The sequence below is a fragment of the Cajanus cajan genome, chromosome 9 (assembly GCF_000230855.2).
Source record: "Cajanus cajan strain Asha chromosome 9, NIPB_CcT2T_4, whole genome shotgun sequence".
In the NCBI taxonomy this organism is placed as follows: Eukaryota; Viridiplantae; Streptophyta; class Magnoliopsida; order Fabales; family Fabaceae; genus Cajanus; species Cajanus cajan.
Genome location: NC_138525.1, coordinates 51826799 through 51898887, shown reverse-complemented (window position 1 = coordinate 51898887; position 72089 = coordinate 51826799). Strand labels below are relative to the sequence as shown.

Here is a 72089-nt window from a genome sequence, read left to right as displayed (position 1 = left end):
ATCTTATCCTTTTTATAAAAAACAAATTATAATATAAAACATTATAACTTATTTTTTATATAAAAAAAACCGTAAATAGTAATTAATATGGTCTTAAAACTATAAAAATGATATATAAATAAAATATAAACTCTCCCAAAAATCAATGATTAAAAAATGGAAAGAATATTTTTGAGTAACCATATTATTAGTATGAAATATTCATTAATTTTATTGAAGACTAATTTTTATTGAAAAAACTTATTAATCACCTTTAGTAAGATCTTTCCTTTCAACACATTTCTTTTATGCATAACACAATACTTAAATACGAGATCTTATTTAAGTGAATTGAATCTAATATTTACTATTGAGACCAATGACTTCTCATTGGGATGGGTATACGGACCGGTCCGGCCCGTTTAAGGCCCAGTCCGTAAAACCCGTGTTTTATACGGGCCGGATAAGTCCGGTTCGTAAAATAAATGGACTTATTTTTTAAGTCTGTATCTGGCCCGCCAAAATTCGCGGATAATAGACTGGTCTGCAGGCCTAAGTAATGGTTCAAAAAAATAAATTCTTAAAAAATAAAAATACATAAAATTAGAAGAAAAAATATATTTTTTATTTATAAGCTAAATTTTATCATACTAAAATTTATCAATAGTTAAAATGATTTAAAATACTAAATATTAAAATAAAAATAATTACAAATACTTAAATAATAGTACCAAACTTTCAATAATAAAAATATCAAAATGTCATAAAAGTAATTCAATTGACAAATATATACCAACTAAACATAATTTTAATGTCATCATAATTTAATAAATTAAATACACAACTTAATATTAAAATCATAATATTTTAAAATATTAATTAGTGAAGTTCGCAGACTAGCCCGCGAGCCCACGGATTAAATCCGCCAAGTCCGCGGACTTCACGGACCGGACTCAAAAATTAGACATAATCATACGAATTTAAAAAAAATAGGCCTATTATCCGCGAAATCCGCGGGCTTACGAATCGGTTCGCGGACCCGGGTCCGTCTACCCACCCCTACTTCTCAATAATATTATTTAAAACTAATTTCAAGTACATAATATAATATTTTTTCTGTCTTATAATAAGTGTCATGTAATATTATATAAAAAAAGTACTTTTGTTTTGCATTGTTTTTAATAAAAATTATTGATCATAGATTAATTTTATAAAATTATTAATATCTTTCATTTATTTACTAGCTTTTTTATGTAAAATAATTTTAAACCACACTATTATGATAGAAGGAGTATCTATTCACACTCGTCAGAGAATGAATAGATATAATTAATACAATTATTATAATTGTAGGGAAGGAGATGATCCAAAAGTGTTCAGTTTAGCTGCTCAAAAGGTTAGTGCCTTGAGAACAGAAACACCACACCAGAAAAAGCTTAGTTCACATAGTATATAAAAAAGAATTTACCGTAGTTTTAATATTTAACTAGACTCGTGCTCGTGCGTTAAATGGAAAATAAATTATTATAATTAATAAATTTTATTTTAATAATTAATATATATAAAATTGTGAAAATTAATTGAACTCAAAGCAACATGAAGAAAAATATCTGAATATACAAATAAAACGTTTATGATAAACGATTGAAAACATTATAATATGAAGTACTTTTGTTTCGTAGGATTTTAAAAGATTTTTTTTGAGTAAAAAAGTCTATTGGTATTCAATCAAGATTTTATGTCACTTAAAAATAATCCAATAGTATTCAATCTGAATTTTCAAGATTTTTTAAAGAGTCCATTAAAATCCATTGGTATTCATTTGAGATTTTTTACAACTTAAAAACAATCCATTGGTATTCAAAAATATAAGGATTTTAAAGGATTGTTGTGTGAGAGGGATTTTGAAGGACTTTCTAGTGTTATCTACAAATACCAAATTCATAAAACAATTCCATCCAAACCCATCGGATTTTGAAGGATTGTTTGAAGTGACTTTTCAAGAATTTTCAAGTGAGTTTTTTATCTTTTTTTTCTCTATGCTTTTGTCTTCTCCATTTTTTCTCTGCATACTGCACTATTGTTCATTGCTCATATATAATATTGTAATACTGTTCTCATCCCATTCCCCTATTTTGTGAAACTCCGATATGTAAATGATAGTGTCATTGACTTGCTCTATTTTTTTGTTCGTTGTCTTTAATTCACTTGCTTTATTTTATTCTATGTAGTTGAATTTGTTCCTTTATATAACACAAAAAATGCTTGAAATTTTAACTTTTAAGTGGTAATTTTTTTTATAACACACGTAAAGAAAAGAAAAAGGTGAAAGATGAAATTGATATCATAATCTCTACTATATATATATAAGATGAATTTATTAGGGTTTCTGTGAGTAGAATGAGATGAAAATGGACCTTAGTTGGGGGAAGAACCCTCTCAGCATAAAAACTGTGATCTCTTTCCTTCCCTTAAGTTTGTTACTCTTATCCCTCCTCCTTTTATGACTCAACAATTATTATATTTTTTTTACTATGAATTTTTATTTTTATTTTTATATTGTGAAATTAGGACTTTTTATATTTTAAAAAAAGAAAATTAACATAAGACATTGCAATATCAAATTTTTTAGGGTTTAGGATTTATGCCTTCATTAACTTATTTTTTAAAAAAGAAAATATTGTTAAAATATTTGTTAGAATAATTTATATTTATAAATATCGTTAAAAATATATAACTAAAATAATATATATATATATATATATATATATTCTCTATATCTAAATTCTTATTCTTTAAATAATAATAATAATTATTATTATAATTATTATTATACTAATATTATATATACTGCATATGTAATTAGGTAAATATTTTTTTGTGGATTGTGGATTTCCTAATCGACGCCAATTTTTAGCTCCATTTCGAGGTGTAAGATATCATCTGCAAGATTTTGCAAGTTAGGGTAATGGCCCTGAAAATAAGAAAGAATTGTTCAATCTTCGTCATGCATCTTTAAGGAATGTGATCGAGAGAATATTTGGTATTTTTAAATCAAGGTTCACAATTTTTAAGTCAGCACCTCCATTTTTATTTAAGACACAAGTAGAACTTGTATTAGTATGTGCAGCACTACATAACTTTCTACGTAAAGAATGTCGTTCCGATGAATTTCCAATTGAAGCGGTGGATGAACCTTCATCTTCAATGTTACTACTTAATAAAGATCATACTTTTGAGCCTATTATTCAAATCTAGGAGCAAAAGCGAAAAGATGCTAATGCTTGGAGGACTAGTATAGCTATGAATATGTGGGTGAATGTTATTTAAGAGGATAAAATATTATGGAGAATTATTATTATTATTATTTATCTAGACATTATTGTTTTTTTTATTATTTTTGTCTTTGACTCTTTTTAAATTTGAATGTATGAAATTTTTTTTGAAATCTTATCAAATGTAAAAAATCCGGAAAATTCTACAAAATCCCATAGAATCCATTAAAATCCTAATTTAAAAGTCTTGCAGAATCCATTAAAGTCCTGATTTTAAGTCTTGTAGAATCCTACAAAATCTTAAAAGTCATGAAAATTCTGCAAAGTCTTTTAAAATCCGCAGGATTTTTTTTAACTAAAAAATTCCTTTAAAATCCTAATCCAATATACCCCCCTAAATTGCATTGTGTCTCAGCTTCAAAAACATCAACATCTACAATATGAGCTAATGCATTAACCTAAAGGAAAAAAACCTTATAATTAACTTATAAGAGGTGTAATATTAAAATGCTATATAAATGTAGTAATTCAAATAGAAAGGAAACAAAATTAAATTTTTACCTTATACAGTAATTATGTAATGACTCCTGAACACATTCATCATGAAAAATAAACTTGGTAAAATGCTTGAAAAATTGGTAAAATTAGAACTAAAGCACGCATATTTTCCTTTTATAATGTTATTATTAAAAAAATGCAAGTTACTTGTGTCAGAGTTGAAAGACTTCTTTATAAACTACATTAGTAATAAATGTCGAACCATTTATCTCATCGTCACAAATAAGAATTTTTAGATCACTGCAAGATGTGACTCGAGATATTGTGACATATAATTGGCCATGTGAAAAACGGGTTGTGGAAGATAGATGACAACATGCTTCAATAATTGTCCTTGGCTTTTATTTATTGTCATGGCAAAGGAGACATTTATTGGAAATTGTCTATGTTGAAATTTGAAAGGAATTCTCTTATATGATGGAATTAAGGACAATCGAGGAATAAAACCCTTTTGTCCAATATTACTGCCTGATATCACTTTTGCCGCCGAAACATATTTACCTAATTGATTTATGATAAGTCTAGTTCCATTACACAATCCAGAAGATTGATCTATATTTCTCAACAACATTATCAGAACACCAACTTTCAATTTTACCTCATGATTTGAAAGTTTAGAAGTAGTGATAATATTAAGGAATTCAGGAGTATAAACATTATTAGGTGTACCTAATTGCCCTTCAGTAAAACATGTAACACAAAGAGAAAAAAATTATGTATAAATACTTTTCATTCATGTTAAAAAAAATATTATCAAAAGAAAAAATTGACGATAATTAGCCTTAAACAAAATGATTTGTATATACAAAAATGACGGTAAGTTTTTTTTAAAAAAAAATATTGAGTTGTAAGATTTGGTTAAATAGAAAAAAATTGAAAGATTTAAATCAGACTAATTTCATTTGTTTTAAAATAACGTTATTATTTGAATTATAATAGGTAAAAATAATTAAAAGAATAAAGGGAAATAATACATTAGCTTCTAAAAAATAACATGCATGCAGAAAAATTTATCGATGTCTTTACTAAGATCATTGACTCATTGTAATTGATTCTGAAAACAATATTTTTACTAATTATATTTTTTTTTTTGTAAAGATGAAAATTTCAAACAGAAGCAAAAACAAAAACTACACTATCCAATAATAAAATTTATAACTGTTATAATTTATGAAGAAAAAAAACCTCTTCATCCACCAAAATCATCTCCAAGGAATTTCTTTGCAATGGATTCTTAAACTCTAGCAGCCTCCACAATCTTATTATACGAATTCTTATCTTCCAATCAATTTTTTCCGCTGCAATGTCCTTTAGTAATGTAAACCTTTGGGCATGTTCTTTAAAAAGAAGATGAAAGTAAAAAAGATAAAATTTGTAATAATATCTTTGCTAATCATATTTTTTTTTGTAAAGATGAAAATTTCAAACAGAAGCAAAAACAAAAACTACACTATCCAACAATGAAATATATAACTGTTATAATTTATAAAGAAGAAAAACCTCTTCATCCACCAAAATCATCTCCAAGAAATTTGTTTGCAATGGATTCTTAAACTTTGTTAGCCTCCACAATCTTATTATATGAACTCTTATCTTCCAATTAATTTTTTTCGCTGCAATGTCTTTTAGTAATGTAAATCTTTGAGTCATGTCCTTTAAAAAGAAGATGAAAGTAAAAAGGATAAAACTTTTAATAATATTTTTACTAATAATATTTTTTTTTTGGTGAAGATGAAAACTTCAAACAGAAACAAAAACAAAAACTACACTATCCATTAATAAATTTTATAACTGTTATAATTTATGAAGAAAAAAAACCTCTTTATCCACCAAAATCATCTTTAAGGAATTTGTTTGCAATAGATTCTTAAACTCTGGCAGCCTCTACAATCTTATTATACGAATTCTTATCTTTCAGACAATTCTTCCCGCTGCAATGTCCTTTAGTAATGTAACCTTTTGAGTCATGTCCTTTAAAAAGAAGATGAAAGTAAAAAGGATAAATTTTTTAATAATATGTTCACTATACATCAATATTGAAACAACCAACCTTTAAAATTAAAACTTCATATAAGCTTACCTAAAAATGGTTTTCCTATGATTGATAGAGAAAGTGTGAATCATCATATTAGAAGTACAAAAGTACCCAAATTAGAAAGTGGACAATATATATATATGAAGAGAGTATTTTTAGAAATAAGGAGTATGATGGAACTAGGCAATCAGAATGAAGTTTTGAAAAGAAAAATGCTTTAAAAATTAGAGAATAGTTAAAATCAATTGGCATTGAAAAGCTGCACAACCAATACATAGGAAATAGATATTCATAATTGCTTCTCTGAGTGGAAGACAAAATGCAAACAATTTGATGGGAAATGTATAAAGCAGAGAGGAAGAGGAAAGATTTTTCTTATGTTTAAAATTTATTAAAATAAAAAAATAAAATTCAGAATAATTATGATAAGATAAAATTACATAAGTACCCTTATTTTGAACGTGAAAATTTTTTTTACATACTTCCTTCCTTTTATATAATAAAGATTACTTCTTTTAGCTAGTAAGTTCTGTATATTTAATTTTCTCGAGAATTTTATTGTTGTTGTCCAATGAGATTGACGTAACCTTACCTGAAGATCTTTTTTTAAATGGGTCGATCTTAGTGGTCTTTATATACAGAACTGTCTTTGTCGGAGTTTTCGAATGCACATAAAAGGTAAAACATCAACATTCTCCTTCGATTCAAAGCCTTAAAAGTTTGCAGAAAAGCATTGGTTCCAAAAGGGTAAATTCTTTTTCTTTCTTTTTTTCTCATTTTAATTGTCTTCTTGGAATAAATCAACAATCACCATTTTTTTTTTATCATTTTCATTTTGAAATCAATTTTAAATTCGTTTCAAATACCGCATTAGATTTCCGGAGCAAGAAACAAAAACATAATCTAACAATATTTCTATGAGATATTTGAATAAAGTTGGGGACTTGAGACACATTATTATTTCACATATAAATGGCTATGATAATCATTTGAAGCTCATTAGAAAAATTTGATGCTTCTTTGACATGCCATTTTCAAGGGAAAGCGTGGAATATTGAAAGCCCCAGTAGAGATTAGATCAAAGACAACCTTGTTGGCTGCTTCAGTGAAGTGGGTCCCATCCCATATCACTCTAACAGATGGTTTTGGACATGAACCCACGAAAATATCAGTGCCATTCACCTTTATGGTTCCTCCACATCCAACACTATTGCTGAAGTTGTACTTCCCTCCATAACCACAACAACTAACAAGTGGTTGCTCAAATCCTGCACGTTAATGAAGCTTTCAAATAGTCACACACATTGCAAATTATGCACAAAACTTATATACAATATCATATATATAGGTATAATTGATGTTGTTTTCCGATATTAATTAGATTTTACTTTAGTGATATGCATTTATATTTGATATAGACTTCAATAATATACGTGATATAATGAGGTCATTTTGATTTTGATTTGGCTCACCATATTTCTTTGGGTTGCTGAAAAGAGAGTACTTAGCAGAGAAGATATCTACATATGTGATTGCAGCCAAAGGAAGCTCCTTACGAAGTTGAGCTAAGGCTTCCTTCAAATTCTGGTTAAAATACTGACACACATCATTATATGGCTTTGCACAACCATAAGCATCTCTTTCAGCGGATAGAAAATTGGTCATAATTTGAGGGAGGCAGCCAAGGGGTCCTGTGTTGTGTATCCAAAGTGATCTTGCACCCAAGTTGTAGATGTTCTTCATGACACAAAGTTTGACCAATTTAGCACAATAAATTGTGAAATCTACTCGCTAGAAATATAGGTAGAAGGGTATTTATTATGCAACTACCTTGATATTTGATGCGAAAGTTGAGACAATATCAGGTACAGATGCATTGAGTTGCTGTAGGGTCATGTTACTAAAAAAGCCAGCTGTGAGGTCATTTTGACCAATATCAAATGTGTATAATGCTCTAGCAAAGTACTCTTCTTTGGGCATCAATGTCGCAAATACCCCACCTTCCATAAAAATTAAAATCATTACAAGATCAATATCATGTATCTTTATTGGACCACAGAATTAATCACCAGAAGATATCAATCAAAATAAGTAATTAATTTACATACCTTGCTTTCTAATCAACTGTGTTTTGGTTTTAAAACGTTTGAATTGTGTGAACTGAATTCCTAGGTTGAAAGGGCTGAATTTAAGCTGAGATTGACCTTGTAGGGGTTTGATTGTGGATCCTGCTGTTGCAAAGTTTGCTCCAGTTGAGAAGTTGGTCCCTAGTGAATCAAGATATGGACTGATATAAGGGAGTCCAAAACTCTGTGCTGAAATTACAAAGTTATGGAACAACATAAGAGCTCAAATCCTTTAACTAGGTAGCAAGATGCTTAATACATAATTAATTTCTTCATATGACGTGATCAGAGCTTAGACTATATTTTGGTTTAATCTAAAGGATTTAATGTTCATGATTTGACACCTTTAAGAAATTAGTTCCGAATTAGAAACACTTTTAAAAATTTATTCATTGAAAATAAAAAGTATTTTTTGATAATTTTTTTTAAAAAATACTTTTAACTTATATTCAAACAAGTTCTAAATCGATTTTATATTGTCTTCTAATTACAATCTCTTGGAAAAGATAAGTTTGTTAATTTTTATAATAATTATATTCAAAATCATACAAAACATGATTTTTGATTGATTAACTTTGTGAAACTTTTTATAGTCAACTCATTGCCATTAAATGTGAATCTAAAACGATGTATATCCTATCATGTATTATTTTTATTTTACAACAACAAAACTCATACACTTCATCAGAGATCAACAAAGCAATACATTATGGAACATAATGATAAATAACCGAACCAGCATGGGTAATAGCTTCCCTATTAAGGGTGTCACTGTGTCAGCAACTACATTAACTTGTCTTCTCACAGACTCAACGCAGAAGTTTGGAAACAAGGATAGAATGTGTCTAGAACTTGAATCTTATCCATCTTGTATCATACCCTTGATACACTGATTCTCATACGATATTAATTTGTATAATTTATGGTAGATAAGTAGATCCTTTCCTAAAAGTCTGAAACTTTTTCCTTCAAGCGATGGATCTATAGTACCCATCAAGCGTTGACCAACCCCTTTATGGTTCGACAAGAAAATATATTGTTGGTGAAGAAGGGTACAAAGAAAGAATAAAAGGCAAATGAATGATACAATGATAGTGACCTGATGAATTTTTCTTTTGGGAGAGTTACACATTTTCATTACTCAACGTAGATCTTACCACGTGGTAGTGATGTGCTTATTATATATATTCATACAAATACAAGACAATATTAGACATGTAAAAAGAGAAATTGAAAGAATGTTACATACCAATGAAATCAAGAATGATTCGGCCATCAGAGAACCTTCCAACAGGTGTATGAAAATAGGTCTCTCCATATGGTGGCGGCACTGCCAAAAGGGAAGCAGCCAAGCCACCAGTGTCTGAGTTTGAGGCTCCGAGGTTAAAGATTGCAGGAAAATCACAATGTTCTGCGGCAGTTACGGTAGTTGCAACAGATAAAACTAAAAGCACAAGAGAAGACACAACTGGGATGTGAAACTTGGTTATCATAGGAAACTCCATTAGAGACAATTAATAATATTTTGGTGAGACACAGAGGAACTTAAGCCTTCGTACATATATATATATATACAAAGAGAGAGTGGTTGAGTGAGAGAAAATAGGTTACGTCAGTTACTAAAAAAAAATACACTTTCAATTTCATCACAAATCATTGTAAATCATCCTAATAATAGTAATTTCTTCTTAAGCTATAATGACAAGGCATATAAAACTCAATTAATATGAAGAAAATAAACTTAATAGAATGATATATTTATTACATTTAATAAATTAAATATTATAAAAGTAAGTTATACATAATATATCATATTATTAACAAAGTTAATTACATATACTTAAAAAAAATTAATATTATATAATGACGAACTACTTTACCTCTTATTTTGGTATACATATACTATATTATTTATAGGTTAAAAACCTCTTTTGGTCCCTGATAATATTTTTTTATTTTAATTTAGTCTCACTTTAATTTTAGGTCTCAATTTGGTCTCCAATAATTTAAATCATTGCAATTTGGGACTTCCATCCAAATGATTAAACGGGGTTAACTCTTACTGACGTGGATGTCAGGTGGATGCCACGTAGATGCATAGGTGGATGCCAAATGTCATGAATACACCTGGAACCAAAACGGCCCGTTCTGCATGCACATGTTATGTGTTAATTTTGCAACTGGAACCAGAACGGACCGTTCAAAATGCAAATTTAACACAACATGAGTGCAGCAGAACAGGCCGTTCTGAAACTAGAACGGGCCGTTCTGCTGTTAGAATGGGTCGTTCTGAATTTAGAACGGCCCGTTCCAGAACGTCAACTTCATGCTTTTTATTGTATTTTTTTTATTATATTTATATTAATAAAAATATAATAAATAAAAAATACAATAAATTAATATTCATTTATGAATAAACTAAAAAAAAAGAATCAAATAAGATAAGACATTCCAAAATCCTTCTTTGATTTGAACTTATCCAGTTCAAAATCTTGACTAAAATGCCGCAATGTGATTCAAAAATTGAAAATAAAAATTCATAATATATCATAAATTCAAAGACAAAAACATGATTCAGAAACTGAAAACAAAAATTCATAACATAACATATACTAAAAAAGTTCAAAGAAATTACTGAAAAAGGAAATCATCTGGGTAACGCTGAATGTAACGACCCGCCAGGTCTCACATTATTTATAGCGTCCAAATACAAGTATAAAAATAAAATCTCACCACTAAACAATTATATATATAATGAGAATACACAACTAAAAAGTCTCAATATATATACAACTGAAAGTAGGGAAATAATACCCTATACAACAACTAGGTAGTCAAAAGCTACCAATCAACTAACTACAACGTTAGCCCTCCTCCTGAGTCTCAAAGCTCACCCAGTCCAGCAGAACACCTATCCCGATCTGCTCGCATACCAAGGTATGGTCATCGCAGTCTCAACCACATAGGGAAAACAAGCTAGGGTAAGCTCACAACAATAAACATGAAAAAATAGCATCAACATATAATAAACAACAATAGAATTCTACTTTCAACTTGCAACATAAAGCAACATAACACCTTACAACAATAGATACACAATATCATCTAATAGCAACAACATTTTCAACACATCACACTTTATTCAAATTGGCCGCTTGTAATCGGTATAGCTCGGCCTGGCCCCTATACTGTGGTCACTTCATACACGTGTGCCTCGACCTTGCCCACACACGGGACCAACCAAGTCCTAGAGGAGAACAACACATCATCCACTCCAAGGAACAACTTTCCAAGGAAGGGTTTTAAAAAAATTGGGCTCTCAGAGCACCACAACTATCTCAATCCGCACAATGGGATGAACAACTTCGAAAACTTCTCCTCTAGTCCTAGTGATCAACAATTCATCACAACACAATCACATAGTATTTATCACAATAGCTCAACTATCAACTCATTCATACAACATTATATACAACTTGAATACAACAACACATGCAACATCAACTAATGCGTCGTCACGCATATACAACTAGGAGATCTCCAACAACTGAGGTTGAGTAGTCTAGGTGGCATAAACCCTACCGAATCCAGCGTTTGACCTATCTCAACCAGGTCAGGTATAGAACAGCGTTAGGAACTCCAAAGAGAACCAGGTATAGATAACAATAGGTGATTGCTCAGGTGTGCCACTTAGACTCGGAGGTTCAGTACTACTGTCAAGACAGAAGGTTTTGGGTATGAGCCTACCACGGCCTTGGCTAGCATCACCAATCCACATATGGAGTTAGCCCACCCACTGTCCTCCAAGTACCATGCACCCTCCAGTACCTAGTCAAAGACTACATCTCTAACTAGATACCTTACTCAAATTGGTCATTCAACCATGACATGGATCGACTACTTTCATGTCACCCACACAGTACTAAGAGATTCAACTTTAAAACAACTTTCAACTTATCACCTTAGTACTATGTATCTCAACATAGGACATATATCTTCACCATATGTACTCAACTTTCCAACTTTACAACAATAGGCAACTTTACAACTTTACGACAATAAACAACTTGACAACTTTACAACTATAGGCATCATAACAACTTTACAACAATAGACATCTTAACAACTTTACAACAATAGACATCTTAACAACTATAAGCAACTTACAACAATACAACAATAGGCATCTTACAATAATAGGTACCTTACAACAATACAACAATAAGCATCTTACAACAATAGGCAACTCATACAACTTTAAACAACTTTTACAACTTTACAACAATAGGCAACTTATACAACTTTAAACGACTTTTACATCAATAAACTACTTCAACTTATACATCTCAACTTATTAATAATTCAACAATAAATAACATAAAAACAACTTAGTTTCACAACATATAACAACTTTAACAACATATCACATATTATCAACACACAACATATGAACAACTTAAGCCAACAACTTAACCATTTTCAAAGAAAACAATGCATGAAGCTTCCCTAACCTGAAGATTGGCTCAGCATTGCCAAGGGCTGAGAAGAAGTGGAATTTCCTTCCGAAGCTCAACCCGGGAACCTCCATCTTCCAAAAGCAAGCTTTCTGGTCCAGAGTCCTTCTCTCTAAAACTTCTCTCTAAGTTCTCCTTTTCTTCCCCCCTCAACGCCTATTTATAGAGGTTCAGGAGTGGCCAGAACGACCTGTTCTGAATCCGGAAAAACCCGTTCTGCACCCTTTCATCATGTGCAAAAATCACATGCAGAACGGCCCGTTCTGAAATCAGAACGGCCCGTTCTGGAACTCATCCAGAACGACCCGTACTCCAACCAGAATGGCCCGTTCTAGGGTTTGGAATGCCCCGTTCTCGACTATAATTTATAGGCCTATTTAGTAGTCTGGAACGGCCCGTTCCAGTTTGGGAACGACCTGTTTTGGGCTACTAAATCACCCTTCTTCTAGTAGTTTGGAATAACGCCCCGTTTCAGTCTACCAACAGCGTTACACTAAAGGGAAACCCTAAACCATAAAAATTCAGGTTGTACCTCCTCAAGAACAGGTTGTTATTGTTGGGGTACATCGTCAATGACTTCAAGGGGAAACACTGTTTCGTTTCATCCTTGACTGTATAGTGTCAATTTGGTAGTATGTAGTTCACTCCAGTTTGACTAATAATGAAATAAAAATTGTTACCATTGTCCTTAGTGATACACTGCATCGTCCTTAATGGTACATTGTATAGCCCAAATGTTTAGCAATTGAAGTTATCAATCCCTATTAACAATATTACCAAATCTAGTGTTTGAAATGCTTTGTACTTTGGTTTTTTGTGCACGAAATTCTAGAACTAGAACGGCCCGTTCTGAAACCAGAACGGTCCGTTCTGGTTACACTGTTGGTGTGTTAATTTTGCATCTGGAATGGCTCGTTCCAGGTACAACACTTACACACCAATAGTGTAACCAGAACGGGTCGTTCTGGTTTCAGAACGGGCCGTTCTGGTTCAATGTGTATTCAAGTATTTTGGGATCCACCTATGTGGCATCTACGTGGCATCCACGTGGCCACCAGTTAACTCCGTTTAAATCATTTAGACGGAAGTCCCAAATGGCAATGATTTAAATTATTGGGGACCAAATTGAGACCTAAAATTAAAGTGACACTAAATTGAAACAAAAAAATATTATAAGGGACCAAAAGAGGTTTTTAACCTTATTTATACTTATTATAAGAGAGATTTTATAATATAAAATTATTTTTAATCTCCAATTTTTAATAAATTATTATATCTTTCAAATTGATATTAAAAAAATATAATTTTTCATCTGCTTTGAATAATTATTCATAACTATTTAATATTTTATTTATATAATTGTTAGAGGCATAAAGTATCTTAGACTCTCTAGTATTTAATAAATAAAATAAATAATATTAAATAAGAAAAATTGTTTATTTATATATTTATAAAATATTATATTTATAACATTAAATATTATATTAATTTTTGTGACATTTGACTGCATGTTTTACTTTTATGTTCGAAATATATGATTGATAAGAAAATAATATATATATATATATATATATATATATATATATAGAGTTAAGTAAGGTCAGAGGTTTGAATCCTGTCTTGTGTATGTAGTCGCGTTAAATCTTGGGGCCAGCTATCCCACCCTTTGAGGTGCCTCCAACGTAGCGAGGAGATTAGTCACTACTTTCTGCGATGGATACTCCAGTGACGAACCTAAAAAAAAATCACATATACATTGTCAATGTAAATTTTTTTTACATTGGCAACCAACTATATCTCTTAATTGTGCCATGTCACTGTAAACACATTTACTTTTAAGAGTGACATGACACAATTAAGAGATATAATTAGTTGCTAGTGTAAAAAAACTTTACACTGGTAGTGTATAGTTGATTAACTCATATATATATATATATATATATATATATATAATTTTTAACTTTAATAAATATATTATATTATTAAATATAACATTTTAAAATATCATTATCATCAAATTCAAGTATGTATAATATTTAATTAGTATTATATAACAAAGGAAAATCATTTGATACTTCATTTCATTAATTTAAATTGACGAATAATCATAAAATCATTTTATACATTGATTCGAATTAATGAAATGAAGTATCAAATGATTTTCAAATTTTCTAAAAAATTACATATTTGATTGATTTATGCATTAAGAACATTAAACTGAATGGTTGGATCATTGAAATTTAATATAGAACATGAGTTATTAAACGGAGTAAGTCTAGGTAAACTTACTCCTAGAGTAAAATTAGGATCCCTCTTATATATATAGATAAATAGATATAGATAGAGAGAGAGGGTTCAAATGACACTGATGTAACTTTTACTAAGTATTACACTGCTCAATAACTTTATATTAAATGTGAATTTTGTAAATTCAACCGTTAGATTGAAAATTTATATCACTTTATATGTGTATATCAAATTTTGTTAAAATTGAACAACAACTTGAAGATAATCAAAGTGTTCATATTTTAGTATATTTTGAAATAAATATATTACGTCAATTTTGTTTTATAAGAATGAAGTATCAAATCATCTTAGATTAATATAAAATTTTGTATATATGATCTAAGAGTAAAGAACTTTGAATCTAATGGTTGGATTTACAAAATTCACATTTAATATAAAGTTATTGAATGGTGTAACACTTAGTAAAAGTTACACCGGTGTCGTTTGAACCCTCCTATATATATATATATATTATGAGGAGGGTTCAAACGACACCGGTGTAACTTTTACTAAGTGTTACACCGCTTAATAACTTTATATTAAATATGAATTTTAAAAATTTAACCGTTAGATTGAAAGTTCATATCTCTTAGATCATATATGTCAAATTTTATTAAAATTGAACAACAACTTGAAGGTAATCAAAGTGTTCATATTTTGGTATATTTTGAAACGTATATATTACGTCAATTTTGATTTATGAGAATGAAGTATCAAATTATCTTAAATTAATATAAAATTTGATATATATGATCTAAGAGATATGAACTTTCAATCTAACGGTTGGATTTTCAAAATTGACATTTAATATAAAATTATTGAGCGGTGTAACACTTAGTAAAAGTTACACCGGTATCGTTTGAACCCTCCTCATATATTATATATATATATATATATATATATATATATATATATATATATATATATATATATATATATATATTCAATTTTGACTCTCTCCGTGGTGCCAACTGCCAAACGTTGATTTTCTTTAAATAACAAGAAATATGGACATCCAATTTATTATTCTTTAAATAATTACCATTAAGTTCATATATGTCAAACTCGTGAAAGGTCCATATTGGCTAACAAGAGCTAAAGTAAAGGGTCTCTATATTATTTATGTTTGAATTCAATTGTATACTTTTTTTGAGTTTTTCTTCTTGATGAATTGCATTATATTCTCACCTACAAACTTCTAGAGAAGGAAATTAAAGCATCATCCACTAATGGCATTAAAAATAAATTTGGCTGTATCAAAAACATGAAGATGACATAATGAAAAAAATTCATACTCAGCTTACTTGGTTTGTGAGAACATGCTTCCATAAGCTACTACCTTCTGAAATGTGAATGTCATAAATATATATATTCTTCACTGACACGTAATAAAGATGGGATCTTATTAGTGTCCAGAATATTTTTTTATCATGATGAAAACAATTTTTTTATGTCAGTTATAAGTCCGTCGTCATAAAATCTGTCCAACAAATATAAAATGTTTTTTACTTTTTAAATCAATTATAAAAATAATTGAAATAAAACTTTTTATTATTATTAATATTAATAAAATAATAACTTATTATTATTATTATTTACAAGAGAAATGTTAACTATGTATACAACATTTAAATATTATTTATTATTAACAACATTTTATGTGAGATTTAATTATGTAATTTAGGAATTTTATTTCTTGTTGTTGATTTCAAACAAATATTTTTTCTACTTCAAGTATAGAGTTTATACATTGCATTTGTTTTAATGATAAAATAAATATTTTAATCATTTTAATTTTCATACTAATCCATCTATATTGAACATGAATCCTATCTTGCGTGAGGGTATTTGTAAAAGGAATTTCTTCAATGAGGAGGTTTGTAATTTATTTTTTTTAATTTAATTTAATTTTTATTTATCATAATTATTTATGAATTAAATATTAATATTTTAAAATAAATTATAAAAATATTTTTTTAAATATAAATTATTTATCATAAATTTAAAATATAATTTATATGTTTAGAAATATTTTTATATATATAAATTCTAAACGTAATTTATATATTCAAACATAATATTTATTTAAATATAATTTATTATAAATTTTAATTATATAATAACTTTTAAAATATTAGATTATAAGCAGACACATGATATCACTTTTCATCTCCAACTAAATTTGTGTTTTTTATCCGATCATCGAAAAGCAAATAAATTATTTATGCCCTCTTTAACAATTTATTTTTAGTTTTACACCAAACTATTTTTATGCAAATTCAAAAATCGTCACGAGATATAAAAGCATAAGTTTATATAAAAAAAATTAAATAATTAAATCTCTCATAAAATTTTATTAAAAATAAATAATATATGAAAAAAATCATACATAATAAATATTTCTTATGCTAATAAAAAAATAAGTTTTATATCTTTTATTTATATATATAGAGTTAATCATCCCTACACTGCCAGTGTAAATTTTTTTACACTAGCGACCAATCATATCTTTTAAATTATTTTATTTTAAATTATTTGATTAAATGAGCAAATGACATGACACTATCAAGAGATATGATTGGTTGTTGGTTGTCAGTGTAAAGTTTAGGGTAAAGTTTAGGGTTTAGGTGATTTTTTTTTGTTCGTCCCTAGAGTATCTACCGCCGATAGTAGTGACTAATCTCCTCGCTACGTTGGAGGCACCTCAAAGGGTGGGATAGCTGGCCCCAAGATTTAACGCGGCTGCATACACAAGACAGGATTCGAACCCCTGACCTTGATTAAGCGTGGATCAACCCCTACTACTAAACCACATGCTTGGGATTGCAGGAGAAATAGGGAAGTCTAGTGTAATTTCTGGAGGAAATTATTTCTTCCAAGGATTAGGTTGAGAAGATGAGGATGATGGTTCATTCATTAGAATCATTGGATAAGTATAATTCGAAGATATTATACTTATTTGATGTTGTTCAAGATTTTTTGGTCTAGAGAGGTAGTATGGAATAACATTATCTTTTCCTTTGATATGTTTGACTGTAAAATCATACTTGAAAAACCATTCTTTTAGCCTGAGTATTTGTGCATTGGGAGGAACCCTATTTTTGAATTCTAACATTCGTGAAAATGCAAAATTATCTAGTTTGATTTCAAACTGATGTCCTCTGAGATGGAAGTAAAATTTTTGAATTCCATATTTGACTGCTAGAGTTTCTTTAAAGATGGTGTGGTAATGAAGTTCTGAATCTTTAAACTTTCCACTAGCAAATCCACAGAAAAACTGTTGTCTTTGGACATCTTCAATCAGAATTGCACTCCAATAATGGTCACTTGCATCTGTTTGCAAAATTCTTTTTCCTTCGCCAGGAATTTTTAGCGGAGGAGGATTTTGAGCAATTCTTTTCAAAAATTTTATTGCTTCTGTTTGGGTTGATCCCCATGGAGGGGGATTCCTTTTCAGTAGTTTTGACAATTGTGAAATGTGAGGAGCAATGTTGGGAATAAAATGTCTGACATAATTGATAATTCCCAAAAATTGTTGAACTTCTTTGACTGTCATATCTCTCTTTGGAAATTCTGGGAGTCTTTCTACAATGTGAGGTTGTGGACATATTTGCCATAAGCAAAATGCATACCAAGAAAATTAACCTCTTTAACTCCGATCTCAGATTTCTTCGATGAAAGCATCACTCCATACTGGTTACAGATTTGATAGAACTGTTGTAGGAGCTTCTTATGACTGTCTTCACTGGGAGAGAAGAGTAGTATATCATCTATATAGATCAAAGCACTATGCAAAATTGGTTCAAAGATTTGAACCATAGTTTTTTGAAACAATGAAGGAGCAACTTTTAGGCCAAATGGAAGGACTGTCCATTGGTAATGAGCATTTGGGATGCAGAAAGCTGTTTTTGGTCGATCTCTAGGATCTAGGCCAATCTGCCAAAATCCAGATTTAAGATCAAACTTTGAGAAATAGTATGCATCTTTTATGTAGGCATGAAGTGAATATATCTTTGGAAGAGGAAATTTGTCATCTTTTAGAAATATGTTCAAAGGTCTATAGTTGATGATGACAAGTCGCTTTTTGTTTCTGACTTGTTCAGCTCTTTTATTCACATAAAATGTCGTACATGCCCAACTTGAGTTAGTGGGCTCAATGAGTCCTTGTTTCAACAATTTTTGGCATTCTTCTTTGGTTGCTTGGTATTCACTTGGTGACATTCCAGGGTGACTAGCTTTGGTTGGATTGATATCCTCATTCATTTTGAAAGGAAGTTGAACAAAGAATTCTTTTCTTGTCCACAAAGGTTATGGATGTTTGAAAAGATCATGGCTATCAGCACATAATTTTTTGAGTTGATTTCCAATATCTTCAAATCCTTGAGGGATTTCTGCTAATGAAAACATATTTGAAGTTTTGCAAAAAGGCTTAAATTCTCTTCTATATTTTAATCCATGAGCAAGTATTTGTAACTTGGTGCTCTGGACTAAAACATCTCTACCAATGAGAATATCCTTTCCATAAAGACTATCTCCAATAACCTTCATCCAAACTATACAGTCTGGAAAGAGTTTAATTCCAATCTTGGAGGATGTGACTAAATCTGTCTGATAAGTTTTTCCATCTACAGCTATAAATTTATGAACTTGAGTTGTCCATAACTTTGAGGTTAATACTGCAGGATTGAGCATTGTTCTGGATGCACCAGTATCAATGAATGCAATGACTTTGATAAGCACATGATATTTTGTTGGCAAGATGAGTGCTTCAACATTTGGTAATAATGAAATTTCTTTTTCCTTTTGAAAACATACCTCTTCTATTTTCAACCCTAAACCCTAAACCCTAAACCCTAAACCCTAAACCCTAAACCCTACGCCCTAAACCCTAAACCCTAAACCCTAAACCCTAAACCCTAAACCCTAAACCCTAAACCCTCATCATCAGTGAAGTCAGATTGTTCCGAGGAGCCATCAGTATCTCCTTCTGAATGTGTGATGCCAAAAATTGTTGATTTGTCTGGACTCTCTTGTTCATCAAACAGAGATTCTACGTCTTCATCTTCTAATTTGAGTGTGCTTATCAGCTTTGTGGCCTTTTTCTTGTTAGGACAATTTTTTGAAAAGTGTCCTCTTTGTCCATAGATAAAACATCTGTTGTTAGAACCCTTTCCTCTGAAGGGTTTTCTTTTGAAGAATTTGAAATTTTTCCTTCCCTTTTTCTTGAAAGGTTTAAACTTCTTCTTCTTGCTGGATTTATTTTTGTAGTGGCAAGTGGAGTCCTTGCACTTGATTTGCAGATATCCCTTCTTGCATATTTGCTTGTACTTGGGTTGTTCGTCAATCATCTTTTTGAACATTCTCTACTGATTGCAGATTTTGTCCAAAGCAGCAATGCTAGTCTGATAAATTTCTCCCATAGTCATCTCGAGAACATCTTTATTTGATTGTTGCAATATTCACCACATTTCTTCTTGTAATTCTTCTGGAAGGGAACTGACATATGTATTTTTCAGACTGGCATCATTCATACCATTGAGCTGGTAAAATCTGTGGGACAATATTTGATAATGTCGATCAAGATCTTCTTTTTCTAAAGAGCAACATCTCATTTCAAAATATTCTCTTCGGACAATTTGATCAAGGAGAGTTGATTCTCCAAGGAAATGATATTGGAGTCCTCCAAGAAATTCATCAATGGAGGTTCTATGGAGATTATCTTGATTTACTTGTCCCAAACTCATGTACCACTCTTTCAAGGTACCTGTCATATTGGCACATAATTCTTCAATAACTTTATATTAGATCAAAAGAATTTTCTAAAGAAGTGTCTTCTATTATGGAGAAATTTTTCTCAGATTCTTCTTCTATATGTGAAATTTTTTTTGTATCATCTCCTTCTATTTTTATCATTAATGACTGAGTAGGAAGATCTTCTGTACATTCTGGGGAATTTTTTGATGAAGATGTTTCTACTTCAGTTTTCTTTGACGATGGTTCTAGTGAAGGTGTCTTTTCAGGAGATTTTGCCTTTCTTTTTTCTGCTCTACTCCAATCAAAAGGATTAGTGATAATTGATGTCTTCTTTGGTGGAAACAGAGGAGTAGACATGACTGGACCTGAACTAGTTCTTGGGAAAATTCTTGTTGGTCTAATATAGTATGGATCATCCTCTAAGATAGGAGGATGTTTCTTTTCTTCAACAAGCTAAACAAGCTCTTCATATTGTTCTTTAGCTTTATCTAGGCTTCGTTGTTTGTTGATAATATCCATACTAAGTTTATGGATTTCCTTGACCTCTGAAATTTCTTTCTCTAGTTGTCCAATCTTTGCCTTTAGTTCTTGATGGTAGGTCTGTAACTTGGTAGACAGAAGTTTGATGTCTTGATCCATAGATATATGCATCTTTTCTATCTTTTGATTTATTTCCTTTAGCCATGTATTTTGGGCTAAAGCGTTTTCTGTCAGCCAATTTAGAACTTCCTCTGCTTGAGAAAGAGCTTTCATCCTTCCATCAGTGGTGACTTCCGTCTTTGTCACAAAGGGCTTAATTTCTACTCTGGTTATTGGAGTAGTTCTTTTCTCCAGTGGTGGGAATTCTTCTTGAGAAGTCATCATGCAAAATTCTGTCCTTTGCACAGAAGGAATTGTACTATAATGATTTTGACTTGGATTACACTTTTCAGGAGGAGGCCAAGTGATCAGTGAGGATTCTTCAGGAGGTGAAGAAGAAGACTTTCTTTTCTCTTTTCTGAGAATTTCTAGAATCTGATCGTAAATTGGTAAGGGCTTTGGAGGTGTTGTAAAAGCCACCCATGGTTGTCTTTTGGGAGGAGGTATTTTGATGCTGAGATGGAGGTCTACATTTATCCTTTCTGTTAGAATCATAATCATCAGAATCTGAGTTCTTGTCTGAATCATCACTCTAGTCCATCCAACAGTCACAGTCAGGATTACACATCTCTGGTGTTGTATCCCACATAAAGTGTCCATTTATTTTATCAGAATAAATGGAACTTCCATCTGTTTTAAAAGCATAGATGGGAACAGAGGTTTCCTTTTCTCCAAGGGAAATCATCATAGTGCTGAAAACAACATCACTTGTAGAGGCCTCAGTGGAATCCTTTTTCTTAAAGATGGTTTTGACAGAACCATCTCTCAATCTTTGATAAGAATATTTTGTAGCAACTACAGGTTTCTGGTCATTCTTTTAGTTTTCATAACTACTGATCCACTCTCGTGGAATCAGTTGTTCTAGATCTCATCGAGAGATCTGCTTGGGGATTTGGAAAATAGTGGGTACTTGGTCTTCTGAGTTGGCAACAACCATCAACGCATTTTCTTTAAACTGTGCTTCTGTGAGAAGATCATAACAGTGATCTTGCACTCTAAAGATTAGTTGATGATGTAGAGTGGCTGCCAATGCTGCTTCTTCTTAAGGTGCTCCAACAATCTGTACTTGCACCTTGAATCTTTTAGGAAGAGTTGGATCTTTTAATTGGACATTAAAATTTGGAAATATTGTTAAAACAACACTCCTAGCATTAACGTTGTTAAAACAGATCCGATGACAGCATGCTCATAGTGATGAAAAGTCGAGTCTATAAGGGAGACTCTTGCAGTAACAGGAAGACCTTTTCTGCCATGTAAGGTTAAGACTAACCTTACTGCTTCAAAGTGGAGAGCGACATATCCTTCTTTCTGCCAGAGCTTTATCAGAGATGGATTTATTTCTAAATCCAGATACTGTTCTGCAAAGGTTGCCTTTAAAGCACACTGGTCCATTTTAGTAGTTTGGATAAACTCCTTCACACCAGGTCGAGGAGTTGAAACCAACTTACGAACATTCCAAGTAAAAAAACTTTTGTGACGTCTAAAAACATTATAAGGGCTTAAAAGTGGTGGTAAAGCACTTTCAATCTGAGCATCTTCTAGAACTTGGGAATATTCAATCAAATTTTCTAATTTATCGGACAAGGTTTGTTTACAAGATTTTGGTATTGTAAGGTTGATTTGTGAAGAGTGCGTTATAGAAGGACGAGGGTTATTTGTTTGAAGGTTATTCATGTTGTGTAGAGCTTTCCTTACTCACTTTCTTCTATGTGATTATACCTTATACCCCCTTCAAAAAAGAGAGAAATACTTTGCAAGTTCGTTTAGGCTCTGATACCATTCTGGACGGGAGCCTTAAATGTCATTAGTATCAGATTAAAACTCTTATCATTAAGTATAATTATAATCAAGATTTCATAACTGAGCTTTTCCGCACACTTAGCGTACTTTCTCAGGTCCTGTTACTCTCTTGATCATAACTATACTAATAACAAGAATTTTAATTATAATATTAATAACAATAAGAACCGTTCAAAAGGATCATTGATCAAATATATTTCTGATGCACATGATCCATTTTCATGGCAAGTGCAGAGCATACTCTATATCTAATTATAGCCCAAAGTATTCTCTCACAGAAGGAAGTTTAAGACATAATTACAAAAATAGAGCTTTCAAGAAAGGAAGAAGTGTTTAGAAACTCATGATGATAAAACAAAGGTTTTATTTATGGTTGAGGTTCTCTGCCTCTTAACATTACAAGAGACTTGCTTATATAGAGGAGCCAGGCTGCGGACTTGAAATCCTTATGAAGCAAGTTTAAGACCATTTGAGTAATGGCCGACATCATTACAATGACTCATACTTTATAGTACAATGACTCATACTTTATAGTACAATGACTCATACCTTATAGTACAATAATTCATACTGATGTTGGCTAAAGATGTTAGATCACATCTGCCGACACAAAATGACAAACTAGTACACACAACTTTTATTAAGATAAGATTCCTTCAGACTTTACATCAGTCCTTGAAAATAGGCTCATGACTTGGTGACAAATTTGGGTCTGTATTATCAGAATCATAAGCTGAGCTGTAGACTTGAGATAAGGTTAGACTGTCAAAGTGATATGCATTATCTCCATGCATAATAATTTTCCCCCGAGTATCAACATTGTTAAGAATGAATTGTTCTCCTGGAACTGTATTGACTGGTGGACAAACTTTCTTAGCAACACTGTAATAATTTGTATCTGGCTCAGGAGGACAAATGATATCTAGTGGTTTCAGGTTGGCACATGTAGAACTTCTGTTAACAACTTCAGCAAAAGTTCCATTTAATCTGTGAAGTTCAATGATTAATTCACTCTGATAAAAAGGTGGTTGATCTTCCTGAGTAAATATTTGAAAATTTAGATATGTAGACCACATTTGAACCTGGTTTTGTGTCCATAATAATTTTGTTCTTGGATGTTTAAAATATGGATGATGAATAATGGCAATGGTAACCATTTTTTCCAAGTTCCATTGACTAAGATCATAATGTTGTTGGATCCTTCTGCTCTCAGCTTCAAGGTCTTCAATCCATTTTGGTATGGGTTCATACCAGGACAGAAATTCCCATAATAATGAACCTTCATTTTCTATGTTCTGCAAAAATTTAATCATTTCCTGGGTAAGAAAGATTAATGGATATTGATGGAGTAAAGAGAACCTCTATAAATACCACATATCATCTTCGAGAAATGTTTTTCTCAATAATATGCCAAAAATGTTTAGAAAAAGTGTGTCCATGCTATCAGCCGCCTACATATCCTTTCATTATCAATTAATTAAGTATTTAATGTATATGCTCGTCTCAATATATTTATTGGATGCATTTATTGTATGCTTTCTACTTCCATAATCAATTAAAGCATGTAATGCAATCTTTTATTTCTTTGACCCTTATAGTTATAGCACTCGTTTTTGCCGCTCACAAGCATGTATTTTTTTAAGCTTAAATTTATTTTTTTTATAGCAATTTATTTTTAAGTATATGCGATATATTACTTATATATTATTATGTGCAATTTTGGATTCCAATTAAAGTATTTATATTATAACCTTTATTCTGTATATGTAATATTGTAAATTTTATATGACTTTGATGGTTGAGGTGTGTTGTGAAACTATCATTACAAGAAAAATTATTATTATCTATGAAATATTACTTATGAAATTTTTTCGTAGATAATGTTTAATTATCTACAAAATATTACCTATGGAATTTTTTCATAGATAACTAAAAATATTATCTATGAAATTTTTTCCGTAGATAATATTTAATTATCTACAGAATATTACCTACGGAATTTTTTTCGTAGATAATGTTAGTTATCTACGTAATTCTTTTCGTAAATAATATTTAGTTATATTTCTTACATTTTTTATTATATATTTTTTTCTTTCTTTTAATATAGTGTAGAATTATTTTTCTTTTAATATTTTAAAGTTTAATATTAGTAATAATTTATTTTTTTAAAATAACTTGTAGGCTATGCTTTTAAACTAAATAGATTATAGTAAAAACTTTAGTTTGACCTATTTTTAAATATATGTGATTACTTTGTATATTTATCAATTTCTGTATGTGGGTTGAGTAAATTACATTATTTAAAAAAAATTGTGATAAACTATTTATATTGTTTATAATATAAATCTATTTAAATAACGAATTTAACTCTTTAGTAATAAAAAATTCATACATAAAAATTAAATTCAATATATAATTTAAATAAAGTTAGGTATATACATACTAAATCAATTATTCATCTTTTGATTTAATACTAGATTTCTTTAATCACTAGGGTTAGCCTAGTTGTTGGGTGGGGAGGGGTTGGAGTAGTTATGAGCATGAGGGCTTAGGTTCAATTCTCATTGTGACCATCTTTGTAATCTTTCTTATCTTTACAAAAAAAAAATACCAGATTTCTTTTGATTATAATATTTTAATATATTTTATTTGAAATATCAATTAACATATTTTATTATCTTTTCATTTTAATTTATTGTAAAATAATTAGAATATTTAATTTAGCATCATTAAAAAAATAACCATTATAAAATTTAATTTATTTAATTTCATTGTTTATTATAATATTTTTAGTCTCTATATTGATCAAAAAATTATTTTTAATTAAAATGTATTTTAAAATTTTAATTAATTCATTATCATTCACTCACTTTATTAAAAAGTGATAAAAATATAATTAATTTAATAAAATAAAAACTTTAAAATATATCTAAAATTTGTAATAATTTCTTAAATAAAAATATTTAATTAATTTTAATATATAATAAATTTAATATCAAAAAATTTATTATGATTTTAGTTATAATTTTTATTATCTTTTGATTTAATATTAGATTTCTTTTGATTATAAAATATAGTAAATAAAATATAAAATTCGTATCAATTTTTATAAAAATATTTAATTAATTTTAATATATAATAAGTTTAGTATCAAAATATTTATTATGATTTGAGTTATAATTTTTATAATTTTTTAATTTAATATTGATTGAAGTTGGCATGGATGAGCTTATGGGTTTAGGGCTCATAAACCCATTATCAGAGACGAAGCCCAACCCAGGTAGCTCAACAGTGGGCTAAGTTAAAACAACACAGCTCCTTCCTCCGGCTCTTGCCCCAGCAGACATTCGGGAAATCTGCTCCGTCGCCGGCGACGACACCTCCTTCTCTGTTAGGTATTTCATCGCTTCTCTGCTCTGTTTCTCGCTTTCATTCTTCCCTACTTTTTATACTTTTATTTATTTAAACTCATTCTTCTCAAGACCCTTTTCTAACGATTGATTTACGAACATACCTACTTATGCGTTACGCTTATGAGATGGAAACCTCGTTATGAAATCGGGAAATCTGGGACTAGAAACCTCGTTTTGGACTTGAAAGGTTAGTTGTTTTCTAGTGCATTTTTTCATACCGGAACAACATGAGACTCTTTTTTCTTTTTGTATTTTCAATGAAAGTGAACAATGTAAGTAACTGTTAGAGAAAATTGTGATTGTTACTTGTGCAATTTCAGTTTGAGTTCAAGTAAATGCTAGTTATTGTTTTAGTGGGACCTGTAAATAGATGATTTGGAGTAGATTGAAAGGCATGAGAAGTGATTGTATGAGAACTGTTTTAAAGTTGTTTGAAGGGGACTCTTCCCTTGGCAGAGCAATAAACTCTGATTCTATCTTCTATTATTTATTTTCTGTTACTTCATGTTTTTACTGTTACGGGGGACCTATCAACTTGTGTGTTTGAATTTTGTTACTCGTGTTACTTACACTTGTGGCACTAAGTTGGACTTTGTGTTTGACGACCTTGATTGTCATTGTATTTGTTGGAGTGGTTGGTGTATTTTTTAAGTAAAGGACGGGAAGAAAATGATGTTTTATTTGCTCAAATTACTAAATAAAACATCATATACTAAACAACAGAGTGTGTATAGTGAGGAAGCTTAAGAACTTTTCTGATTTGAAAAATAGAGAAACTGATATGCCCAAGCTCAATACAGAAGATCCAGTACAAGCTATTTCCACTACTGCTAGGCCCAAGAGAGTTACCAACAAACCCAAGAAGTGGTCAGATTTTATCTTTTATAAATATAAAGGAAAATCAAATGATTCAGCAGCTTCCGGAAACAATTTGTTACGATTCTGTTATTGCTTTATTGTTTGTTGTGGGTTATGCGTGAGCATTGTGAGGTTTCTATGTAGTGTTGTATGTTTGACACAGGCAATGAGAATTCAGTCATTTTCTTCCCTATTATTCTCTTTTAGGAGACCCTCTGTCCTCAAATTCAGAGTCTGTTAAAATCACATCAGAAATAATTACATGAATCTTGATATAGATTTTTACATGTTGATTTTACTATATTTTTATCGACTTACTATGTAGAAATTAAAAGATTGTTATGAAGTTTGTGTATAAGACTATGAATGTGGATGTAGATTTTGAAACTCATCCTGTATGTTGGAGGCACAGTAAGATGGAGAATTAGAAGTGTGAAATTTTTGCCTAGCTAATAATTTATAGCCGAGTTGCACACCCAAATTAGCCCAACAAATCCTAAAATCCAGCTCAAACATGAAATGGTAGGTGAAAGCTTTTGGCTAGGTGAGTTTATTTACCTTAAAGAAACCTCAATTAGCCTAGCAAATTTCCTTGGATGGGCGATTTTTGACGTAAAACTAGGGCATTTTTCTTCTATTATAAAAGGAAAATGATTTAGATTTGAATGGACTCTCTCTCTCTAAACTCAAACTCTCTCTATTGCTTTGGAATTTAAGCTTGGTGCTATGAGAGAACTTGCTCCCATTGTTCTTGATCTTAAAGAATGGAAGTTCAATCAAGTGATGGAATCATTTTTTAATCTTAAATTGACACTCTTTAGTGTATGAGTTAGGGGTGTTCAAATTGTTAAATTGAACTAAACTAAAAAAAAACTAAACTAAACTATAATAAATAGTTCACAAAATTAAATTGAACTAAAATAAATATTGAATAAACTAAACTAAACTATTATCTAGTTTAGTGCACTATAGTTCTAGGAGTTTGAACTAAACTATAATATCAATTAAATTAAACTATTATTAATTATAAACTAAATTGAACTACATTAAAAAAAAATTTAAAATCAACATTTTTAAATTGAGCTACCAAATCATTGATATTAATTATGAATTAAATTTAAAATAGTTTGAAATGTAAAACAAGTATAATATTGATAAAAGTTCACATGATAGATTTTTCATTCATATTTTTTGAAAATCAATCAAATCTTATTAATTTTTAATCAATTTACTGATCTTATTAATTATTAAATAAAAAAATTTAAAAACGATATCTAAATATTACATGTAACTATTTTTTTAAGTTAATACGTTCTTTACAAAATAGTATGAATTTTAAAAAATATTATAAAAATGTATACCGTTACTTTTATAATGTTGTAAACTCAATTGTTAAAATCAATTAATTAATATTATAATTTTTTTATTAAAATAATAATATTTTTTAGCATAAAAAATAAAATTATTTGGATAATAAAGAGAGAAGTTTGTACATACATATATAATACATTTTTTTTTAATTTTATAATAATTATATTAAAAATATTGAAAGAGTAATAATTACGAAAGGTATATAAATTTTTATTCAGTTAATAAATGAAAAATTGAAAATTAATTTTTTCTTTTAATCCTGTAAATTAATAAAAAAAATGTGTAGTTGTACATAATAACACTAAATCACTAGTATACTGACTCAAAAGTGGAAAATGAGAAAAATTGCTAAGTTACAAAAAAGGTATTAATAATAAGAATTCAGTTTTATTAATAGTTTGATCTAACAAACTACTCTTTAGAAAATAGTTTTAGATTTATAAAACTGAACAGAAAATTCATTTTAGTTCAATTTTTATAAAAATAATTTAGTTTTTTCTATTTTAATTCAATTTAATTATTTATTAGTTTATTTCTAATTAATTATTTACAACATTTCCTAGTTATAAGTTTTTTTAATAGTTAAAGTGCACTAAACTAATTTTTATAATAGTTTAGTTTTTAAAATTAAACTTCAAATATAGTTTAGTTTAATTTTTATAAAAATTAGCTTAATTTTTTATAGTTTAGTTTAGTTTAATTTTTACAATAGTTTAATATAATTTTTTAAACACCCCTAATAATAAGAAAGCGAAAGTGAAGTGAAGCCCACTTTTTATTATGCCCAGTCTTTTGGGCCTTGGCTCAAAAAGAGGAAGTGCGATTGGACCAACCAGTATTGAAGACTCTCTTCTGTTTTCCCTTCTTCCTGTGTTTAGGTGTGTATCATCGGAGAGTGAAGATTCAGTTTTCGATTTTCCGATTCGCTTAAGTGTGCGAGTGAGGAACATGGACGGTGCCGAATTGCCGAACATAAAGAAATGGATCGTGATGTATCCTGTTTACATAAATTCCAAGAAAACGATGGCCGAAGGAAGACGCATTGGTCTCGCGAAAGCATGCGAAAACCCTACTTGCGCTGAAATTGGTGATTGCTGCAGCTATCTTAAACTTCCTTTTGCAATTGAGGTTCGTTCTATTGTTGTTATTTTAATCTTGGATTATTATTTTTTATTGCGTTTCATTTAATTTCTGCGAAATTTATTAATCGTAGAACTTCACAGATAGACAAGGCGTACCCTCGTGATTTCATGCAAAGAGGGCGCGTGAGGGTGTTGCTGAAAAAGGAGGATGGGACTCTGTTTAATTCCTCCATTTCATCAAGTAAGATGTTATTGTCTGTCAAATTAGATTTATACGTTTATTTTTTGTATATACACCTGAATCGATGTTTTACTTGGATAGGAATGTAGTCAATGTACAGTTGTTAGTGTCTTGATTGCCAGATTAGGTTTTTCTTGCTGAGGATAGGAATGTTTTTGTTGTTGAAGCCTAGCTAGAAGGTTTCTGTAATGTGTTTTTGTTGTTGAAGCCTAGCTAGAAGGTTTCTGTAATGTACGATTGTCAGTGTATGATTCCCAGGTTTTGATGTCTTTTCGCAACTGTGATGTTGGCATTCACTTGCCGATTGAGTTTGAACTGTGTTAGAACCCAAAACAAATTGTCAGGCCCCAAAGAGCAATTGGTCCAACAATTGTCACATGGACCCAAGGTCTGGAAGGTTTACACTAGGAGCTGGGGTGCTATGCTGGTGGAGAGAGAAAGGAGAGTAACAGTTTCGGGGGTTTTCTGTTATCAAATAAGAAGGTGGGTGTGTGGAATCATTGTGTTAGTTATAGATGGAGAGCAGTAGCTCTCTATAGGAGTCTCGCGTTGTGGCGGTAGGAATATTATTTTCTACTGTAATTTCGTCTTTTCATGGATAATGCATACACTCTAGCTCTTTGTTGTTTTTTTTTTTACTGTTTAATTGATATGTGGTGACTCTGGTTTCTAAGACACTGACAGCTTAAATTGTCTGTTTATAAAAATTTATGAAAAAACACTGACTTCAAGTGAAGATACTTTGTATCTGTCAGTTAGATCATTGGGTCTGTCTATATGTATGGAACATGGTGTGGAGTTGAGCTAGATTTTCTACTGGCAATCTAATTGTATTCTACTTGTATGGCTTGGGACTGGTCACTATAATCTAAACCCTAAACTTAGAGTACTATTGGTACTAGGAAATTAGATTTGGGTAGAAATTAAGAGTTAGACTGGTTTAATTTTTTTAGCCTTTAATTTATCTATAAAAATATTAATGGAAGATTGAGAAAAAGTTGTGTACTTGTATGTGTAGAGTTATGCTGAATTATTTGCGAAGTGACAGTAAACTCTTATTGTTTTTCCTCTTGGGAAAAGTAAACTAAAAAAGAGGGGAAAAGGTTCATTTGTTTTCAGGTGTTTTCCTCTGGTTTTGAAAGGTGGAAGATAAAACGAAACTCTGTTAATATCTATATGCACTGGCATATATAAAATGATGGACGAATAAGTAGTAACAGTTTTCTGGTTTTGGTAATTTTGTAGGTTCCTTAGATATCATAGCTATTAGATACCAGTTCAATTTAGATTGAGAAGTATGGTATGTGGTGGAGTTTTGGAAATGGAAGCATGAATAATTTTTTATAGTACATAAGGTCTGATAAGAGTATACTGGTTATACTTATAGTTGACAATTTTTATGTGTTGTGCATAAATTTGCTTTAGTCCTGCCTCTTCACTTGTAGACAGAAGTATAATATATCCATTACATGATCATCTAGCTTGGCTCTCTTTTTAATCCTTCAGACAGAAGTGTAAGCAACTCGAGTTTTTCAAAACTTTAAAGTTAAAATTGTGTTTAATCCTTTCCTTAACTGTTAGCAAATCAATCCATCTATTTTGAAGTCTTTTTGTAAGCTGTAGATCCAGATCCAGATCCAGATCCACGTCCAGGTCCAGGTCCAGATGTGTTGTATTCTAAATTTCTAATATATCCATTACACGATCACTTGGACCATTCATACCTCCCCAAAAGGAGAAACTTTGATCATCTTTTATTTGGTTTTGTCAAAATGAAATTCATGGAAATTTACTTACAAACAGAGAGATAAGTCTGATATTAAGTAGGCCAGAGTTTGTCTTGTTTAAGTGAATTTAAATAGATTGTTGATAGATTCATTAAAAGGAAGATTCCTTTGCAGTTCATATTACTAACCTCTGTTTATACTCATATTTGACTCCAAACCCTAATTAGATAAGGTGGTAAAGCATATAAAATTTGTTCATTGTCGTACTTGAACATATTTCAAATGTTATTATGAATATTTTTAGATAATGCAAAAGAGTTGTTGAATGAGGTTAATGAATAGTGGTGGCTACATTTTAGACCTTTTAGTACATGTTTGAAAATGATTGTTATAAAGTAATCACTTATTTTTCCAATGTTTTCTCAAGAAACTGACAAAAATTATCAACTTTAAAATAGGCTGACCCAAATATAGCCTCAATGTCCTTGACAACGTAAAAGCAATTACTTTTTTTACCCCTTGTAAATATCAGGTGTCAGAATGTGAAGAAAGTTATCCTCTTGTAATTGCATAGATATAATGAATCTGAAATATCTCATGCTTTCTTTTTTTTGCAGGAAAGCAACTAATGTTACGGGTTGCAGAGATGGTACCTAGGCATCATGGAAGGACTAAGAAGCAGGAGACTGCATCAACATCGTCAACTGCTGGACCTTCCACCAAATCTGGGAAGGGTGGGAAAAAGAGGAGATAATTGCTTGTTTGAAACATTGTCGTACATGTTGATATTTGGAGTGTCATGCTGGATGTGTTGTTTATTATATTAGGACTAATTACTGCCGACTAAGTCAAATTGCTTTGCCACCTCAATAGGTGTTTGTTAACTTTTGCACACTATAAACAGTTTTGCGCTTGGTCTTCTACATTATATGCTTATTGGACATTTTTTATGGAGTGCTTCTGGGAGGGTGGGGGACCTTTCCCAAGTTAATAAGGCCTCAATCTGACCCGGGCTTCCCATCTTGTTATTTCTTATATCCGTCCGTTTTGAAAATACCTAAATTATCCTTAATATCATTCTCCATCAGTATTCATTAGTTTTAAAATTTCAGATTTAGTCTGGAATGTAATTTTCAAGTTCCGTATTAAATATTTGAGAATTCATTATTTTTAAAAAATATCCAATCTGGAACACACTTAATTAAATTTCGGATTTTCCATTCTGAAATAACTTGCATGTTTTGGATTAAATATTCTAGATTTTTTTTTCTCGAGACACTCAATTCAGAATACAATGAATTAAGTTTCAGATTTCCTATTTGGAAGCATAATGTACACTTCGGAATATGTAATAGGCTTGAGCATAATTCTCCGATCCGACTGAAACCGAAGTTATTCGTGGGCATTTTTTTTATTTCAGGTGGTTATTTTCAGATTTTTGGAATTTTGGATTGGTTGGCTCGATTTGAAATAGATTTTGTTGGTTGGGTTTGAATTCAAATATTTGAAACCGTCGGTATTCAAACCTGACCGACACATGACAATTAAAAGGTATGTTGATTTATTCCTTATAATTGTAGAAACTAGAAGTCAAAACCCTAGTGTTGCTAGCACCGTAAGAGTAGTCGTGTGAATCCTAGCACAGTTCATTCATCCCCGTCTACCATTGGATAATCATTTGTTCCTCTTTGTCTACTGCCACGAATACGATCTACTTATCTCCTTCAAACACCGCAAAGAACAGGTTTGTTTGTCTTCTCCCTTATCCGTGGAGATGTTGCTGGGAGCAATTGAACCAAAGCAGCAACATTGCTCCTGTCAAGAATAGCCAAAACATTCTTCTCATCTTCTTTCATAACATCATAAAGTTTGTTTAAGGCTTTATGCTTTACTTCCAAGTGACCAATCTGAAGGCGCGCTAGTAGTTCTCCCAATATGACCCAGTTTGATTAAACCGATTTGACTAATCTGATACCCGACCAACCCGAACCCAATAAACCCGAAACACTGTTACGGTCGAAAATGGGTTGTTTTTTTTTTGGTTGGTTTGGATTGGGCTAAATATTTTCAACTTGAACTTGTCCGAACCCGCCCGTGCTCAGGCCTAATAAGTAACTCAAAAACTATTAAAATACCTTAATTCTAATGGGAACTTTTTAACATGCTCGGAAAATAATAATCCATATGTCATATCAAGCAAATTTATCCGTTTGACAATCAACATGGTGCATGATGTGAAGATTTTAAGCAAAACTTGCAAACATAGATTTTGGAAAAAACTTGAATTCCCTCGAATATTTTTGGAACAAAACCATTTTTGAAGAGATGAGGTGTATACCGAGTGGGTTTGGATGGGTTTCAGTCCAAAAAGTCCTATTCAATGTAAACCGAACCCTAGAAGAGGTTTTTTTTTAATATTTTTTATTTTTATTATTATTATTATTTTTTAATGATGTCCTCATTGTAACATTTAATAATGTTAATGTCCCTTTTCAAATTACTAGACAAAATGTCCTTCTTAACTGCATTGAGAAGTCGGGAACGGGGATCCGACATCTCAATGCTTTTTTTAATAACTTTTTTATTTTTAATTTATAAAATATTTTTTTAATATAATAAATATATTTTTTTAATATGTAAATATAAATTAAAATAAAATATATTATTATATTATTTATATTATTTAAATATATAATATATTTTAAAAAATATTAAAATAAATTTATTTTTTTTAGATAAATTTTTTTAGGATTATTATAAAAGTTAATTTTGTGTAATTAATGTGTATGATATTTTAATGAATAAATTATAATAATATTAAAAATATTTAAGGCATAAATTAAATTTAAAGGATAAAGAAAAGTTAAATATTATAAATAACAAAAAAAAAATACATGATTTTTTTTTTGAATTTTTATTAACCAAACATATATATAGAGTTTGTTTAAGGCTTTATGCTTTATTTTTAAGTGACCAATCTGAAGGCGCGCTAGTAGTTTTCCCAATATGGCCCAGTCTAATTAAACCGATTTGACTAATTTGATACCTGACCAACCCAAATCCAATAAACCTGAAACACTGTTACGCTCAAAAATGGGTTATTTTTTTTTGTCGGTTTGGATTGGGCTAAATATTTTCAACCCGAACTTGTCCGAACCCACCCCGTGCTCAGGCCTAATAGGTAACTCAGAAACTATTAAAATACCTTAATTCTAATAGGAACTTTTTAACATGCTCGAAAAATAATAATCCATATGTCATATCAAGCAAATTTATCCGTTTGACAATCAACACGGCGCATGATGTGAAGATTTTAAGCAAAACTTGCAAACATAGATTCTCGAAAAAACTTGAATTCCCTCGAATATTTTCTAAAAATATTGCAATAAAAATTTTAATGTATTATAATTATATAAAAAAAACATTATACTTAATCTCTATTTGTTTTTAAAATATGGTAACTAGAAATTTAGACTATTATTTTAAGAATAAGATAATAATAATAAAATTGAGAGTATTGTATCAGAAATTTAGAATATTACACTTAGATTGGTCTTCGATACATTGTTGTGGTTGAGTGTGACCCACATTGACATACAACTTAATACAGATGAGGTTACAATGATCGGTGAATATAGAGAATATTGTTTGCACCTTTTCATCGTCATTAAGTTTCCATGCCTTGTATTAAGTACAATCCTCAACAGTGGATACAAGACATCAATAATAGATATCACTTACTACATTCTCATTAAGAGGGTTACTCTTATTTTGAATGACCTATTTCAAGGCATCAAGTGTCATGTCATGATAGAGGTAGACTGGCTTTATGTCTTTACTGACAAATGATATTGAACCATGCTTTGTACTAATCATTTCCCTGTTAAAATAAACAAGGGCACAAATAGAGGACAAACTCATAGTAAACAAAGTTCATGTAGTGTTTGGTGTTTAAATGATATTATGTTGTGTGTAGACAAAGGTAGGCTAATATCTATATTTATGGGCGCTAGGAATTCTATAGGCTTTTGTCCTCAGTGGGAGGAAAAGAGTAGCTTAGATGAAAAACATACAAACTTCATTATTGTTCAAGCGTTAGGAATCTTATAGGTTTTCGTCCTTAGTGGGAGGAAAGAGAACGACTAACATTGCACCAATGATTTAAATGGCTTAGATGACAAATGTATAGACTTCATTACAATTCAAAAGTCAAGAATCTTACATGTTTTTGTCCTTAGTGGTAGGAAAATGAGCAGCTAAGATTGCATCAATGATTTAAATGACTTAGATGGCAAATGTATAAACTTCATTATTGTTCAAGCGTCAAGAATCCTATAGGCTTTTGTTTATAGTGGGAGGAAAAGGAGCGGCTAAGATTGCATCGAAAATTTAAATGACTTAGATGACAAACATACAAACTTCATTACTGTTCAAGCATCAGGAATCCTACTACCTTATGTCCTTAGTGGGAGGAAAAGAAGTGGCCAAGATTACACTGACGGTTTAAATGGCTTAAATGACAAACATACAGACTTCATTACTGTTTAAGCGTCAAGAATCCTATAGGCTTTTGTCCTTAGTGGGAGGAAAATGAGCGGCTAAGATTGCACCGAAGATTTTAATGATCAAGGTCACACAATCATTTCTATAAATAAATATCCTTTTTCCACTTAGAAACATAAACAAACAATTGTTATCGAGTTCACATATTTCCCCTTACAATACATAACATTTCTTGACTTCATGGTAACATCAATGGCTAACCCACATTTGTTGAGGGAACAATATGTTCATAAGGCTGGTCGCATAACCTCAATGGTAACTCATGTTACATTCAATCATGTATAATTTGTACTAATGATTTTTTTTTAATCTATAGAGTCCGGCAGATGATGTCTTGCAAGCATACTACCATACAATCTCCTCTCCAAATCCGCTAATTATATCATTGTTGGAACAAACTAGATTCAAACAAATCTCACTCATAAGATAGTGTAAGATAGATCATTCACTGATCACAACACTAGTAGAGAGATGGAGACCTGCGACATACATATTTCATCTACCATGCAGTGAATGCACTGTGACATTAGAAGATGTGGTGCTACAACTAGGAGTTAGGGTGGACGAAAGAGTGGTTATTAGACCTAGTTATCTAGATTGGGATGAGTTGTGTGAAAGACTTTTAGTTGTGATTCCTCCAATTGGAAAGCGAAAAGGGTCCGCAATTAAACTAGTGTGGTTGAGAGAATTCCTAAAAGAAGAACTACCAAATGAACCAACCCAATTTCAGTTACAAGTCAATTGTAGAGCCTACATAATGTGCCTAATTATGGGTGTTATATTGTCGAACAAACTAGTCAATAGAGTTCACTTTATATATCTAAACTTATTAGTAGATTTTAACAATATTAGACGCTATAGATGGGGATCAACATATTTGGAAACATTATGTAGAGAGATGTATCTAGGAAGTCTTGTAGGTGTATGAGTTATGGGTGGGTGTGCATTGTAGTTACAATCTTGTGCATGGTATCACTTGCCTTTCATGGTACCATGGGTCAATCATTGATGGAATCCTTGTTGCATAAAAGGGAGAAATGTGAGCAATAGGAAGGACTCCTTGACTCCTTGGATCAAAGCTCTTCAAGAGGGCGAGTTCTTGGAAGAATGGATGAAAATGGATGATGAGGGAAATGTGTTTGATGGAAGGCTTGAAAGGGTACTCTAGGGTTTGGCTCACTCCATGGGTGATCAAGGCCACTTCTAGGGTTTTCTCTCAAGGTGGAGATAGGTAGGGTTTTTGGCCAAAAATAGACCAAGAGAAACTAAGGAAATATAAAGGGACAAAAGACTTGCTCTATATTGATTTTCAAAGTATTTACAAGGTGGATAGTCTAGGGTATTTATAGAAGGGAGGATGCATTTAGGGTTGCATTTGAGAGTGCATGGCCGAGTAATGCAAGCCAAATGCACTTCAAATAAAACTTAAATTAATCGTAGATGCTACTTGGTGGCCAAGGATGAAATTTTTGGGTTGGGTTAAGCTACAACTAGGTGCATGATAAGACCATGCAACCTAGGTGCCCTCCACTTGGGCCTAAGCCTTGCCAGGTCCAAAAATAAATCCAATGCTCACCAAAAACACGTTTAGCCCTAGTTTCCAACCCTAATAAATTACCCTAGTTACAAAATAAAATCCTATAATCTAAGGCACCCTATAATACAAGGGTAAAATGAGAAATACAAGTAAAAATAAATCCTATGTCTAAGGTACCCCAAAAATACAAGGGTAAAATGGAAAATTAAAGATAAGGGCAAAATAGGAATAAATCCTATACTAATAAAAACTTAGGAGCTAACGCCCAAAAGTAGGCCCACTCCTCTTATGGTTTTCAAAACTAACCCATTTCTCTTGCCTCCTTCAATATATCACCTCTTGGTCTTCTTGGCCTTAGTGTGATTCCATCAATCATCCACAAGGATTATATCCTCTTACAATTAGGTATATAAAATTTAAACACTTTTGTTCTTCTTGTTGTTAATATTGCTTTTTTACTCACGTCATATATGTTGTAACAAATGGGGTGGTGGGGGGTTGAGGCATAAGACACCAAAAAATGACCTAGTCAGGTATAGGTCAAGAATTGATCATATGCAAATTTTAGAGGTATATATATATATATATGTGTGTGTGTGTGTGTGTATGTGTGTGTGTATATGTATATATATTTTAATTAGTTAATTATCACATATTAAGACATTAATATTTATTCTTAATTTTACAATTTCTTTGGATGCCTTATAAAGGCCGTGAAAGTGTGCAATCAAAAAATAAATTAAAAAATTTAACAATGTGGAGCGCTTGTACCCGTTTAATTTGTTTGACAATGGTTAAATGGAAAAAAGCAGATAGGGTAAAACTCCAATTTGTTTTATGCTAGGATATACCATAATTGCCTATAAATTTGTATCAACAACATGAGACATCCATGCAAGGAAATGCTTACAATAAATGGGTAAAAGAACATGATCACTAGATCCAACAATGGATGGAAAACCAACAAAATGTTGTAGTAGGGCAACCCGTCAATGATCACTTATCCCATACAGATGAATATATAGCATAGTATAGACAAAATATAATTCTTTATTTGTCTGTACCCCAACAATTACAAGATCCACAAGCTGTAGAGAACATGGGTGTTGGCCAAATGCCACAAGAGCCAATAGAAATGCCAACACAACAAGAATATCCACAACAAAATGCAACTCCAAATCACAGCCTCATTATTACCAATGATATGCAAAATGATGGTTGGGAACCACAATGTGTTGAGATGATGGAGGTTGTTAGAGATGATAGGACATCTTGAAGACTCCTAAAGATTGTTTTAGTTTTGATGATGTATTGTACAAATGTTGCTTAAGCCTATGCAAACGGATATTGTATTGATTGTAATAGATATAGGCTTGTGTGTGTGTTTATTTATTCAAGGACTAATCAGGCTTTTTAAGAAACCAAGAAATTAATTTTTTAGTATTTCCATGTATAAACATAAAGTAATAGATTATCATGAAAAAGTAATTTACTACCAAGTGTTTAAACATAGAAATATGACTTGATTCAAACAGGATTTTTCAAGGTAACATTATTAATCAATTACCATTCAGGATAATAGATTACCAAGTCTGTTACTGGAAAAAAGATATTCAAATGTCCTCTATGTTAATAGATTATCAATTCTATTACTAGAAAAGGATTTGCAAGTGTTTTCTGAGGTAACAGATTACCAGAGTTGGTAATAGATTAAAACAAACTCTCTTGCTTGAAACAAGGCTAAAGAACCAAACTTTTCATCAGGATAATCGATTACTGTCGCAATCCGAAAATTTCCGATCTCGCGACTAATGGTTTAGACATCCTTTTAAAAGTCTCATCAATTAAGGAATGCCCGGACACCAGACTAATCCTTAATTAATGGTTTTGAAAAATGAATTCATGGAGTCGCCACCAATGTTTTACTCAAAACATTGGAAAAAGAAAAGGTTTTTAAAAGTCCAATAATGGCCTTGATAACCAGAATTGGGTTCGGGGGTCGGTTACGTGCAGGGAAAGTATTAAACACCTCTACAACGCCCTTAATTGGTACCCTATGATGAAGTTAACATTATAAATGATAATAATATAAATATTAAATCCCCTTTTATTAGTAATTATTTACATGCTTGAAATTTAAATTATACAATTAATCCTAAAATGTCTACATGATTATTTTTATTATAAATAATATTTATTAAAAATAAGAAATAAAAGAGGGAGAAGAAAATTAACTGAAATACCTCTTGAACGAGCTCTATTAATCTTCAAAGATGGAGATTTGGGTGCTTTTTGACAACCTTTCACACTACAATGCCTCACAAAAATCTCAAGAAATACAAAGAGAGGGGGAGAGAGAAAAAGAGAGAAATTTCGTGTTCTAGGGAGTCTGGACAAAATTTTGGAGTCCTGAGAAATGAGCCCCAGCTGTCTATTTATAGACTTTAAAAAGGGTCCAGAACGGCCCGTTCCAAAATCGGAACGGCCCGTTCTGGACATGGCCGTTGTGTGTAAAATTCGTATACTGGAACGGCCCGTTCTGAAATCGGAACGGCCCATTCCAGTAGTGAGAATAACACATAATTTCTTAGATTGGAACGGCCTTGGAACGGCCCGTTCCAGCCCCGTTCCAGTTAAGCTTTTAGCCCTTTATTGAGGAGTTTGGAACGGCCCGTTCCAATCTTGGAACGACCCGTTCCAATTTCAGAACAGCCCGTTTCAAATTAGGGTTTTTGGCCTTTTTAAGACCTTGGAACGGCCCGTTCCAAATTGGGAATGGCCCGTTCCGGTTTTGGAACAGCCCGTTCCAGTCTTCTAAAATCAGCTTGTTTTGGGCTTCTAGGCCCTCTAAAGTTCTGTCCCGTTGTTTGCATGCCCCCCGGACGAAATTGGGTGTCTACAGCTGCCCCTCTTTACTTGTCCTTTGGAATAGTAACGTGTTGCTTTTCCAAAGACAAGTAAAGACGTAGACATTTCGTCCAGGTCTTCTCTTCGTCTCTTTGGTGTTGGTGCTTCTGCGCTGTTTCCCTTAGACAGATGCATTTGTTTGTATCCTCATCCTTTAGAGCAGTTGTGTACTCTATTGGGTAACAAGGCTGACAAACTATACACCTGGTCTTCAGTCTTCGAGTAGAAGCTCCATTGTCTCTCTTGTGATAATGCTCCTTTATTTGTTGCTTCTTGAAGAGGGAGTATATTATGAGCTCAGCCTCTCCAGGCTGGACTGATATTTAGGGCTTCAGCCGGCCCACTGCTAGCTTTAGGGTCTAGCAACCCTTACCGATCTTGTACTAGTTTTGGGGATCTAGCAACCCTTACCGATCTTGTACTAGTTTTAGGGATCTAGCAACCCTTACTGATCTTGTACTAGTTTTGGGGATCTAGCAACCCTTACTGATCTTGTACTAGTTTTGGGGATCTAGCAACCCTTACCGATCTTGTACTAGTTTTAGGGATCTAGTAACCCTTTCTGATCTTGTACTAGTTTTAGGGATCTAGCAACCCTTACCGATCTTGTACTAGTTTTGAGGATCTAGCAACCTTTTATGATCTTGTACTAGTTTTGGGGATCTAGCAACCCTTACTGATCTTGTACTAGTTTTAGGGATCTAGCAACCCTTACTGATCTTGTACTAGTTTTGAGGATCTAGCAACCTTTTCCGATCTTGTACTAGTTTTAGGGATCTAGCAACCCTTACTGATCTTGTACTTGATATCTTCTTATTGGTGTTGTGAGATGAAAGACTGCCCCTAGGTTGATGGGCAGGAGACGTTTGATTTGCCCCTGTGTTGGTGGGCAGGAGATGTTTGATGTGCCCCTGTGTTGGTGGGCAGAGTAGTGGATGACTGGCAGGGATTCCAATGTGGCCCCTGCCGCTTGAGTATTGTGATGCCTCTCCAGGCGCAATGCTGAGTCCTTTTGATGATTGATTATTTGATTGTTGGTGGACGATTGTGGAATGAAAGACTGCCCCTAGGTGGGTGGGCAGGAAATGTTTGTTGTTGTTCTTGTCGAGGTAAGTATTGTGATGCCTCTCCAGGCATCTACTTGTGGTAGGGTTTTTTCTGAATTTCATTTTTTGTTTAGCTTTGGCTCTTTCATGTTTGAACCTTGCCTTTTTCTATTATTTTTCTAAATGCTTCGGCTTTTTCAACATGTTCGAAACTTGCTTTTTTCTGCTATTTTCTTAAATGCTTCGGTTTTTTCAACGTGTACGAAGCTTTCCTTTTTCTCATGTTGTTGCTTTTGCTATTTATTGTCATCATTGGTGGAGGGCTCCATTCCCATGATATTATTTGCTCAATCTTTATTGATGAGTATTATTTTGGAAGCCACTCCTGGCTTTGGTTAGGAAGTCATTCCTGGTTTTGGCATTCTCTTGGATTATCCTTCATTTGGTGAAGAGCAGGGCGTGATGGCCTCTTCATGCTTATAGGCTTGCTTGTTTGGTCGTTGAGCTTTTACGAATGCTTTGTCCTGACGACTCCCTTTGACCATGGCAAGTATAATGCATGGATGCATGGATGCACATAAAAACGCAAGATAGGAATGATTTTTTTTATTATTTGTTCTTTTTATTGTGTAACGCCCTTCCATATGCACATACCTCATATGCATGTGATGCAGTTTATGCTCATGTATTTGTTCCTAAACATGCAATTCAATTTTTTTGTTGGGAAATTAACCTGTGCGCATTAAGGTTAATGTTGACGATTCCTATTTATCCATGCATTTGTGATTATCGTCGGGATATGTTCTTTTGAACTCAAGGTTTCAGTGGCTCCTTGATTATCTAGTCGATGTGTAGTCAAGCGTCTCCCAACTCTGTTCGGGGACGTCTCGGCCTTCCCTCTATGAGTATTCACTGTGCATTTTCCGTGTATCTTTTCAGTGCTATTTTAATGCCATAAGGGTCAAGAGAAAGGAAGGAATGTTATCATTATTATTTTGTTTTTTCAAAAGGGTTGTTAGAAGGGATTTTTCAAAAAGAGTTTTTTTAGAAGAAGGGCTGGCCAAGGTAGGCTTTGGTATTTAGGGTTATTAAACAAAATGTATTTGCTACAAAGAAGCTATCATTGTGTTTAGCCTTTTTGGAAAGTGAAGTGATGACTCGGGGTCGTACTTTAATTGGATGATTCCTCTGAACCGCCTTTCGGTTTTCAACTCAGGTTGCTACTTTAACGTCCTAACTTTTGCCTAGGTCACTTGAGATGTGTTCCCTAGCGGACATTTTTTTTCTTTTGATCTTTTTCTTTTGCCTAGGTTACCCATTTTTACATGTGGATTACCTAGCAGATCTTGCCCTAACTTTTACGCAGCCCCTTTAGTGGGTTTATTGTCGGGCCTTCGTTTTTTTTTTTTAGCACTCATGAGGTACATGATGTCTTTATTTTATCAAACCCTAGTCATGTTTGAATTCCTGATTGTTCCTTTATTATCCTTTCCATGCTATTATTGAGTAACATCTTTGTTACAAATACATTTTGTTTGTTAAGGGTTGATGGATGAGGCCTAGAGTGAATATTTTAAAGGGAGAAGAGAAATGAAAGAATGTTATGACATTTAAAACAGTACTTCCAATTTACACGTGCCCTTTTAGCAAAGCTCGGAGGCCCTGGCGTGCTCCGAGTTCGTGATTCGTACACATAGAGATTAACCGAGGCTGCCCCCTAGAGAGGCATGGTTGACGATTGGTTGAACTACGTTAGGAATGCATTCCCACTTGCTTGAATGTGGGTGTTTCGACTTCGGAATGAAACCTTTATGAATTCTTGCTTTTTAAAGGGAATACTCAAGCCGCCTTTCGGTTTTCAACTCAAGCAGGCATTACTTTTATTTTTTTTATTTTTTATTTTTATGTATCCCTAACTTTTGCATAGGACGTATCCTATCGGGATTTTGATTCTTTTTTTTTTTACCCTAATTTTTGCCTAAGACGCCCTTTACGGGTTTTCGTCCTAGCGGGTTTTGTCCTGCAATGCCTTTATTCTTCAATTGGGTTTTGTTGTAATTCCCTAAAAGCAAGGATTCATTCATTCTTATTCCTTATATCCCAACAGTTGTCATTTCCGCATGGGGAACTCTCGGTGTTTGAATCGTCAATTTGGGCATGTTATGCCCCCAGTCTTAGACCGGAACGGCCTTGGAACGACCCATTCCAGATTTAGGAACGGCCCGTTCCGGTTTAGGAATGGCCCGTTCCATTTTAGGAACGGCCCGTTCCAGTCCCGTTCCAGTTAAGCTTTTAGCCCTTTTTTGAGGAGTTTGGAACGGCCTGTTCCAATCATGGAACGGCCCGTTCCAATCTTGGAACGGCCCGTTCCAATTTCAGAACAACCCGTTCCAAATTAGGGTTTTTGGCCTTTTTAAGACCTTGGAACGACCCGTTCCAAATTGGGAATGGCCCGTTCCGGTTTTGGAACAGCCCGTTCCAGTCTTCTAAAATCAGCTTGTTTTGGGCTTCTGGGCCCTCTGAAGTTCTGTCCCGTTGTTTGCATGCCCCCTGGACGAAATTGGGTGTCTACAATTACCACATGAGATAATTGATTACCACAGAGTGAAATACAATTCTAGGTCTTAAAAAGCTCGAGATAATCTATTACCAAATCCCGTAATCGATTACTCTGATAGTTTTATGTTCCTGGTTCAGTTTTAAAGAGCTGGTAACAGATTACCATATCAGGTAATAGATTACCTTTATTATTACTCTTTATAACTAAATCATGTCTTGTACTTTAAATATCTATCTTTATTGAAATTAAAAGAGAACTTTTCAGAGAATCTTTTTGAAAAAACAACATTAGAGAAAAAGATTACTTTCAAAAACAAAAATCGAAGGCTAATCAAAGAATTTTTCTAAAATACTAAGAGGTGCAAAGATTGAACATGAGTTCTTGAAGGAAGAAATTCAAGAAGTGAATTCAATTGTGAAAGATCAATGTCTACACGAAATTAGATGATATCTTTCTGATCTTTAACCTGTAATTTTCATTTTGTATGGTGTATCTCTTGAGATAGGGTGTCTCACTGAGGGATCTTGAAATCTTTAGTGGGATTTCTCAAGTAATTTCTGTGGGGTACAAAAATTTGTGTGTTTTTAGTCTTGTAGTGTCAAGATTGATGTATGTTTGCATTCTTGTAATATTATGTGTGCATGGTGTTTGTAAACAATATTATAGTGAATGATCGATTTAGTGGGGTGTTAAATCAGAGAAAATTAGATGTTGGCCAAGTGGATGGCTGAACCGGTATAAATTTCTTTGTTCTTTATCTTCTTACCTTTATCTCTTTAATAATCTTGTTAATTTCTTGATTAAAGAATTTAAAGATTTGTGAAATATGATATTTCAATTGCTACATATACTCTGAGTATTAATCTTATAATTGAAATTGATTAAGAAGAAAGTAATATAAAAGCAACCTTGATTACAACTAAATGATTTACTACGTTAACACCAATAATTTAGTATATTGGTCTTGTATCTTGTAATCTACTGTTATTTGTTAACTCAAATTATTTAAAGGTTGAATCTTGAATATTGTAGTTGGCCAATATCAATAAATTTCAAAAATAGATTCATCTTAGGCTAGAATCTATTCAACCTCTCCTTCTAGATTCTTGTCATCTGGGACCAACAATGTAATTCATTTGTTGTAACTCCACCACCACCACAACATTTTGATCATTATCATGACAATTACCAACACTCTTTCGCATCAACCGCAAAATAATTTTTTAATAATCTATCTAGTGCAAATGTTGGTTCTCCACAATTAGCTACAATATATTTGTAAAGTATGTATCCTAACAACGTTCCATTTTTTAACCAATATGAATCTTATATTTAGAAAGAGGAAAATACTCCTTCAGCTTATGTTGATGATTGCAATGAACCTGCATTACAAGATCAACAAATTGTTGATGATGAAAACAACCATACATGATATCCAAGACAAATTCATCTTTGTCACAATCCTTCACAAAACAAAAAACTGCCACCTTTTAAAATTGGTGGTCATCTTCGACATTGATATTTTTTAATTATTTTTTGTATTGCATTTTTTTAATGTAATTTATGCTTGAATAATTTAGAAATAAAAATAAGAGTCAATGAAAATTAATGACCTCTTAAAATAACATTTAAAGAGTTAGTAAAATAAATACAATATATTTAGAATCATTTTGAAGATTTTTTTAGAATTAATTCAAGACTTGAAAGTAATACTATTATATTCACTAAAATAAAATAAAATATGAGTATGAATAATTATTTGAACAAAAAAAAATCTCATAACATTAATAAAATTACACAAAAATTAACTTTTATGATAATCCTAAAAAAATTATCTAAATAAAAAAAATAAATATTTATTTTTAATATTTTTTAAAATATATTATATATTTAAATAATTTACTTAATATAATAATATATTTTATTTTAATTTATATTTTCATACTTTAAAGTATGTATGAATTATATTAAAAATATATTTTATAAAATAAAAATAAAAATTAATTAAAAAATAGCATTGGGAAGTTGGGATATTTCCATTATTAAATAGTACAAAGAGGACATTTGTATAAAGTTTTTCCAAGAAGACACTGTCAATTTTTGACAGGGTAAACTTTTCAAATCTTTTATTTCAACATCCCATATTTTAAGTTTAATACTCAAACTATCCCCCTCCCCCATATTATTTGTCAAATTGCCCCTTTTTTATGTATTGAGAAGTTGGGTAAGAGGACCCAACTTCTCAATGCTTTTCTTTTTATTATTTTTTATTTTTAATTTATAAAAGTATATTTTTTAAGTAATAAGTATATTTTTTAATATAAAAATAAAAATAAAAATAAATTATTATAATAATTAAATTATTTAAATAAATGATAAATTTTAATAATATAAAAATAAAATATTTAGTTTTTTTTTATTTAGATAAGTTTTTTTTATGATTATTATAAAAGTTAATTTTTTTTTACAATTTTATTAATGTGTATTATATTTTAATGAATAAAGTATAATTTTATAAAAAATATGTAAAGCATAAATTAAATTTAAAGGATAAAGTAAATTAAATATTATAAATAAAAAAATATACATGATTTTTTTATTTTTAATTATTCAAACATAATATATATATATATATATATATATATATATATATATATATAAACAAATAATAATTATTGAAATTGTGGACATTTTTTTCTTGAGTGTCCAATAGTTCTACAATAATCACATTTTTTGGGTTAATTTTTTTCTTTAAGGTTCATCTTAATATGTGTGCAATTAGATTTAGGATGACCTTTGGGATTTCTTCGCATTTTTGGATCATGACACCATTTATGTTCGTTATATTCTGGCCACTCATTTTTGTCAGGCAATAATCCGAACAAAGTATTATACACATTAATAACATTCTATAATTTGTAATTGGAGAAAGGAATGACATATGATTCAAGTGAACATGTGCACATGTAGTTATTACATGTGAACAAGGCATGTGTATCACTTGAAATTTACCCAAGTCCTCCAAAAGATCAATGACAATGCGTATAGATTAGATCTTCCCTTAGATTATGGAGTTAGCTCTTCTTTTAATGTTTGTGATCTCACACCTTTTGTAGGAGCTGAAGACGTTGATGAGTATGTTGATCTAAGAACAGATTTTTCCCAAGAAGGAAGGGATGATGGAGGACCATCCTTGGAGTTTTATGTGAGACCTATTACTAGGTCCATGGCTAGGAGAGTATAGGAGGATAGATGATACACCATGCCTAGAGCTAGGCTCATCATGTGTGTAAAGTTTTGATCCTCTCCTAAGCTTGTCATTAGTAGTGTAGGGTTTATTATTTTCATTTCCTATTTTACCCCTGTATTTTGAGTAACCTAGATGGTATGATTTCTTTTGTATTTTTCATTCAGTCTTTGTATTATGGGGCATTTAGAATAGGATTTATTTTTGGACTTAAACCCTGACTTGTGAGGTCAAAGTCCACCTTTTTCTATGTTTAGGTCAAAGGGTATTTTAGTATTTTATGAGGGAAGGAAATCCACATCACATTTAGGGTGCATTTAGAGTGTATTTGGCTTGCATTTCTTGGCTAGGCACCTCATGCAACCATAAATTACTTTTCCTTCCTTCTATAAATACCTTAGGTCTCCCACCTTGTTCACACTTTGGATTATATGCATTTGAGTGAGCTTTTAGCCATCAAAGCCTTCCTTAGTCATTTATGGTTTCATGGCCTCACCATCTTCTCTCAACCTAGAGTGAGTTTAGGGTACCATTGAGTGACCTTCACCAAGCCTTGGTAGAGTGAGCCAACCTAGAAGCACCAAAAACCTCCCCCACCTCTCATTGTTCCTAGTCTCACTTTCCTTCACTCTTATTTTCATTTTTTCTCATCATCTTTGAAGAATTTCTAGCACTTGATCATCTATCTATTCCGTGGAGAAGATGAGGCTCCTTTCTTGGGTCTCACCAACCTCACATTGGAGAACAGGAGTCTATCTCTTTGGGCTTCCAGATCTTTAGAAGACTATCCAATATTTTGAGATTATTTTAAGCTTTTGAAAACCCATTTACTAAGGATTTTAACCCATTTAGAATTATTTGAAATCTCCCAAACATTTTGCCAATGGTCTTGTTCTCCTTCATGGAGAACAACTCATAGTGTCTCTAAAGAGTGACAGTTTGTCTAAGTCTAACACCCTAAATACCCTCATGAGTTACCTTGATGACTTCCCACATTTCTTTGGTGTCGCAACCCAAAATTTTTTGATCTTGCGACCTATGGATTAGACATCTAATTGAAAATCTCATCAATTAGGGAATGCCTAGAAACCATACTAATCCCTAATTAATGGTTTTGAAAAGAGTTCGTGGGAGTTGTCACCAATGTTTTACTCAAAACATTGGAAAAAGAAAAGGTTTTCGAAAGTCCAATAATGACCTTAATAACCAAAATTGGGTTCGGGGGTCGGTTACGTGTAGGGAAGGTATTATACACCCCTACAACGCCCTCAATCGGTACCCTTATGATGAAGTTAGCATAGCAAGAATTAATAAGTTAAATATTTAATCCCATTTATTAATGGTTATTTACATGCTTGAAATTTAAATTACATAATTGACCTTAAAATGTTTACATGATTGGTTTAACAATGTCTATTCAAGATGAGAAATAAAAGAGAGAAGAAGATTAATTGAAATACCTCGTAGCAAGCTTTGTTAGATCTTCAAATATGGAAATTCCAGGTTCTTTGTGGAAACCTTTCACACTACACAAATGCCTCACAAATCTCAAGAAATACAATAGGAGGGAGAGAGACAGAGAGAATTTTCGAGCTTTAAAGAGTCTTAAACGAAATTTTCCCATCCCTAAGTACAGTGTCTGAGTCTACTATTTATAGACATAAAAAATGGTTAGAACGGCCTGTTCTGGATTTAGAACGGCCCATTCTGGACTAGTCTATTGAGAGTAAATTTTAAATCTGGAATGACCCATTCTGGAAGCAGAACGCCCGTTCTGGATTGGAATTTAACTCATGGCAAACTATGCTGGAATGGCCCGTCCCAAACTAGAGTTTTAGGCCTTTTTAGGAACTTGGAATAGCTCGTTCCAGTTTAGGAATGACCCATTCCAAGTTGGGAATGACCCATTCTGGTTTTGGAACAACCTGTTCTGGGCTACTAAAACTAGCTTGTTTAGGGTTTAGGCCTTCTGATGTCATGTCCTGTTGTTTCTATACTTGGGAGCTCTTTTTCTTTGATAATGAAAATCCATTTCCTTGTTTGTATGCCCCTGGACGAAATTGGGTATCTACAGCAGGTCGTTCCAGATTTAAAATTTACTCTCAACAGACTAGTCCAGAATGGGTCGTTCTGGCCATTTCTGATGTCTATAAATAGTAGACTCAAACATTGTACTTAGGGCCAGAAAATTTCATTCAAATTGTAAGTTGTTACCTCCAAAGAGAAGGAGAAGAAAGGAGAAGAACCTGAAAAGGAGGATGAATATGAGAGACCATACATGGTCAAAAAGAACTTTCCCGCCAAGATAAATTCCAATATGGAAAAGAAACATTATGCTTGAAGGCATTGCTTGAGCCTGCTAGAACAAAAACCCGCAAAGGGTGTTTTAGGCAAAAATTAGGGTAAGAAAAAGCCTGCCAAGACAAGGGTATTAGGCAAACAAAAAAGGGGGCTAAAAAATCCCGATAGGATACGTCTTATGCAAAGTTAGGGATAAAAGAATAAGGAAAGAAAAAAAAATAATGCTTACTCGAGCTGAAAACCAAAAGGCAGTTCGAGTTCCTTCTAAGCAAGACTTTATGAAAATTCTACTACAAGCTCCGTTACCACTCCTACCTATAATTGCCTCCTAGGAAAGGCCATACAGAGCATGAGTTGTACCCTCTATGCTCCACCAGAAGATCAAATGTGCATTGAAAAACAAGATGATCAACAAACCACTCACCATTTCATACGTGGATGCGGCGGAGGGAGCCCTGGAAAATACTTTTCAAGCATTAGAAATCTCCCACATTGAAAGAGTCTCGAGCATCGGAAGCTTGGTAACATAGATGCTACTCAAAGAAAGGTTACTAGCTAGGACAAAGGTTGGGTAAAAAGTTCTTAAAGGGTAACTGGGTCACCTAACTTCCAAGACAATCCAAGGCAACACGGTTTGGATATGAACCAACTACATTTTCAAGGGAGAAAAGTTGAGAAATCTCCCTTTGCATAAAATTTTTCGAAGTGTTGATATGCAAGCATTAGAAAAATAAGCTTTGGCGGTCAAGTGGACCAAATGTGAGACCCTCATTTTTCCTTTTCTTTCCCCAACTATCACTCACTCTCTACTCTCTTCTCTCCCCCTAATTCTATGAAACCTTGCTGATTTCTGCTGATCTTGGTGGCTGTAGGTGCTAGTGTTGAGTGAGCCGAGCCTCAAGCTTGCTTTTTCTTCTCCGTTCTTCATCCTTCTTCTCCCGTTCTAGCTAGTCTTCTTCCTGGAGCTCAGATTCTTCACCGAGGTAAGGGAAGCTAGGTTTTGCTGATTTTTGGTTGAAAATGAGTTTTAGAAGCTCATTAGTTGTTTGATGATGGATGATTTTGGCTGAGATTGAAGAAAAACTCGTTTTCGGGGTTTTGGGTGAAAATTTGGGATTTTCATTGTTGATGGTTGCATGTGGGTAAAGCTGGGATTTTTGGGTTGTTTGACGAAAATGTGATGTTTTGGGCCGATTGCATGTGTTTGGGAAGTTGATTTGGTGCAGGTTCTGATGAAATTTTTGAACTTGGAGAGTTGAAGGTTGGTATCACGCCGGGCCCAGTTCTTGGCACCGGGTGCGTGACCATCAGAGGGCTCCATTGGTCGAGCCCGCCGGGCGCAAGGTGGTGTACGCCGGGCGAGCTTGAGGATGGATGCCCCTGGATGGCTCACGCCGGGCGTGGTTGGACCACGCTGGGCGCTCTATCAGTCAGTGACCCACTCTTTTGTGTTTCTGGTCTGGCGTCGGGCGTGACCATGTCTCGCCGGGTGTGGAGACTCCTTGGGAGTCTCTGCTAGAGGTGGCACCGGGCATAATTGGTATTGCTCCAGGTGTGAGACCTTGGGGAGGTCTCTGTCTACCCTATGCCGAGAGCGGGTTTGGTACGTCGGGCGTGTGAGACCTTTTGGGTCTCTGCCTCCTAGTACGCCAAGCGCAATGGGAATTGGGCCAGGAGTGTGTGAGCCCTGATGCTCTTTGGTTGTGCCACGCCAGGCGCGACCATGAGTGCGCCGGGCGCGGATGAGATGTTGTCTTATATGCTGTTATATGTTGATGTGTGTTGACTTATGCTGAAATTGCTGATAGATGTTGTTATATGCTGAGTCGAGCTGTAAATGATGAATATTGCTGTGCTGTTAGATGATAATGCTGAATTGTGTTGTTAAGATGTGCTACTATGCTTGTTGTGCTGCTATGCTGATATAAACTGTTGTAGGCCGTAAGGCTGAGCTGTTGTAGGCTGTAAGGCTGAGCTGTTGTAGGCCGTAAGGCTGAGCTGTTGTAGGCCGTAAGGCTGAGCTGTTGATCACTAAGACTAGAGGAGATATTTTTCGAAATTGCCCATCCCATTGTGTGGATTGAGGTAGCTGTGGTGCTCTTAGAGCCCAATTTGTTGAAAACCCTCCTGGAAAGCTGACCCTTAGAGTGGTAACTTTGTTGTTCTCCTCTAAGTTCTTAGTGGTCCCGTGTGTGGGCCAGGTCGAGGCACACGTGTACAAAGCGACCACGGTATAGGGGCAAGGTCGAGCTATACCGATTACAAGCGACCAAATCTAGCTGATATGCGTGACGACGCATTGTGTGTTTACTGTTGTTTATGGTGTATATTTGATGAGTTGTATGTTGATGATGTGCAAATAGTTGTAGTTGTTTACCATTCATGTATTTATATATATATGTATGTTGATTCTTTTCACTAGCTTACCCTTTGTTGTTTCCTTGTGGTTTGGAATGCGATGATCATACGTTGTATGAGAGCAAAGCAGGGTTAGGTTGGTGTCTAGAGGCAGGTCTGTAGCTGGTAGATGGAGTTTGGCTTTTGTTGTTTTTGGCCACTAGTTGGCTATTTTGGATGTATTTTTGTACATTGAGCCCCAGACTAGACCTTGTGTACATTTTAGTTGCTTATATATATGCATGCTCTTGTTTGTGTGGTGCTGTGGTGTTTTGTTGAGCTGTGTGTGGCGACCAGGCGGGTCGTTACACTTTAGTGGTATCAGAGCCTGGTTCGAGTCTAGTGGACACTCTTTGGGGGTGGTTTCTTTAGGCTTTTGTTGTGCTGGACTCTGTGCTGTTCTAATTTCTTTGTTGATTGTCGTGCTGTTGATTGTTGTTTGGTTTAGTTATTATATACTGAAGGAGCTGTTACTTTTATATACAATGACTAGAACCAATGAGCAGATAGCTCGTGCCATGGAGATGATTGCTATGGCTATGCAGTAACAAAATCCTTATTTTGCTAGGATGGACGCTGATAGAGCTGCAGCTGGTGCAGCAAGGCCCGTGGAGATGCAGACCCAGAGGTAGCTGACCACTAGATCTGTGAGCTGGAGAAGATCTTTGATGTGTTGGGATGTTCTCAGGAGAGGAGGCTGGCATATGTTGTTTACATGCTGGTTGGGGTGGATGAGCATTGGTGGAGGGGTACTCACCATATGCTGACTGCTAGAGGTGTTGTAGTCGACTGGGAGTGCTTTAGGAGGGTGTTTCTGGAGAAGTACTTCCTAGAGAGCGTGAGACACGCTAAGGAGGCTGAATTCATGCGGTTGCACCAAGGTGGGATGTCAGTATCCGAGTATGTGATGAGATTCGAGCATCTGGCTCATTTCTATTCGCAAGCTATATCTGAGGCCTGGAAATGCAGGAAGTTTGCTGAGGGTTTGAAACAGGAGTTGAAGAGGGTGGTGGTGCCTATGGCCATCACTAAGTTTCTGGCCTTAGTGGAGAAGGCTAAGGTGGTTGAGCGGTTAGAAGGTGGAAACCGTGTGACTAAGGCTGCTGAGGGACCAGTTGGGTCCAAGAAAGGAGGAAGTCAGAGGAAGCCATATGATAGGCCCCAACCACAGCAAGGGGGTCCTGTTATAAGGCAACCTACTGATGCTGCCAGAGGAGGGAGACAGGGTGGAGGTGCCATCTTAGATGTTACAGGTGTGCTGGACCCCACTTTGTTAGGGATTGTCCACACACGGAGAGCCGGTGTTTCAGGTGCCATCAGATGGGTCATGAGTCGACCAACTGTCCTGCCAGAAATAGACCAGAGAGGGGTGCCCAAAGGGGTGATGTTCAGATAGGCGATGCTTAGAGGGGTGACAGACCTACTACTGCTGGGAGAGTATTCGCCTTGACTAGGACTGAAGGTTCTACTTCCTCAGATCTTGTGAAGGGGAAGGGTAAAGCTGCTGGTAAGGATGTGATGTTTCTGTTTGACTATGGAGCTTCTCATTCATTTGTTTCTTATGCTTGTGCTGCTATGCTGGGTGTGCCGGTGTGTGATTTGGGGTTGAGACTGCTAGTGTCGACGCCCGCTTCTACTTCGGTAGTTGCTTCTGAGCTATGTGCTGGCTGTCTTATTGTTGTGAATGAGAAAAGGTATAAGGTGAACTTGATCTTTTTACCTTTGGTGGACATTGACATAATCTTAGGGATGGATTGGTTGTCTGCCAATCGCATCCTTATAGATTGTGCCAATAGGTGATTGATCTTTCCTCAGGTGGAGAAGGAGCTGCTGATTTTAGCTGGCCAAGTTGAATCATTGTTGAGGGATGAAGCAGAGTGTTGTATTCTGCTTACTGCTTTGAGTGTGGAGACCGAGAGGGTCATTGTTGAGATAGATGTGGTGAGGGATTTTGCTGAGGTGTTCCCTGATGAGGTGCCTGGGTTGCCTCCTACTAGGGAGATGGAGTTTAGCATTGACTTGGTTCCAGGTGCGGGGCTAGTGTCGGTGGCTCCCTATAGGATGGCCCCTACTAAGCTGGTTGAGCTGAAAGGTTAGTTGGAGGATCTGTTGGAGAAGTAATTGGTGCGGCCGAGTGTATCATCATGGGGTGCTCCCGTGCTGTTGGTGAAGAAGAAAGATGGAGGTAGTCGACTGTGTGTTGATTACCGGAAGTTGAACAAGTTAACCATTAAGAACAAATATCCACTTCCCCGGATAGATGACTTAATGGATCAATTGAAGGGAGCATCGATTTTCTTGAAGATTGACTTGAGGTCAGGTTATCACCAGATCAGGGTGAAGGAGGGTGACATACCGAAGACTGCTTTCAGGACTAGGTATGGTCACTATGAGTATGTTGTGATGCCGTTTGGTGTGACCAACGCCCCGGTAGTGTTCATGGATTACATGAACAAGATCTTCCGGCCCTTCTTGGATAAATTTGTGGTGGTGTTTATTGACGACATCCTGATTTATTCAAGGACCCCGGAGGAGCATGGAGAGCACTTGAGGTTGGTTCATTGAGGGATTCTCCAAAATATATAGTAGCGCCTCTAACCCAGTTGACAAGAAAGGAGCAACTGTTCATTTAGATAGATGCCTGTGAGCGGAGTTTTGATGAGCTGAAGAGGAGGTTGACTACTTCTCATGTGTTGGTGTTGCCCGACTCTGGTGAAGCCTTTGAAGTGTATTGTGATGCTTCTCACCAGGGTTTGGGATCTGTGCTGATGCAGAACAGGAAAGTAGTGGCATATGCTTCAAGACAATTGAAGAACCATGAGAGGAATTATCCCACTCATGACTTGGAGTTGGCAGCTGTTGTTTTTGCCTTGAAGATATGGAGGCATTACCTATATGGCGCTCGGTTCAACGTCTTCAGTGATCACAAGAGTCTGAAGTACCTGTTTGATTAGAAGGAGCTGAACATGAGGCAGAGGCGGTGGATGGAGTTTCTGAAGGATTATGTATCATCCTGGGAAGGCCAATGTTGTGGCGGATGCGCTGAGTAGGAAATCCATCCACATGTCTAGTATGATGGTGAAAGAGCTGGAGCTGGTAGAGGAATTCAGAGATCTGAATCTCTGTGTGGAGCTAGCTCAGGATCACATTAGTTGTGGGATGACTACCATAGCTAGTGAGTTCTTGAGACATGTTGGACTAAAGCAGTTGCAAGATGTAGAGTTGGTGAAGCTTCTTGGTTTGCTGGGTACCGAGAAGGTTGTTGGTTTTTAGCTAGGCGGAGATGGAATCTTGAGGTTTAAGGGCAGAATTTGCCTACCTCATGATGCTGAGCTGAAGAAAGTTGTGATGGAGGAAGGCCACAAGAGTAGACTTAGCATACATCCTGGTATGACTAAGATGTATCAAGACCTCAAGAAGACTTTCTGGTGGTCTGGTATGAAGAGGGACATTGCTGAATATGTGGCGGCCTGCCTGACTTGTCAGAGGGCGAAGGTGGAGCATCAGAAGCCGAGTGGTTTGATGTAGCAAATGGAGATTCCGGAATGGAAGTGGGATAGTATCACTATGGATTTCATTATAGGGTTGCCTAAGTCAGCTAGGAATAGTGATGTTATTTGGGTGATTGTTGATCGGTTGACCAAGTGTGCGCATTTCTTGCCTGTCAACATCAAGTGGTCCTTGGAGAAGCTGACGCAGTTGTATGTGAGGAAAATAGTACGGTTGCACGGGGTGCCTTCTAGTATTATTTCAGTCAGAGATCCGAGGTTCACTTCCAAATTTTGGCAGAGTCTACATCAAGCCTTAGGCACAAAGCTGAAGCTGAGTTCTGCTTATCATCCGCAGATGGATGGTTAGTCAGACAGGACAATCCAGTCCTTGGAGGATCTGCTGAGGGCTTGTGTGCTAGACCACTTGGGAAGCTGGGAGGAGGTCCTACCGCTGGTGGAGTTTACTTACAATAATAACTTTCATGCTAGTATTGGGATGGCGCCGTTTGAATCCTTGTATGGCAGGAGATGTAGGACTCCTCTGTGGTGGTATCAAGATGGTGAGTCAGTGGTTATGGGATCAGAGCTGATCCTACAGACTACTGAGAAAGTGAAGCTGATTCAGGAGAGGAGGAAGACTGCTCAGAGTAGGCAGAAATCATATGCTGATAAAAGGCGAAAGCCTTTGGAGTTTGCTGAAAGGGAGCATGTGTTTCTGAAGGTGACCTCGACCTCTGGTGTGAGTAAAGCGCTGAAGGAAAGGAAGTTGACACCGAGGTTTGTTGGTCCCTATCAGATCATACAACATGTGGGTCCAGTTGCTTATCGGTTGGCCTTGCCACCGTCTCTTTCAAACCTACACGATGTATTTCATGTGTCCTAGCTGAGGAAGTGTGTTCATGACCCTGGTCATGTGGTGGAGCTGGATGATGTGCGGGTGAAGGAGAATCTGACGTTTGAGAAGTTACCGGTAGCTGTGGTGGATCATAAGCTGAAGGAGCTGAGGGGCAAGTCCATTGCTCGGGTGAAGGTGTTGTGGGATGCAGCTACTGGTGAGGCTACTTGGGAAGTGGAGCAGCAGCGCAGGGAGCGGTATCCTTTTCTTTTCCCAAGTAAGTCTGTTTTTGAGGACGAAAACTCTTGTTGTTGGGGAGGTTGTGAGACCCTCCTCTTTCCTTTTCTTTCCCCAACTCTCACTCACTCTCTACTCTCTTCTCTCCCCCTAATTCTTTGAAACCTTGTTGATTTCCGCTGATCTTGGTGGCTATAGGTGCTAGTGTTGAGTGAGCCAAGCCTCAAGCTTGCTTTTTCTTCTCCGTTCTTCATCCGTCTTCTCTCGTTCTAGCTAGTCTTCTTCACGGAGCTCGGATTCTTCACCAAGGTAAGGGAAGCTAAATTTTGCTGATTTTTGGCTGAAAATGAGTTCTAGAAGCTCATTAGTTGTTTGATGATGGATGATTTTGGCTGAGATTGAAGAAAAACTCGTTTTCGGGGTTTTGGGTGAAAATTTGGGATTTTCATTGTTGATAGTTGCATGTGGGTAAAGCTGGGATTTTTGGGTTGTTTGACGAAAATGTGATGTTTTGGGCCGATTGCATGTGTTTGGGAAGCTGATTTGGTGCAGGTTCTGATGAAATTTTTGAACTTGGAGAGTTGCTGGTTGGTATTACGCCGGGCGCAGTTCTTGGCGTCAGGCGCGTGACCATCAGAGGGTTCCATTGGTCGAGCCCGCCGGTGTCGCCACCGGCCCGAAACGGGACTTTCGGCATTCGCGATTGATGGTTGGACTCGTTTATTTGTTTAAAAAAATAGTGGATTGCTAGAATGACGTATTCTCAAACTGAGACCTTGTCAGACGAGCAATTTTATTAAATGATTCACCAATCCATATTAATCCCAAGCGGGACCCTCCATGGATTAGTGGTTTTCGCAAAAGGAGGGTTCGTGGAGTCGCCACCAATGTTTTACTCAAAACATTGGAAAAAGGGATAAGGCAATTGATTTTATAAATCAACTTTGGCCATTACAACCAGAGTTGGGTAAGGGAGTCGGTTACGCGTGGGGAAGGTGTTAGCACCCCACAGCGCCCCTTTCGGGTTCCCTATGACAGATTATTTCTAAAATAATAGCGTAAAATTACTAAATTACCCCTATTTATTCTAAGCAATTATAAATTGACTATCTACATGATGACAGTTTAAATATTCACACAGAAAGCAGTAAAAGGAAGGATTGAAAGGAAACCTCTTGAAGCGTGCTTTTATATATTGCAAAGAACTGGGAAGCGTTTTGGCGTTCCCTCGCTCTACAAGCCCGCTCCTCGCTCTCCTAGAACAAAATTTTAACTAAGGGAATCAAAAGATTTCCCCTCGACTAAGTTCGATCCTCAAGCAAAATGGCTCGGGGCTCAAGAACTTCGTCGGATCGACTCCCAGAGAGATTTCTAGGGCAGAACACTGCTCAAAAACCCCAGAATACTCAAGGAGGGAGTCAAAACTGAGTGAAAAAGTCTGGAATGACGTCCAATTGACGTCATATTTATAGGGAATAGGCGCAATACGGCCTACAGGGGCAATACGGCCGTATTGAAATTTTTGAACTTCAATACGGTCGTATTGAAGTTCAATACGGTCGTATTGAAATTCAGAAATTTCAATACGCCCGTATTGAGTTCGCTGCGGTTGTATTGAAGTGTCAATACGGTCGTATTGACTTCAGTACGACCGTATTGAAGTGCCAATACGGTCGTATTGACTTCAGTACGGCCGTATTGGGCTTTTTCCCTCCACTTCCTTATTTTGAGCTATTCTAAGACCTCTAGACCTACAGAGAACCCTCCTAGGGCCTTCGAGGAGTCCTTCTGGCTGATTATCCTTCAGTCTTCGAGAGTCTTCAAGCTTTATTTCCGACCCGGACAATTTTAGGGGTCTACAGCTGCCCCCCCTTTACTTAGTCGGACGGCCTTTTGGTGTATCGGCTGACAAGTAAAGGAGTTGACCCAATTGTCCGGGTATTGTGCCGACCTTCTGACTTGTAGCGTCTTCCGGTGGAAAAATGTTGAGTAGCCTCTCCAGGTGGGTGCATACCTCGGCGCTTCTGACATCCTCGGTAGCTGAGTTTACCTTCTCCAAGGTCAACTTCACTCGACGCCCGAGCCGGAAGTTGGACATCAACGCGCCTCTGATGACGCTGATGGTTGAGTACCGCCTCTCTAGGCTTAGCTTCACTCTTTGTTCGAGCCGGAAGCTAAATATCCTTGTGACGACGGTGAGCAGTGTGAGTTTTGCCTCTCCAGGCCTAGTCTCGCTCTTTGTTCGAGCCGGAAACCAAGCACCTTTGTGACGACGGTGAGCAGTGTGAGTTTTGCCTCTCCAGGCCTAGTCTCGCTCTTTGTTCGAGCCGGAAACCAAGCACCTTTGTGACGACGGTGAGCAGTGTGAGTTTTGCCTCTCCAGGCCTTGCTTTGCTTGTTGCCCAAGCTGGAAGCTGTAAGTACCGTCTCTCCAGGCTTAGCTTCACTCTTTGTTTGAGCCGGAAGCTAAGTACCTTTGTGACAACGGTAAGCGGTGAGTACCCCTTTTCCAGAGATAGCTTCGCTCATTGCCCGAGCCGGAAGCTGCATACCTCCGTGTTTGTGACGACGGGGGTAGCGTGAATATCTCCTTTCCAGGGATTCGTGATGATTTTGTCTCCACAGTCCACGATGCTGCTTCGACGGTTGTTTTTTGATTTTGTGCCGCTAAGGGCTGGATAACGCAGGGATCCGTCTAGGGGATGTGCAGTTACTCATAGGTTCTTGTGTCCCAACTTTCCATTGCGTAGTTGGTTCCCACTGGGGAATTTCTGATTCCTTTGGGTGCAGACACAAAGATGCTCTTTCTGATGTGAGCGGTGCCTTATGATTGGCTGACGTCCTTTCGACGTTGGTGGAGTATCCCGGTTATCCTTGTTCGGGTGTCTCTTTTGGTTTTCTGATTTTGCTGCCTCTGTGTAGGCTGTTATCCGCTGGGGATTCTGGATGTTGATTTTGTCTCCACAGTCCACGATGCTGCTTCGACGATTGTTTTTGATTTTTGTGCCACTGAGGGCTGGATAACGCAGGGATCCGTCTAGGGGATGTGCAATCATTCACAGGTCCCTGTGCCCCAACTTGCATTGCATTGTTGGTACCCTTGGGGAATTTCTGACTCCTTGGGGTATAGACACAGATGCTCTCTCTCTGAGTTGAGCGATGCCTTATGATTGGCTGACGTCCTTTCGACGTTGGTGGAGTATCCCGGTTTATCCTTATTCGGGTATCTCTTTTTGATTTTCTGGATTTTGTTGCCTCTGTGTAGGCTGTTATCCGCCAGGGGATTTTGTTATTGGTTGTGATTGGCCTCTTCTGTTAGGCAGATCATCTTGATGTTCAATGATAGGCTGAGAGCCGGATTCCACTTGGGGAATGATTATTGATCTTTTTATGATTTTTCCTTTTGAAGGAGTGCCTCTTATGTAAGCGACTGAGGAATTGGGGTTCAGTGTTCGGCTGAGTGCCGGATTCCGCTTGGGGAATATTTATTGATATTTTTTTGATTTTTCTTCTTTTGCAGGGATGCCTCTGAGTAGGCGATTGGGGAATGAGGGATCTTATGTATCCCAGAGTATTATTTAGGAAGCCTCTGCAGGCTTAGCCTCACTCAGCGCTTTGAGTCGGAGAGCTATCTTCCACTGAGGAAGTGTTAAGTCCTTTGACTTGTATATACTGTTTGGATGATCGCACTTCCATTGGGGATTGCGTCGATTTTGCTTTGATAGCTCTCGCTGGGGGATTTGGCCCGTGAGTGTAAGCTTGAGATATCTCTGGGGAATCGAGCCTTTCTAGGCCCAACTATTCTGAAGGAAGAGTATTGTTTCTGCGAGCCTCTCCAGGCTCAATTATTCTGAGGGAGTATTTTTTCTGCGAGCCTCTCCAGGCTTTAGTTATGATGAAAGAGTATTATTTCGGCTAGCCTCTCCAGGCTCAGTTATTCTGTAAGAGTATTATTTCAGCAAGCCTCTCCAGGCTCAATTATTCTGTGATGTGGAGTATTATTTTGGCGAGCCTCTCCAGGCTCAATTATTCTGAAGGGAGTATTCTTTCTGCGAGCCTCTCCAGGCTCGATTATTCTGAAGGAGTATTATTTCTACGAGCCTCTCCAGGCTCAATTATTCTGTCTGATCGGGAGAGTATTATTTAGGAAGCCTCTACAGGCTTAGCCTCACTCAATGCCTGAGTCGGAGAGCTACTTTCCACTGAGGAAGTCTGAGGTCCTTTGACTTGGATATATTACTTGGATGATCGTACTTCCTTTGGGAGATTTTGACAATCTTGCTTTGAAAGCTCTTGTTGGATATTGGCTTCATGAGCTGAGGTTCCCTTTGGGGAGTATTATTTCTGCGAGCCTCTCCAGGCTCGATTATTCTGTACAAGCTGTTTGTTGGATTTTCTGTATTTTTGCCTTTTTCGTTTTCGGCTTTTTCTATGTTTTGCCTTTTTATTGGTTACGGCTTTTTTTCGTTTTTGCCTTTTCTTTATTGGTTTTGGCTTTTTCTGTATAGAAATGTCTCAGTTATTATGAGAGAGTATTATTTCGGCGAGCCTCTCCAGGCTCAATTATTTTGAGAGTATTATTTTGGCGAGCCTCTCCAGGCTCAGTTATTCTTAAAGAGTATTATTTCGGCAAGCCTCTCCAGGCCCAGTTATTCTGTATGACGCTGTTGATTTTCTGAATCTTTGCATTTTGTTTGCTGCTGTCATACACAAGCAATTTTCTATTTTTCTATTTTTGTGTGGTTGCCTCATGACGAGGTCTTTGAAAATTTCTTTATGGCCAATACGGCCGCATCCATTTCAGTGTGCCCGTATTTGAATTGAAAATTTGTTCATAACCCTAATTTTGGTATGGGCGTACTGAACATGATACGGGCGTATTGTTTTTCTGAAGTTTATATATTTTTTTTTTTTTTTTGTTTTTTCAATAAACAGAGAATAAGTGATCTTCCAGTACACCTATCATCTGTATGCATGTATGCAGTATGATGCACCTAATTCTATTTGATTCATTTTTCAAAAGAATTAACCGATGCGTTTTTGGATTTTGCCATTCCTCTTAGACGGGCTGTGCGCTGCCGACTTCTATAACCGAGGAATGATGCGTATTATATTTGAGATTTGGTGTCATCAACCAAATGATCCTTCCCTTTCTTTAGAAGATGTGTCAACCCTCCTATTGACCACTATATCTCCATGTTTCCACTAGATTATTCAAAAATCGTTGGGACAAGAGAGAAAAGAAGGAAATGATATATTTTCAAAAGTTTGTGTTTTAGAGGGGATTATTTTATTTTTGAAAAATGGTTTTTGTAAGAATGGCTGGCCATGGTAGGCTTATGTGTTTAGGCTTGTTCGATTAAACACTTATGAGGTTAAGCACATCTTTGTTATTAATGATTTGTGCTTTGACAACTTGGATAGCTTTTCTTGAGCTCCTTGTTGAATTCAATTGATGGTACCATCATGGATTTATTTTGTTTTTTCCTTTTTTGATGGCTCTTACTTTTGCCTAAAACACCCATTTGTGATGTCTTAGCGGGCTTTTGTTCTTATTTTGTAACCCTAACTTTTGCCTAGGTCACCCTTTTGTGGGATTCCTAGCGGGTCTTTTGCTCTTATTTTTGTGCAGCCCCCTTTTTGGGTTTCCTGCCGAGCTTTTTGTCTTTAGGATTTCTTTTATCCATGATGGCACTTATTGAGGCCAAGAAAAGGTGCTCCAAATTGACACACACACTTCCACATAAAAATGATGTGGGTTTATTATTATTAAGATGATTTTAACCTCATTCATGTTTATTCAAACAGGGTTAAAATAATGTGGTCTAGAATTTTATTGCAAGCGAGAAGAGAAGCAATAAAGAATTAATGAAGAATGATTTTATTATAATCGCAGCGGAAACATGTGCCCTATCGAGGCTCGGGGGTCGGGCTGTCCCCGAGGAGTGATCTCTAATAGTCACTGAATTTACACATCCCTATTAGAAGGAGAAAAATATTTTGACGACGACGACCGGCCTTGACGCTTGTGAACCGGCCTTCCTAAAGATCTGGCTTAAAGAACGTCGAGAAGGATCTTGATTCCTCTTCGTTCTTTGATCTTTGTTAGGGTTGTATCCTAACCCTTGTTTCCCCGGATTTATCCTTGATAATGGGTAGCTCCGGGATTCTTTGGGAGTCCTTGCCTAATCCTTGTCCTGGCAAGTATCCGTTCTTGGTGAGCATGGAGGCTACCTTCTTCATTTCTCGGGGAAACGTTTCGACATTGGCGATTTCCAATGCTTGGAAGGCGGTTTCTAAAGCTTCCTCTGCTGCATCCACATAAAGTATGTTGGATGGCTTGCTGATGAGTATGTCATCTTTAGCTTGTTCGGTCACCAGCTTGTCACCCACAATGAATTTGACTTTCTGGTGGAGCGTAGAAGGTACAGCTTTCGCATCATGAATCCAAGGTCGGCCGAGGAGACAACTGTATGCGGGAGTAATGTCCATCACTTGGAATTCGACATTAAAGATAATGGGTCCAATTTGGATTGGAAGATTGATCTCTCCCACCACTTCTCTTTTAGAACCATCGAAGGCTCGAACGATCATGTTGCTCGGGCGCATTTGGACTCCCTTGATTGCCAATTGCTTGAGCGTTCTTTTTGGCATCACGTTCAAGGAAGATCCATTATCTACCAAGACTTTTAGCGATGCGATACTCCTTGCACTTTATAGAGATGTGCAAGGGCTTGTTGTGGTTTGATCCCTCGGCGGGGATTTCTTCATCGATGAAGGTGAGGTGATCATTAGCCTTGATGTGACTAACAATCCCCTCAAACTCGTCTTGGGAGATAGTGTGCGACACGTATGCCTCGTTCAAGACTTTCAACAGATCTCGTCGATGCGGTTCGGAGCTTCGGATCAACGACGACAGCGTAATCTTTGCTGGCGTCTTATGAAGTTGATCCTCGATGGAGTACTCGCTCTATCGGATAAACTTTAACAGCTCGTCTGTCTCCTCCTCGGATTCTTTTTCCTCGGTTTTCTTTTTTTCTTTTTCTTTATTCTTGGGGGCTTTATCATGAAGATCTTCGGGAGTGTAGATCCTGCCACTCCTAGTCATGCCCCCAAGTCCAGCGATGTTGGAGATATCGCTGTCGGCAGAAGAGTGGATGTCGTATATCCACGGCACAGCCTTATTTGATTCGTAGGGGAAAGGTCTTGGAGCGGTGATCCTTAATGGTGTCGGACCTTCCCCTTTATTCGTCTTGATTACCAACAACGGAGTTGATGTGCGCTCGCTTGGCGCGGTTGTTGGCTTACACTTGATGACGAACGGCGTGCGATCCATTTTTGAACATACGCATCGATTTAATCCTTTCTTTTTATTTATGTTTATTACTGAATTACTAGGAGGGATGTATGAAATGAATGATTCTTAGATCCCTCCATGATCTATATGCATGAGATGATGATGTTGAACATGCATGCATTGTGTTTATTGAACTAAGCATTATCATGTTTTTAGGATTTTCCTAAGATGATGCATGATATTGCTTGGTTTGGGTAAATACATATTTTTCTTTTGAATATTTTGTATCTTTTTTTGTATTTTTTGGGTGAAAAGGGAAACTACCTATATGAATGCAATGAAGGTAGATGTTAACACCATGTACTAGAAGATCCTTATTTCTATTTATTCTTATTTTAATAGAATAGGAATGTTGTTTGTTTAAAAGGTGCAAATGTATGCTCATACAATGTCACATAAAAATGCACAAACAATTCACTCATCCACGAACAGTCACGAGCGAATCACGAGGTAGGGGTCTCCTGCAGAAAAGTGCATATTCAAGGAGGATCTAACTGTTCTCACTTGGTCAAAGGCCCCCAAGGTGCCCCCATTATAGGGACCCAATTCCTCTCGTCGTAGGTCGATGGAAAGCTCCAACGCACCGTCGGACTCAAGTTCATGGTTATCACCTTGAGTGATGTTTTCCGACAACGGTCTCATAGGCTCCTATAAACCCATCAACCGGCCGTACTAACATCCACTCCCTATGGATTACCACTCATGCCCCCGGGTATAGAGGGAACTGTTGTGTGCAAAGGTTTGTGTACAGTTTGTATTTCAAACAATTGCGGAAATTAAACAAACAACAGTTATTAAAGCCATATAATAAATCATGTTATCATACAAATAAGGGGTAGTGAAGTAATTTTAACTATTATTTTGAAAATAATCCATCACTAAATGGGATTGACTCTCAAGGCTTCCCCAGCGGAGTCGCCATCTGTCGCCACCGGCCCGAAACGGGACTTTCGGCATTCGCGATTGATGGTTGGACTCGTTTATTTGTTTAAAAAAATAGTGGATTGCTAGAATGACGTATTCTCAAACTGAGACCTTGTCAGACGAGCAATTTTATTAAATGATTCACCAATCCATATTAATCCCAAGCGGGACCCTCCATGGATTAGTGGTTTTCGCAAAAGGAGGGTTCGTGGAGTCGCCACCAATGTTTTACTCAAAACATTGGAAAAAGGGATAAGGCAATTGATTTTATAAATCAACTTTGGCCATTACAACCAGAGTTGGGTAAGGGAGTCGGTTACGCGTGGGGAAGGTGTTAGCACCCCACAGCGCCCCTTTCGGGTTCCCTATGACAGATTATTTCTAAAATAATAGCGTAAAATTACTAAATTACCCCTATTTATTCTAAGCAATTATAAATTGACTATCTACATGATGACAGTTTAAATATTCACACAGAAAGCAGTAAAAGGAAGGATTGAAAGGAAACCTCTTGAAGCGTGCTTTTATATATTGCAAAGAACTGGGAAGCGTTTTGGCGTTCCCTCGCTCTACAAGCCCGCTCCTCGCTCTCCTAGAACAAAATTTTAACTAAGGGAATCAAAAGATTTCCCCTCGACTAAGTTCGATCCTCAAGCAAAATGGCTCGGGGCTCAAGAACTTCGTCGGATCGACTCCCAGAGAGATTTCTAGGGCAGAACACTGCTCAAAAACCCCAGAATACTCAAGGAGGGAGTCAAAACTGAGTGAAAAAGTCTGGAATGACGTCCAATTGACGTCATATTTATAGGGAATAGGCGCAATACGGCCTACAGGGGCAATACGGCCGTATTGAAATTTTTGAACTTCAATACGGTCGTATTGAAGTTCAATACGGTCGTATTGAAATTCAGAAATTTCAATACGCCCGTATTGAGTTCGCTGCGGTTGTATTGAAGTGTCAATACGGTCGTATTGACTTCAGTACGACCGTATTGAAGTGCCAATACGGTCGTATTGACTTCAGTACGGCCGTATTGGGCTTTTTCCCTCCACTTCCTTATTTTGAGCTATTCTAAGACCTCTAGACCTACAGAGAACCCTCCTAGGGCCTTCGAGGAGTCCTTCTGGCTGATTATCCTTCAGTCTTCGAGAGTCTTCAAGCTTTATTTCCGACCCGGACAATTTTAGGGGTCTACAGCCGGGCGTAAGGTGGTGTGCGCCGGGCGAGCTTGAGGATGGATGCCCCTGGATGGCTCACGTCGGGTGTGGTTGGACCATGCTGGGCGCGCTATCAGTCAATGGCCCACTCTTTTGTGTTTCTGGTGTGGCGCCGGGCGTGACCATGTCTCGCCGGGCGTGGAGACTCCTTGGGAGTCTCTGTCAGAGGTGGCGCCGAGCGTAATTGGTATTACACCGGGCGTGAGACCTTGGGGAGGTCTCTGTCTCCCCTACGTTGAGCGCGGGTTCGGCACGCCGGGCGTGTGATACCTTTTGGGGTCTCTGCCTCCTAGTATGCCAGGCACAATGGGAATTGCGCCGGGTGAGGTTTGAGCCTTGATGCTCTCTGGTTGTGCCACGCCGGGCGCGACCATGAGTGTGCCGGGCGCAGATGAGATGTTGTCTTATATGTTGTTATATGTTGATGTGTCTTGACTTATGCTGAAATTGATGATAGATGTTGTTATATGCTGAGCCGAGCTATAAATGATGAATATTGTTGTGCTGTTAGATGATAATGCTGAAATATGTTGTTAAGTTGTGCTGTATAATGTTGAGCTGTGCTGTATGCTGTTATTGCTGCTATGTTGTACTGTGCTGCATGCTGATATAAACTGTTATAGGCCGTAAGGCTGAGCTGTTGTAGGCCGTAAGGCTGAGCTGTTGTAAGCCGTAAGGCTGAGCTGTTGATCACTAAGACTATAGGAGATGTTTTTCGAAATTGCCCATCCCATTGTGTGGATTGAGGTAGCTGTGGTGCTCTTAGAGCCCAATTTGTTGAAAACCCTCCCTGGAAAGCTGACCCTTGGAGTGGTAACTTTGTTGTTCTCCTCTAAGTTCTTAGTAGTCCCGTGTGTGGGCCAGGTCGAGGCACACATGTACAAAGCAACCACGGTATAGGGGCAAGGTCGAGCTATACCGATTACAAGCGACCAAATCTAGCTGATATGCGTGACGACGCATTGTGTGTTTACTGTTGTTTATACTGTATATTTGATGAGTTGTATGTTGATGATATGCTGATAGCTGTAGCTGTTTACCATTCATGTATTTATATATATATATGTATGTTGATTCCTTTCACTAGCTTACCTTTTGTTGTTTCCATGTGGTTTGGACTGCGAAGATCATACGTTGTATGGGAGAAAAGCAGGGTTAGGTTGGTGTCTAAAGGCAGGTCTGCAGCTGGCAGATGGAGTTTGGCTTTTGTTGTTTTTGGCCACTAGTTGGCTATTTTGGATGTATTTTTGTACACTGAGCCCCAGGCTAGACCTTGTGTATATTTTAGCTGCTTATATATATGCATGCTCTTGTCTATGTGGTGCTGTGGTGATTTGTTGAGCTGTGTGTGGCGACCAGGCGGGTCGTTACACCAAACCTCTCTCACCTTCCTTCTTTCTTTCCGTGTATAAATCATGAACTCGGGGTATGCTCGGGTACTCGAGCTACATTAAATGGGCATGTGTAGATTAAAGACATTGTCTTAATACCATACATCTATTTCATTTATCTTCTCTCTTTATAAATCTACTTTAAACCTCATCAATAAACCTAGAATGAGTGAGTATGCTTGACATAGGAGCGTCATTAGAAACAATAGCTTAATATGTGAAAAATAATAACGCAAAAAAATCAATTAGACAAAAAAAAACATGACTTGTGGATAAAAATCCAAAATAGTAAAATTAATGCAAGGGGAATTTCCATTTTAGTGAAAGAATAAGTGATAATCGTTTCACAAATGTTGCAAAAAAAATAAAAGCCTCTTAAGACAAAAGTCTTGAAAGCCCAAAATAAAGGCAAGAGTTTGGCAAGAAACCCACTAAGGGGGCTACGCAAAAATTAGGGCAAGACCTACTAGGAAACCCACAAAAAAGGTAACCTAAGCAAAAGTTAGGGTCAAAAGAAAAGTTCACTAGGAAACCCACAAAGAGGGTGACATAGGCAAAAGTTAGGACACAAAAAGCAACATCCCAAGCGGAAAACCGAAAGACAACTAGGGAAAATCATCAAATCAAAATGTAATCCCAAGTCATTGCTTAACTCTCAAAGAAAAAATAAGCTAATGCGGAAAATGATTTTCCTATTTTGAGTATGCTCGCTCATCAGCTTAAACACTAGCCTACCTTGGCTAGCCATGCTTCTAAAAATAATTTTGAAAGATCCTTCTAAACAAACTTTTTGAAAAATCAAAGATATCCCTTTCTTTCTTTTCTCTTGACCTATATGGCATTAAGATAGTGTTAAGAGATGCACAGAGTATGCACAATGAATACTCATGGAGAGAGGTTGGAGGAGTCCTGGAATAGAGTCTAGGAAAACCTGATCTAAAGAGTTGAAAAATCATATCCTATGCAAGCAAAGAATGGACCAATTGTACAAACCTCAGGTTCAAGGAGAACACCCGGTAAAAGTGGATCTAGCATAGTAAGGCTGGCAAACCTTATCGATGAGTAAAATATCAATAAAACCTCCGTGAACCTTTTCAAAACCATTGACAGAGGTTTAGTCTGATTATCGAGCATTCCAATGTCGATGATATTTTCAATAATGAAAGTCAATAAACCATCTAAAACCTAATGAGTCAGTAGAGTTTTTAGGGTCGGTTCCGACAAGCACATAAAACATGAAACCTATAGTAGAACATAAAGATTTGGTTCATAGAAACTAATATTAAAATATTTTTGAACCAAAATTTTCAAGACATTTTTAGATCTATCGTATAGAATTCAAAAGATTCAGGATCTAAGCAACAATAACTACTAGATATGTAAAGAAGACTACACAGCACAAAAAATATTTAGAAGAAACCTCCATGGAAGAACTAAAACCCTTGATACCAAATATGATGAAACTAGTTTAGAGATGGTTGATGTTTCTCTTCAACTAGCCTTAATGTGTACCCAAATCTTCTTCCGTAGATCATAAAACTCAAGAAATATTCAAATGATGGAGGAAGAAGGAAGAGGTATGCACCACTTCAAGTGAAGATAAGCAAGAATGTGAAGAACTTTCCACAAAGAGGAATTCTTTGATAAAAGTTCATAATGAGATAATTTTTCCAAGGAAGAGAACTAAGCCTTCTAGAAGAGAAAAAAATCAAGTTTATTTCTTAATTTTCATCCAAAGTAATGTCCAAGTACAAGGGTAAACAAATATGTAGAGTTTAGTAGCTTGTGGTGCAAGTTATACTAACCTTGGTTAAATGTAACTGAGGTTAGTTATGTTGAGATTCATGGATGATGAATCAAGCTCAACTTTGAATTTTTGAGAAATTTTGATGATAACAAAGGATACAAGCCAATAACAAAGGGCAAGCTAGTCAAGAAGGGAAGACATGAAAGAGTACAATATGTAATAGGAATAACTTATATGTTCTTGTATGTTGTGTTGCCTTGTTGAGTTTATTCTGCATGTGTATACTTTGTGCATGAGTTAATCTTAATCTCAATTGACTAAGAGTGAGTATGATGATGATCTAAATGACTTGGAAAGTTTTCTAAAGTGTGAAATTGGGTTTTTGAAAACTAAATCAAAATAATCAATTATCATTAAAAAATAATCTATTATTTCAACAAGAGGTTCAGGGAACCCTGCTGTAATAATTGATTATTTGAGAAATAATCGATTATTCCAGGAAGTACTCTCTGAAATAATCGATTACCCTGCAAAATAATCAATTATCCTGTTCTTGAGTGATTTCCAGAAATCATGAAGAACAAAATAATCGATTTATCCTTAGAAATAATCGATTATCTGGGTCTGGAAAACTTTATAAATAGTTTTCACACTTTGAATCAAAGACAGAGAGATGAATAGAAAATAGAAGAGAGAAAAACTGATTTTGTGAAGTCTTTGTGACCTCCTTGGAGTGTTTTTCTTTGTGAAACCAAGAAGAGAATATTTTGTGAAATGATTTGAGAGAGATCATCATCATTACTACATTCTTGGAAGAGAAGGATTAAGATTTGTCAAGAATTCATAGTCTGATTTGTTCAGTTTCCAGGTGAATTCGTTCCTTTAATTCTTTGTGTAAAGTGTAAAGAAATCTTGAGTAGGTGTCTCAAGTGGTAAGGAATTATTGTAGTGGGGTTCAACAAGAAGTGTTTTCTTAGGTGCAAGAAAGTGTCTATCTTGGGTGTTCAAGTGTGTGCATGTGTGGTATGCTTGTAAATCCTCTTCATTGAGATGGTGAAACAAATCTTGATTAGGTTATGATTGAGGACTAGATGTAGGTCACATGTGGAGTGGCTGAACTAGGATAAAACACTTTGCACTATTCTCTCATCTCTATCTCTTACATTGAATCATCTTTAATTGAATGCTAAAATGGCTGGTCTTGATTAATATGCTTGTATGATTAAAATGGTGTAACCTGAAACATGAGCATTGTATATTAGTTGTTCTATAAGCTAATTCAATAAAGATTAAGCAAGAACTCATATAGGAGTCATTCCCATTTGTTAGCGGTTCAATTAACTTCATTGAGAATTCATATTAGAAAAGTTTTAATTGAAATAAAGATCCTTAAACTCTAAAAAAAATAATTTAAGTGTCACTGAATCCAACTCACCTCCTTCTTGAATTGAGCCATTCTTTTCTATCAAGTTAACTTGTACTCAAGACTAAAAGGACTAAAATTTAAGTTCCATGGTTGGAATATCACTATCCTAAGACTAAAAGGACCAATGTGAGTTTGTCACATGGCAAAATGTGTGATTAGACAGGACCATGTGGATTGTTAGAGTCTTAAAGGAACCATGAGACATCTTGTCCTCCCTCTTTGATGTTGACATCTAAGCACTTGGTCTCTCACAAGTTGGTCATCCACCATCTTGTCGAGATACAAGTGGATGTCAACTTCAAAGGCTATGCATCCAATAAATGCTCTCATATGTCATTCAAGCCTAATAAGCCCAAAACTCTGAAACAATATAGTTGTATATTCCGAAATAACAAAGCGAGGTAACAAGTTGAAAATAGCAATATCAGTGAATGAAATTCAAAGGAATTGATATTGTTAAAATGGAATAGCTATAGTGACTATAGAATCCATTATCAATACTCACGATCACATCAACAACCTGACAAGAAAGAATTAGAACAATTAGAGTAAAACACAGAAGGATGAGCTCAGGAAGGAGATAGAAGAATAAGAGGGAATTAGCCATACACACTCATAACATCTCATTCTCCAAAGCCTTCTAATAAAACATTCTTACTCCTCAGCTTAGTGCTTCTTCTCATGTGCCTTTCTCTTGGATCATTTGACACATGTTTCCTTGACATAACAAACTTTCCCATTTTCTTCCATGTCATTTGACTACTCAATTGCATTTTCTCTTATCATGTTATTTTGGCTCCATGTTACAATTCCTTCTCCATCAAGAGCAACCTTGTACTCAAGGTTGAAATGAGGATAAGATTCTTTAATAATATTAGAATTTTCCCAAACAACTTCTTATAGCTCTGAATGCTCCTATTGAAAGAGTACTTGAGCCACTTGTTTAGATATGACGCAAAATAGTACGATAAGCCAAAGCTTTCCAAGGCTAAACCATAGGACCCATCTTATTATTTGTAAGAAGTAAAGGGACATAAGGCTGAGAAGAATTCTTGAAAAATTTATTTTAAAAAAAAATGTGAAAAATTGGATGAATCTTAGTTGCATTTGGTAATTGGAGCTTATAAGCAACTAAACCTATATGTGAAATGACTTTAAAAGGTCCAAAATAAATGCAAAATTTCTTATTTTTACCATAGTTAACTAGTATCTTTAACTGTTGAGTTTGAGATATTTGTCTATGTCAT

The 72089-nt window shown here is 35.2% G+C and overlaps 3 protein-coding genes across 6 annotated transcripts; 2 read left to right on the top strand and 1 right to left on the bottom strand.

Moving 5' to 3' along the window:
• Nucleotides 1-6746: 6746 nt before the first annotated feature.
• LOC109816064 (GDSL esterase/lipase ENOD8) lies at nucleotides 6747-9527 on the bottom strand. Its single transcript, XM_020380928.3, has 5 exons — nucleotides 9223-9527; nucleotides 7956-8162; nucleotides 7678-7847; nucleotides 7320-7584; nucleotides 6747-7115 (listed from the first exon to the last, which is right to left on the bottom strand). The coding sequence occupies exons 1-5, from the start codon at nucleotides 9476-9478 to the stop codon at nucleotides 6847-6849; spliced, it is 1167 nt and encodes a 388-aa protein (XP_020236517.1). The 5' UTR covers nucleotides 9479-9527; the 3' UTR covers nucleotides 6747-6846.
• Nucleotides 9528-26322: 16795 nt separating this feature from the next.
• On the top strand, nucleotides 26323-32601 carry LOC109800684 (signal recognition particle 19 kDa protein). 4 transcript variants are annotated; one of them, XM_083063463.1, is made up of 5 exons: nucleotides 26323-26361; nucleotides 26505-26566; nucleotides 29487-29736; nucleotides 29832-29931; nucleotides 32276-32601. In XM_083063463.1, the coding sequence occupies exons 3-5, from the start codon at nucleotides 29557-29559 to the stop codon at nucleotides 32410-32412; spliced, it is 417 nt and encodes a 138-aa protein (XP_082919589.1). In that variant the 5' UTR covers nucleotides 26323-26361; nucleotides 26505-26566; nucleotides 29487-29556; the 3' UTR covers nucleotides 32413-32601. The 4 variants fall into 4 exon arrangements, with proteins under 4 accessions (XP_082919589.1, XP_082919588.1, XP_082919587.1 ...); XM_083063462.1 differs by lacking the exon at nucleotides 26323-26361 and having other exon boundaries at nucleotides 26391-26566; XM_083063461.1 differs by lacking the exons at nucleotides 26323-26361; nucleotides 26505-26566 and adding an exon at nucleotides 27737-27759.
• A 6256-nt stretch (nucleotides 32602-38857) lies between these two features.
• Nucleotides 38858-55139, top strand: LOC145952164 (uncharacterized). Its single transcript, XM_083064390.1, has 7 exons — nucleotides 38858-39007; nucleotides 39333-39440; nucleotides 52905-53597; nucleotides 53705-53917; nucleotides 54032-54175; nucleotides 54850-54967; nucleotides 55093-55139. The coding sequence occupies exons 1-7, from the start codon at nucleotides 38858-38860 to the stop codon at nucleotides 55137-55139; spliced, it is 1473 nt and encodes a 490-aa protein (XP_082920516.1).
• Nucleotides 55140-72089: the final 16950 nt, after the last annotated feature.

Excerpts from the sequence above, each read along its gene's own strand:
- LOC109816064 (XM_020380928.3), bottom strand. The coding sequence starts at position 9,478 with ATGGAGTTTCCTATGATAACCAAGTTTCACATCCCAGTTGTGTCTTCT. Across the intron at positions 8,163-9,222 it reads AATCATTCTTGATTTCATTG|CACAGAGTTTTGGACTCCCT; the intron begins GTATGTAACATT and ends TTGTAATTTCAG. Across the intron at positions 7,848-7,955 it reads ACAGTTGATTAGAAAGCAAG|GTGGGGTATTTGCGACATTG; the intron begins GTATGTAAATTA and ends TTTTTATGGAAG.
- LOC109800684 (XM_020361510.3), top strand. The coding sequence starts at position 29,389 with ATGCCCAGTCTTTTGGGCCTTGGCTCAAAAAGAGGAAGTGCGATTGGA. Across the intron at positions 29,737-29,831 it reads AACTTCCTTTTGCAATTGAG|ATAGACAAGGCGTACCCTCG; the intron begins GTTCGTTCTATT and ends AGAACTTCACAG. Across the intron at positions 29,932-32,275 it reads TAATTCCTCCATTTCATCAA|GAAAGCAACTAATGTTACGG; the intron begins GTAAGATGTTAT and ends TTTTTTTTGCAG.
- LOC145952164 (XM_083064390.1), top strand. The coding sequence starts at position 38,858 with ATGGGTGTTGGCCAAATGCCACAAGAGCCAATAGAAATGCCAACACAA. Across the intron at positions 39,441-52,904 it reads ATTTGCAAGTGTTTTCTGAG|GAGAGGAGGCTGGCATATGT; the intron begins GTAACAGATTAC and ends GGATGTTCTCAG. Across the intron at positions 54,968-55,092 it reads TTGTGATGCTTCTCACCAGG|ATATGGAGGCATTACCTATA; the intron begins GTTTGGGATCTG and ends TTTGCCTTGAAG.